The sequence below is a fragment of the Lampetra planeri genome, chromosome 15 (genome assembly GCF_965212315.1).
Source record: "Lampetra planeri chromosome 15, kcLamPlan1.2.h2, whole genome shotgun sequence".
Classification (NCBI taxonomy): domain Eukaryota; kingdom Metazoa; phylum Chordata; class Hyperoartia; order Petromyzontiformes; family Petromyzontidae; genus Lampetra; species Lampetra planeri.
In genome coordinates, this window is record NC_136121.1 from 1,172,627 (window position 1) to 1,224,647 (window position 52,021).

The 52,021-nt window shown below is 49.5% G+C and overlaps 1 protein-coding gene across 1 annotated transcript; it reads left to right on the forward strand.

Annotated features, from left to right (window-relative positions):
• Positions 1 to 2,636: 2,636 nt before the first annotated feature.
• Positions 2,637 to 44,549, forward strand: LOC144722588 (vesicle-associated membrane protein 3-like). The gene is made up of 5 exons (XM_078600806.1): positions 2,637 to 2,785; positions 35,007 to 35,118; positions 36,552 to 36,710; positions 37,564 to 37,615; positions 42,802 to 44,549. Coding segments are annotated over exons 1-5 (342 nt in total). The 5' UTR covers positions 2,637 to 2,783; the 3' UTR covers positions 42,819 to 44,549.
• The last annotated feature ends 7,472 nt before the right edge of the window (positions 44,550 to 52,021 follow it).

Genomic DNA, 52,021 nt, shown 5'->3' on the forward strand with positions numbered 1-52,021 from the left:
GGGGGTGATGGGGGGGTTGGTAGGGGGGGTGGTGGGGGGAGGTTGGTCGGGGAGTGATGGGGGGGGGGTTGTAGGGGGGTGGTGGGGGGGGTTGGTTAGGGAGTGATGGGGGGGGTTGGTAGGGGGTGATGGGGGGGGGTTGGTAGGGGGTGATGGGGGGGGGGGGTTGGTAGGGGGGTGGTGAGGAGGGGTTGGTAGGGGGGTGGTGGGGGGTGGTTGGTAAGGGAGTGATGGGGGGGGGGTTGGTAAGGGAGTGATGGGGGGGGGGGGTGATGGGGGGGGGATTGTAGGGGGGTGGTGGGGGGGGGTTGGTAGGGGGGTGGTGAGGCGGGGTTGGTAGGAGGGTGATGGGGGGGGGGGATGGTAGGGGGGTGATGGGGGGGGGGTTGGTAGGGGGGTGATGGGGGGGGGGTTGTAGGGGGGTGGTGGGGGGGGGGGTTGGTAGGGGGGGTGGTGGGGGGGGGTTGGTAGGGGAGTGATGGGGGGGGGTGGTAGGGGGGTGATGGTAGGGGGGTGATGGGGGGGGGGGTTGGTAGGGAGGTGATGGGGGGGGTGGTCGGGAGGTGATGGGGGGGAGGGTGATGGGGGGGGGTTGGTAGAAGAGTAATGGCGGGGGTTGGTAGGGGAGTAATGGGGGGAGGGGGGTTGGTAAGGGGAGTAATGGGGGGGGGGTTGGTAAGGAGGTGATGGGGGGGGTAGGGAGGTGATGGGGGGGGGGGTGGTAGGGGGGTGATGGGGGGGTTGGTAGGGGGGTGATGGGGGGGGGTGGTAGGGAGGTGATGGGGGTGGGTTGGTAGGGGGGTGATGGGGGGGTTGGTAGGGGGTGATGGGGGGGGAGTTGGTAGGGGGTGATGGGGGGGGGGGGTTGGTAGGGGGGTGCTGGGGGGGGCGGATTGGTAGGGGTGTGATGGGCGGGGGCGGTTGGTAGGGTGGTGATGGGGGCGGTGTTGGGGGGGGGTGGTAGGGGGGTGATGGGGGGGTTGGTAGGGGGGTGATGGGGGGGGGGGGGTTGGTAGGGGGGTGATGGGCGGGGGGGGGGGTTGGTAGGGGGGTGATGGGGGAGGTGATGGGGGGGGGGGTGGTAGGGGGGTGATGGGGGGGTTGGTAGGGGGGTGGTGGGGGGGGGGTGGTAGGGAGGTGATGGGGGGATTGGTAGGAGGGCGATGGGGGGGGGTTGGTAGGGAGGTGATGGGGGGGGGTAGGGGGGTGATGGGGGGGGGTTGATAGGGGGGTGATGGGGGGTAGGGGGGTGATGGGGGGGGGTTGGTAGGGGGTGATGGGGGGGGGTTGGTTGGGGGTGATGGGGGGGGGGGGGTTGGTAGGGAGGTGATGGGGTGGGTTGGTAGAGGGTGATGTGGGGGGGGAGTTGGTAGGGTGTGATGGGGGGGGTTGGTAGGGGGGTGATTGGGGGGGGGGTTGGTAGGGGGGTGATGGGGGGGGGCTGGTAGGGGGGTGATGGGGGTTGGTAGGGGGGTGATTGGCGGGGGGGGGGGGGTTGGTAGGGGGGGTGATGGGGGGGGGTGGTAGGGGGGGTGATGGGGGGGGGTTGGTAGGGGGGTGATGGGGGGGGGGTTGGTAGGGGGGTGATGGGGGGGGGGTTGGTGGGGGGGTGATGAGGGGGGTTGGTAGGGGGGTGATGGGGGGGTTGGTAGGGTGTGATGGGGGGGGGGGGTTGGTAGGGGGGTGATGGCGGGGGGGGTTGGTAGGGGGGTGATGGGGGGGGGGCTGGTAGGGGGGTGATGGGGGTTGGTAGGGGGGTGATGGGCGGGGGGGGGGGTTGGTAGGGGGGGTGATGGGGGGGTTGGTAGGGGGGTGATGGGGGGGGTTGGTAGGGGGGTGATGGGGGGGGGTTGGTGGGGGGGTGATGAGGGGGGTTGGTAGGGGGGTGATGGGGGGGGGTGGTAGGGGGGGTGATGGGGGGGGGTTGGTAGGGGGGTGATGGGGGGGGTTGGTAGGGGGGTGATGGGGGGGGGGGGTTGGTAGGGGGGTGATGGGGGGGGGGTTGGTAGGGGGTGATGGGGGGGGGGTGGTAGGGGGGTGTTGGGGGGGGTTGGTAGGGGTGATGGGGGGGGGTTGGTAGGGGGTGATGGGGGGGGGTTGGTAGGGGGTGGTGATGGGGGGGGGGTTGGTGGGGGGGGTGATGAGGGGGGTTGGTAGGGGGGGTGGATGGGGGGGGTGGTAGGGGGGTGATGGGGGGGGGTTGGTAGGGGGGTGATGGGGGGGGTTGGTAGGGGGGGTGATGGGGGGGGGAGTTGGTAGGGGGGTGATGGGGGGGGGGGTTGGTGGTAGGGGGGTGGTGGGGGGGGGTTGGTAGGGGGTGGTGGGGGGGGGTTGGTAGGGGAGTGATGGGGGGGGGTGGTAGGGGAGTGATGGGGGGGGGGGGGGTGGGTAGGGGGAGTGATGGGGGGGGTTGGTAGGGGGGTGATGGAGAGGGGGGTTGGTAGGGGGTGATGGTAGGGGGGTGATGGTAGGGGGGGTGATGGTAGGGGGGTGATAGGGAGGGTTGGCGTTGAGGTGGTGACGTGTTGAGGGGGGGGGGTTAGTGATGATACGAGACTAAGGGCTGGGATTGGTGGTAGTGGTTGTGGGTGGGGGGCCTGTAGGGGAGGGGGTCTCCGCATTCGCAGTCTGGGCTGCTCGTGACGTCACAGTTTAGCAGTGCGGATTTTGCGCAGCTCCATATTGACGCGCCCAGTAGCAGCAGCAGCGGCATCACTGCAGCAGCAGCAGCCTCTCGCAGCCGCGCACACAGCCGCAGCAGCAGCAGCAGCCACAGCAGCAAGATGTGAGTATCCGTGCCGAGCGTTTTGTGTCGTGTGGACGCTGTCGTGTGCGCTGTTGCTGGAGCAGTCGGGTTTCGTGTCGCGGCGATGTCGGGCAAAGGGAGGCATTGGGCTGGGGGTGGGGCGATCCGGCGTCGTTAATTCCGCGGACATTCTGGATGCGCAGCAGACGGACGACGCGAGACAAACAACGAAACGGCAGCAATGCGTGCAACATTCGTGTGCTGCTCTCGTATGAAAACAACAAAAACAACGGGCAGTGGTGGTGGAGATGGCACGGAGGCGTAACTACGAGTGCGTGACTGTCCTGTGTGTGCCGACATGGCGCAGTCGAATGGCACGGAGAGAAAGCCGCGAACGCTATGGAGGCTGTGGATGGCGCGATGCAGTAGCAGGAGACCGCGAGGGTCGATATTGGTGCCTGTCTGAAGATTGAGCGGTGGAGAATCCAGTCCCGGCTGTAGCCCTGGCCGCGGTGTGGACAGCGCCCTGGTGCTGAAATGGTGACCGCCTCGCTTTAACCAGCGTGGTCGGTGCGCGTTTATTTTGTTCGGTGCGAACGTGGTTGGTGAATTGCGCTGGAGTATCTCGCCAAAACCCACATCTCAATCCACTCATCACCCCCCCTCCAAAAAAAAATAACCCGACCCTGCTCCTAACAGCAACCCTCAACCGCCACATTAGCTCGAACACTAGCCCTGCACGGAACACTATTATCCAGCAATTCTACAGCTTTCGTCTTACCCCAAACAATGACGGATCCTGCTCTCAACACTAACCTTTAACCCCTTCCCCAAAACGAACCCTGCCTATAACCATATATCCGACAATAACGTCATCCATAAGCCTTGCACATTTTCAAAACACTATCCCTAACACAAAAATCCTACACATAACCTAAACCTCACATCTAACACCCTACTCACAAATATAATATTACATAATATTAATCATAAGTCGTCCCAACACTGACGGAACCCATGACCCTAACCAGGCTCTGCATGGTGGTATCACACAGCAGCAGTGTCCAGCGTTGTTATTGCGAGTGCACGTGGAGAAGCAGCACAATGAATGATGCACACACGAGAAGGTTGGCGAGATGGATGGTGGTGGTGAGTTTTGTGGCGCAACACTCACCCTCACCGTGTGACACGGGAACAGAGGTGAGACACGTGCTCTGATGGATAATAATAATAATACACAGTTGGACCACGCAGCCACAAGAGAGCGATTGATGGTGGTGGTGGTGATGATGATGAAGAGAGTAACATTAGCAATGAGGAGATCTCAAGAGCGAACAGGACATTTGGTCGGGGCGGTACAGTACGCAGCTGGTACGTGCTCAAACATTGCCGCTGTTGGACGAGAGCAAATGTAATAATTTAAATGTAATCGGTTGAAAGATTTCAGTCGTTGTACATTATAAATGCGAGGTATGTGAGGTGTTGTGCCGTGGCCATCGCCCTCCTGGTTGGGCAATAGACTGGGAATGCTGCGAGTGGTGTTGCAGCCTCTGTGGCTATTAAAATGGTTGACAATCCCGGCCGGGTCTCTGCTGAATGGAGATCAGCGCCTCCCTCTGCGTCGTGCCATGCTCCGTGATGTTGTTTATCGCAGACGAGATTCTGCCCACGGGGGGGGGGGGGGGGTGACGCAACGTTGGGTCTGTCCCTTCTGTTTGCATCGTAGCGAAGAAAAAAAAGACACCTTTCGTGGATGCCGATGTGAAGGGAAATGGCTGAAGACTGTTTGTGGATAATGGCGTTCGTTTCACGGAGTCTGTGTGAGATCGTGGCAGTCGGATGGGTGACGCAGCTGATTCCTTGCTGCTTCTATACGTTTGGCAATACTGTACGGGTGGCGATACAAACCTCGTTCCTTGTCTTTTGACAGTGTAACCTTTGCACCCGCCTGAAAAAATGAATGCCTTCATAACGAATGCACCTTAAATTATTGCATCGCACAGCGCGATTTTAACTGCCCAATTACGGGACAATGGGCCTTGGCAACAAAACCCACAAAACAATCCCTGCTCAGTGAGGGTTTGTAACGAGATGGCAGGTGGCCTTTGTGAGTAGGGGAGGAGCGTTAGGCTGATGAATACCGGTTGTTGACGTGTTTGTTCATGATGGGCCTGCAGGACAACGCGGATGTGTGTGTGTGTGCGCGCGTGCATTAATGAGACTCACAGCGTCGCGAATTGTGGGATAATCCCCTCGTGTTTCGAACTGCACCGGGCGTAAATTGTTCATGAAAAAAAATTTGGTAACGTGTGAAATCAAAACTTGTTTCCCCTTTCACGCGCGGAGTGGGTGCTAATGAATGTGCAGCATAGAAGCATTCCTTGACGGTGTAAAATTAGCCCAGCAGTGAACTCCCCAGACTTCACCATTGTTGGCAGATCACTAATAAGGCATCCAAATATGAAAGGAACAATTAGCAGAATCGTCATTGGATTTCGGCTCCAGGTTGGCTGTCACGAATTTCCCCTGCAAGAAATCACGTCCGTGCCCAGGATTAGCAGACAGTTGGCTTGTGAACTGTGGGTGATGATGTGCTGCTGTGCATCGTGGTTGGCATTGACTGGCATTGCTGCAAGGGCATGGTGAATCATGAGCTACAGATAATGATCTGTTTACATTTCCCTGGGCCACACAACTCCACACCTCGCCTGGGTTTCGATGAGAATAAACACGCATTTCACGTTGTCACTCACCACGTGGGTGGCGACTGATAAACTGAATAGGCCCCTCTGAGCACTGACCAGCATGGTGAAGTATGGCCCAACGACCAACTATACTGTCTGCATGACACGACGCGCTGTGAATCATGATCTGTGTAGAGTATTGTTATATTTTAAAGCGGTTTATGTAACATCTTTTTTGTTGTATATACAGCACGGTACAGCATGTGTCAAATAATTATTTACAAAAGCCAGAATACAAAGACTCCGTTAACTTTAAACAAAATGTTTAATTCGCGGGCCATGTTGCAGGACCAAGGTGTGAGACATGGCTGCCCGTGTTCAGGCAAGGCCTGGCGCTTGCTGTTAATGCAAACCACGGGCCCCGTTGTTGCTTGCGACCTTTGCCAAGTCGCCAATCGGTGGGGAACTGTTCCTCTGATGCAGTCGCAAGAACACGTGCATGGCCCTCTGTGCACGGCTGTGATTGCCTCAACACCCAATGCGAGTCACGTGTGCAAGGGCAGCCATTAGCTGTGGGCGCCTGGTGAGGATGTTCAAAGGCGTGGTGAGGGGCGTGGCAGCATGGTGAGGGGTGAGGTGTGCGTGGGCATGGTGAGGGGAATGGGTACATGGTGAGGGGTTTGGGGCCATGGTGAGGGGTGAGGGGTGTGGGCGTGGTGAGGTGTTTGGGGGGGTGGTGAGGGGTTTGGGGGCGTGGTGAGGTGTGTGGGGGCGTGGTGAGGGGTGAGGGGTGTGGGCGTGGTGAGGTGTTTGGGGGGGGTGGTGAGGTGTTTGGGGGGGGTGGTGAGGGGTTTGGGGGCGTGGTGAGGTGTGTGGGGGCGTGGTGAGGGGTGTGGGGGCGTGGTGAGGTGTTTGGGGCGTGGTGAGGTGTTTGGGGGCGTGGTGAGATGTTTGGGGGCGTGGTGAGGTGTTTGGGGGCGTGGTGAGGCGTTTGGGGGCATGGTGAGGTGTTTGGGGGCGTGGTGAGGTATTTGGGGGCGTGGTGAGGGGTGTGGGGGCGTGGTGAGGTGTTTGGGGGCGTGGTGAGGTGTGTGGGGCGTGGTGAGGGGTGTGGGGACGTGGTGAGGCGTTTGGGGGCGTGGTGAGGCGTTTGGGGGCGTGGTGAGGCGTTTGGGGGTGTGGTGAGGCGTTTGGGGGCGTGGTGAGGTGTTTGGGGGCGTGGTGAGGTGTTTGGGGGCGTGGTGAGGTGTTTGGGGGCGTGGTGAGTCGTTTGGGGGCGTGGTGAGTCGTTTGGGGGCGTGGTGAGTCGTTTGGGGGCGTGGTGAGTCGTTTGGGGGCGTGGTGAGTCGTTTGGGGGCGTGGTGAGTCGTTTGGGGGCGTGGTGAGGCGTTTGGGGGCGTGGTGAGGCGTTTGGGGGCGTGGTGAGGCGTTTGGGGGCGTGGTGAGGCGTTTTGGGGCGTGGTGAGGCGTTTGGGGGCGTGGTGAGGGGTGTGGTGAGGTGTTTGAGGGCGTGGTGAGGGGTGTGGGGGCGTGGTGAGGTGTTTAGGGGCGTGATGAGGGGTGTGGGGGCGTGGTGAGGTGTTTGGGGGCGTGGTGAGCGGTGTGGGGGGCGTGGTGAGGGGTGTGGGGGCGTGGTGAGGAGTGGGGGGGCGTGGTGAGGAGTGTGGGGGCGTGGTGAGGAGTGTGGGGGCGTGGTGAGGAGTGTGGGGGCGTGGTGAGGAGTGTGGGGGCGTGGTGAGGAGTGTGGGGGCGTGGTGAGGAGTGTGGGGGCGTGGTGAGGTGTTTGGGGGCGTGGTGAGGTGTTTGGGGGCGTGGTGAGGTGTTTGGGGGCGTGGTGAGGTGTTTGGGGGCGTGGTGAGGAGTGTGCGGGCGTGGTGAGGAGTTGTGGGGGCGTGGTGAGGTGTTTGGGGGCGTGGTGAGGTGTTTGGGGGCGTGGTGAGGAGTGTGGGAGCGTGGTGAGGAGTGTGGGGGCGTGGTGAGGTGTTTGGGGGCGTGGTGAGGTGTTTGGGGGCGTGGTGAGGTGTTTGGGGGCGTGGTGAGGTGTTTGGGGGCGTGGTGAGGGGTGTGGGAGCGTGGTGAGGGGTGTGGGGGCGTGGTGAGGTGTTTGGGGGCGTGGTGAGGTGTTCGGGGGGTTGTGAGGTGTTTGGGGGCATGGTGAGGTGTGTGGGGCGTTGTGAGGGGTGTGGGGGCGTGGTGAGGGGTGTGGGGGCGTGGTGAGGGGTGTGGGGGCGTGGTGAGGGGTGTGGGGGCGTGGTGAGGTGTTTGGGGGCGTGGTGAGGTGTTTGGGGGCGTGGTGAGGTGTTTGGGGGCGTGGTGAGGAGTGTGGGGGCGTGGTGAGGAGTGTGGGGGCGTGGTGAGGAGTGTGGGGGCGTGGTGAGGTGTTTGGGGGCGTGGTGAGGTGTTTGGAGGCGTGGTGATGTGTTCGGGGGGTGGTGAGGTGTTTGGGGGCATGGTGAGGTGTGTGGGGGCGTGGTGAGGTGTTTGGGGGCGTGGTGAGGGGTATGGGGGCGTGGTGAGGTGTTTGGGGGCGTGGTGTGGGGGCGTGGTGAGGAGTGTGGGGGCGTGGTGAGGTGTTTGGGGGCGTGGTGAGGGGTGTGGGGGCGTGGTGAGGTGTTTGGGGGCGTGGTGAGGTGTTTGGGGGCGTGGTGAGGTGTTCGGGGGGTGGTGAGGTGTTTGGGGGCATGGTGAGGGGTGTGGGGGGCGTGGTGAGGGGTGTGGGGGCGTGGTGAGGTGTTTGGGGGCGTGGTGAGGTGTTTGGGGCGTTGTGAGGGGTGTGGGGGCGTGGTGAGGGGTGTGGGGGCGTGGTGAGGTGTTTGGGGGCGTGGTGAAGTGTTTGGGGGCGTGGTGAGGGGTGTGGGGGCGTGGTGAGGGGTGTGGGGGCGTGGTGAGGTGTTTGGAGGCATGGTGAGGTGTTTGGGGGGTGGTGAGGTGTTTGGGGGCGTGGTGAGGAGTGTGGGGGGCGTGGTGAGGTGTTTGGGGGCGTGGTGAGGTGTTTGGGGGCGTGGTGAGGGTTTGGGGGCGTGGTGAGGTGTTTGGGGGCGTGGTGAGGAGTGTGGGGGCGTGGTGAGGTGTTTGGGGGCGTGGTGAAGTGTTTGGGGGCGTGGTGAGGGGTGTGGGGGCGTGGTGAGGGGTGTGGGGGCGTGGTGAGGGGTGTGGGGGCGTGGTGAGGGGGTGTGGGGGCGTGGTGAGGGGTGTGGGGGCGTGGTGAGGTGTTTGGGGGCGTGGTGAGGAGTGTGGTGAGGTGTTTGGGGGCGTGGTGAGGTGTTTGGGGGCGTGGCGAGGTGTTTGGGGGCGTGGTGAGGAGTGTGGGGGCGTGGTGAGGTGTTTGGGGGCGTGGTGAAGTGTTTGGGGGCGTGGTGAGGGGTGTGGGGGCGTGGTGAGGGGTGTGGGGGCGTGGTGAGGTGTTTGGGGGCGTGGTGAGGTGTTTGGGGGCGTGGTGAGGTGTTTGGGGGGTGGTGAGGTGTTTGGGGGCGTGGTGAGGTGATTGGGGGCATGGTGAGAGGGTATTGGGGTAAGATTAGTTGTCAAGGGCGCCATGATCATGGAGCTTGTTGCGAATTAGTACAGCAGCGGGACGCCCCTGCTTGATGTCATCGTTGTAACTGCGGCCCACGCCAATCGCCCCGGGTCCTTGCGCGGTGCAGTTCCCGTGTTTGTTGTTTTGTTTTCCGTTTGAACGAGAGATCGACAACAAATGACCAGTGGCTGTGTTTGGCCGGAGCTGAAATCGACGCTCGTAGTCATTGTCCTCCCAAGGGGCCGTCCATAAATGACGTCACGCGATTTTGGACGATTTTGACCCCCCCCCCCTTTTTGTCACACGGCGTCACAATATGTCAGAGCCCCCCCCCCCCCCAAATATGATGTCACAAAGCTCTGCCCCCCCCCCCCAAAATTAAACATGCTTCAAATCGCTTTAAACTATCGTCATTGTAGTGCGTATTTAATGTGGCGCTGCTCTCTGATGTTGTCGGAGAAAACATTTATAAAAAAGTATAATTAAGTAGAACGTGTTGTCTATATTTATTTAAAGTTGCTCATTTTGATGTGACGTCACATTTCTCACTCCCCCCCCCCTCGTCACACATCGTCACAAATGTCTGACACGCCCCCCCCCCCCCAGGTGCGTGACGTCACTTATGGACTGCCCCTTAGTTTCTTGTCCTTCCCCCGCACCTCCGACGAGCGCAGTTTACGTACGGTACTAATGAAGTTCAACATACAGTGCACAACATTAAGACAAAGATCCCCGTGTAGCCTTGACAGACTGTTGGGGGCAAGTGTTGTTAGCGAGCACCTACGATGCCATACACACACACAGAGAAACTCGCCTTTGTGAGGAACCGGGCCCGCGTTGGCTGAAGCCATCTCTCGCCACTGTGACAATACTGGACCAGTGACGTGCGATGAGGTCAATGGCTGGGGAGGCACTGGCTCGTGTCAGATTCACACACTGAGGGGGGCGTGTCCTCAAAGAGGAGGGCGTGTTAGACACGTCCCCCTCAGTGAGGCAGATGTGATAGCTGCCTCCCCTGGTGCTTTTTCATTGCAGTTTCACGACGAGACCAGCGAGCCTAAATATATTTATACACATACGTGAAATAAGTTACCCTGAGTATAGAAGGCGAGGACATGAAATGAAGGGGTCTACAAACATTACATTGGTGACATACTGAGATAGTAACAGGCACGCGCTTATTGCCCTCGCTCCATCCAGTTGCTGAGGGGTTGCGCAATCAGAGGGGAGGCTGAGCTCTTCGCTGCCTCACCTCGTCTCTTCCTGTATTTGCAGCGGAGCTCCGCAAATTTGGCGATTTTAACTATAAAAATGATTGGAATCGTACAGAAATGACATTTATAACACAGATCAGTGGAAAAATATTAATAATTTTTTTCGTAACAGCTGTTTTCATTGGAGTATGACAGGCGAGGCTCTGTCCCCCCTGCCTCCCCTGACCGCAAGTCCCTGTACTGGACATCTGTGAAAAAAAACATTTTTTAGCTCATCGGATTCCTCCAGGATGAATAAATGTGCTGGTTTCTGGTTGCCGGTCGGATTGGATCCACGGACACGTTGGGCTCGCGCCGCCTCGGCTCTTGGTGCCGATGGGCCACCGCACCGTCAAACACGGCCGTGTGGGTCGGCCACCGACTCGCCAAGACTCCGGGTCTCCCTTCTCTTTAGCCTCCCCTCTGTTCTTGCAAACTCGTTTGTCCTCTCCTCTCGGTGTTTTTATCTTCTCATTATTATTTTTACAGACAAAATGCAATTGTGTATAATTTACTCTTTGCGGGAGCCTCTTGGGATTGCCTTTCACCTGAGCGAGACACGGATAACTCGTATGCAGTCATTCGTTTGTTTACAATTTAGTTGTGAATTCTGCCCTTGCGTATGATGGCAGCAGCAATGTCAAGGAGCTAGGTCTGTCGGTCACGACGAGAGGGCTTCAGGAGAGAGAGTTTGTGTGGTTTTGCTTTGCTACTACAATGGGTTTACTCTACGCTCCATAGTGTGGGTTGCTGGGCCACAATCGCACTGCTGTGGCTTTTATTTAATGTATCTCTCTGGGTCTCTATGGGTATTATTTCTATGGGGTTCTATGCATCTCTATGTGTCCCTGTCTATCCAAATTAGTCTCCGTGGGTTTTCTGCATATATAGAGGGCAGGATTGTGAGTGTGCTCACGCTTCCCAGCCAGTGAGCCCCCAAAGGATGCCGTCATATTTGTTGCCATCTCTGCTTTAAAATAAAATGCAGCTCCCTCTACGTATGTATGTTGGACTTCTTTCGCGCCGTACGTAGCCAACCCTGCTAATCCATTCATGCCCCAAGATGTCACTACTGTACATTATACAATATCAACGACTGCACTCTCTTACCGGAGACCACATCAGTAAATGTCTAAAACATTTATTAACTTCAAAATAAAATATGTTGCAACACCAATCATGGCACGTGGAACTCGGGAACGCTTGATTTTCCATTTTTAATCGGCTGAATGTTTTGTCTCTGCATCCATGTTGGTACTGTACACTGGGTTTGCTATACATACAGTACTCTGTACTGTACAACAGGGGGTAGTAAAATCTGGCTGTCGCCTGATGATGCTACTGGTGAAACGTCGTACTTGAATTGTAAATGTTGTGGATTTACTCTGCAACACACCGGTGAGCTGTTCTAGTAACGCATTTGCACGTTCTGTTTATGTGACAAACGTCCCTAATTGGCTGTGTTGGTTGGTGGCGAGTTTAACGACGCATTTATATTTACGTGATCTAACCCAAGAACCTCTATTTACTACTATATTTACCCAAGTATGTCAGTGTGTAACACGCGTGACGTCACTCCACGTTGACCAGCCCCCTTCATTAATAATCATGAACGGGTTACGTCCTCCACATGGACCCGCCCCTCATTAATAATCATGCGCAGGTTACATCACTCCACGTCGAACAGCCCCCCTCATTAATAATCATGAACAGGTAACATCCTATTCTTTGGTTCTTTCGGTAAAGTCACGTAGATAGATAATACAAACAAAAAACCCACGAAATTTCGATCGCAACAGAAGCGGTCGTCATCAGGAAAAGGGGGGTTATCCTTCAAAGGAAAACTGTTTATAAAGGTTTAGAGGTGGGCGTAGTCCAAATGTGTCAGGTGACGTCCTCCAAATGGACACCCCCCCCCACCATGAATAATAATTAGCGGCTGACGTCACTCCACATGAGGGGGCGAGGCGCCTCCTCCCTCCTCCTGGGCGTCAACTGACAACCCTCACTACAAAGGCAGAACCCTCACGTCACACGATCTCCGTAACGCTATTGAGACGTTGAAGTAAAAAGGACGTCATGATGAACAAGGGATTATAACCTTTAAATGAAATAAGTCTGTGTCACCGCGCCCTTACAAATTGCACACGAATGGATGCAATGAATATCACGTGGCGGTCTGCTTTTCGCTTCAAGTTTCAGATTTACTGCAATACACCCGTCCTTGGACGGGCAACAGTACAATAGGGGTTGTCACGGATGTACACACCCCTGCCATGGGAATGTAGAATTTCCACCACTCGCTCAGGATTGTGAACAAGGATCAGCACATACCCACGCAGTGTTAAGTGACAAACCACTGTGGCCTTCCTGTGCATTTTAATGCATCTGCGTGGTGAAGTATGGCTAAATATCCCTCACAGTCCACAAGGCATGGCAAGCAGGCCCTGATCTACCAGTGGTAGTGACGTCGCCACAGCGCCTCTGCCAGGCCAGGCGCATTTTGAGGCCACTTCAAGTATCGAAGGCTCGCTGACAGGAGGTTAAGGAGCTAGATCCCAATGTCGAATATCTGCTGGCCACGATGAGAGGGCAGCCCCAGGTGCCATGGGTTGACTGACTGAGATGACTAGCAGATTGCACCAGCTGTGTCCCCTTCCGTCGATTGACAGCGCGGCTGTACGGGTTGCATTGCCCAATCTACACGGAGAGTGGAGACTGTGGATGAAGAGTTCGGTCGCGGCTGGCTTTTGAGAGGGGCCTTGATTTGATTCGTAATCTTCCTCTCCCCTTGTTGTAGTGCGGCACAGCGACACGAACACGTGTCATACCCCGTGTGTTCTCAGTGGTGTCCCCCTGCTGCCGTGCCCACTCGCTGAGAGATGCAAAATCGTGCTGCTGATGCTGCTGCTGCCTGCAAAAGTGCTATCCAGTATCGTGATCGAATGCAACTGCAGGAATCCGTTCAGTTGCAATAGCTGCCATAAGCATCTCACGAAGCAAACCTGACAGTTTTGTAAATAATGTATAATTTATTAGATAAGAGTCGGTTAAATAATGTGAAAAATAAATCGCCACATTTTTGTCCGTCAGTCTTCTGGACCGATGCTTTCTGGCAGAATGTGTCCAAACAGCATTTTAATTCGTCTCGTCGGCAGGGCATTGCCTCTGAAACAAATGTTGCGGAACTGCCTGGTATCATCTGCAATATCCGTCCTTGCACACCTTGGGGGTCCATTCAGTGAGTGCAACAAAACCCGTACACTATGTAAGTTCGCGTGGATCGCGGTGGGTAATATTGGACATGGTGATTTCATTCTAGACACCCCACTAAAATTATAGGCAGACATAGCGAAAACAACAGTTTATCCCAAAAGCCTCTACGTCTCCCTAATCTCAATACATGTTGGAATACTGGTGGTAGCATCGTTATGTCTCTGGAGAATAGTTGAACATTTAAATGAGAACTCTGATAAAGCTGTCAATATGTATGTAGGTTGGACTTCTATCGCAACTATGCTAATCGGAGGTGCGGAGGGGAAAGGATAATGTTGTGATTTATGAGGTTTTCGAATGACATTTGTAGTGGCTATCTCTGTAGTTACATTTGCGATGCATCCTTGGCGTCATCACGTGAGCACCCCTTGCACTTCTACCTTCTCTTATCCGCGCTGATATTGGGAGCGGTTATTGTCTGATATTGTTTTGCTTGGTGATCGGCGCATTTTCTTCCTCGATGCGAAGCAGTGCGGATAACGAATTAGTTGTGATTTCTGGGTCACTCCTCTCATCTGTGGGTAAGCACTGATAGTTTTTTACTCTTAGGTTTTTTTCGGTAAAGTCACGTAGGTAAAAAAATAAAATTAATAAAAGTAAAATAAAATAAAAATCACGACGTTTCCGAGGCAACACAAGTTTCCGTCTTCAGGTGGAACCGTCACAGCCACGACAGCTGTATCAAGTAAATGAGAGTTTACAAGAGCTACCACTCCGTATATATAATGGTTGAAGAGGAGAAGGGCCAAGTACGGCACACTTTTTATTAATATGGTAAGGTGAGGCTTAAGACTAAGAATAGACTGCATAACAAAAGGCTGAGCCTTTGTTATGGAGAGGTACGGTTTGTGACTACGCCTGATAGTTTGTGTGGGTAATAGGAAGAAAATACACTGATCGATTTTGGGGCACGGGTATTAAGAGTAGCAGATAATGCAGTAGTTATCTCTCTCCAGGAGAAACTATGAACTCCTCGTATGTCTGGTGGTATTGGTAATGGAGTTGTAAGGCTGCGATGGACATGATTGTAGCGTTAGTAAATGTTTGGTGGTCCCATTGTGGAATCTGCAGCAAATAACGTCCTCTGCTTACGAAGGATGCCATTTTGCACCATGCCGCCACTTCAATGTTGTGGCGTTAAAAATAAATTAAGCAATGTTTGTGTAAACCGTAGCTCTACGCTTGTCAGATGCTGACTTTGCCACATTTAATATTACAGCCCAAGAGATACTGACTGGCGGGATATTCGTGTTGTTATCTTCATTCGATTTACATTTGAGTTGCTGACAAAGCCGATTCATGCGGGTCATTTAACCAATGCCTTTATGCAGAGCAGCTGCTGTTGTAGTGGTTGTAAGACGTTCGAATATGCATGTCTTACACAGAGGTGCTCCTTTCAAGGTGGGTGCAGTGTTTGTCACTGCCGAGAATGTGAAAGGTGCAGGTGATTATGTGCTCATTTGCATTGGTGGGGAGCGGTAGTGTAGCGGTTAGCGCGCTGCGCTATGAACCTGGCGCTCACGGCTAACACCAGTGACGATTATCTGAACCGGTCCTGGGCCTCCCCTAGGTCGACTCAGCCTCAAATGAGTACCTGGTGCGGTGTGTAAACATGGCCGCTAGGGAGACAAAGGCGGTCGGGCGTGGTGCTGGCCACCCACCCCCTCGTGTACCGTTCCGGCCTTCATAGGTGCTCGCTAACAGCACTTGCCCCTACAGTCTGTTAAGGCTATACGGGGGATCTTTGATCTTTGATTTGCATTGCTTCTTTCATGATCCACTGCATGGGTGCATTGGTAAACCCCGTGCGCTATGGTTGTGTATTTATCAGACAAATGAAATGCATTAATTTAATATACCTGCGTGTGTCAATCACTGCACAAGCAGCAGAGATCACGACATTATGAAAAAGAATGGCCATTTTAGTGGGAATGCTCTATTTATTTACAATTCATATGCGAACAGGGTATAACCCCTTCAATGCGGAGTCTTGAATCCAATAAAGAAAAGACTCTCTTCGGCTGTTTTTTTTATCCAAAGCAGGATTATATTTGAATGGGAATTTTAAGCAGTGAAAACATTTTATCGAGCTCCTCTTGAGAGCAAGAGTCAACGTGCACGCGGTGATCTCTGGATTTTACAATATCCATGTTTGGTGCCGATATGGGTGGCAAGGTGGCACCACGAGTGTTATCACTTGTGCCGCTCAGCAAGAGGGTCTGTGTGGAGTTTGTACATTCTCTCCCGCCCTCTTCTAGATGCGTTTCCTCCAATTTCCTTCAATGGCAAATATATATATACAATGTAACTAGTATGGGCCAAATATGCCAATGCTTAAAAATCCTGGAACTAACCCAAATGGGATTGCACATAGCAACGTCGCCCCCTAACGCAACAACTTTGCAGGACCCTTCGGAAAAAGAGATGCAACCCAGTGAGGCCTAATTACTACAGCAACTGTGTTCAAGTCGGAGATATTAGGCTTCGTTATCTTCATTTATTTATGTTTGGGTTGCCTCTCCGACTCACCCTGAACTTCGGCTCGCGTGCTTGTGTCGGGCTTGGAGGGGTTTCACTATAGCCCCATATCATTTGATTTTAACATAATTTGATTAGACGAAATTTGATATAAACATCATTTGATTAAACGACATTTGATTGAAATGTCGCTGGATTGGTTTTAGACGTCACCGAGCCTCTCTGTGGCTAAACAAACCCCCCTCCCGCCCCCACCTGGGAACTAACGATGGCATCTGACAAGTGTGAAACATGTTTTTGAAGGTGACCATGACTGTTGGCGTTTATTTATTTCATTATGAGGCCATTTCTCACCACTTTGTAAAAGAGAAATTGCTCAGGTGCCACGAATGCATTCTCATACAAGACAGTTGTCCAGACAACGTCCGGGTCACCTTTGTCAGCTAAATTATCGGCTGGTTTAATTGCAACGCCTAGACAATGTAATTGTGATTAATAATTGTAATCATCATTTTACATGATTCTTCACTTAAAATCTATTTGCTTATGATACATGCACACTATGCAACGATTGACGATTCATGCAAGTTATATTCTAATGTCACTTTAAACTAAACACAGAATATGGCTCAAATGAAGCAACGGAACTTAGACGGCACAAATGAGACGAAGAAAGAATTATTGAATAAAATCTGCCTGGATATGAACCGTCCATCTGGTGGGATCCACCCGGATTCACATTATGAAGGTGAAACTCATCCCTCAATCCGAGAGTCCAGAACACATTCGCATTTGTTAGTCATAACAGAGGTGTCATCGCAATCGTGGTTGCAATTTCTTTACGTGATATGCATTTATAATAAGTGAGTTATCGTATAAATCACTGTTATTAGCCATGTTAAGACATCGGTACGACTAAGGTTATGCTTCCATGGGTGATGGCAGTTTCTGATGTGGCCCATGGACTCAGGGTCGGATTACGGCGTGGGGGCCTCCGAGATTAAGTGAAAAGTTTTTAAATTGTGAATGCTGAATTTCATTTGCTGTTAGCCTTGTAACAATACATTTTATTTTTTATTTAACTTTGTTTCATTTTTAAAATATTACTGGAGGCCTCACAGTACCTCGAGTTCAGGGGCGTCCAAAATCTTAATCCAGCCCTGCATGGACTGTCTGCTCTGAGTCAGCATTGTGGGAATGAGCCCCCTGGGGTGAAGACTGTAAAGCAATCTCCAGTGATCTCAAGCATACTGACTACGTTGCAAATACAAGGCAAGAATAGCGGATGTTGCCCACTTATACAAAAAGCTAAATTACATGTTTTTAAGTGTACCAGGTAAGGCGCACTGAGTTTTTTTTAGAAGCGACCTGGCCAAAAACGGTAGCTCCAAGAAGTGGCTTATCACGTGGAAATGTATCGCAGCCAAATACTCTAAACGCGTGTTTCTGCATGTGAAGGGAAAAACCGGAGGACCCGGATATAAAGCCACATGACCACGGGGAGAGAGACACGCTAACTGCAAATATAGAGGTGTTAGGGTTGGGGTTTGAACCCACGACCTCCTGTATACCAGTCGAGGTAGGTAACATCTCGCCACCGTGACGTAATTGTAATAATTAAATAAAGGATATTAATAAAAATTGCATCATCAATTCCCAAGCTTCGGAAAGGCAGTAAAACAACAGCAAAAACAGTCAGGCCACACCAAGACAACACAGAGTCCCTCAATAAAAATTGTACATTCAAATTTAACCGTCGATACATTGTTAAGGATTACATTTTACAAGTCACATTAGCAAATGCGGCTGTATCCAGCACTAAACTTTTGCTTCAAACATGTTTTTGTTGGTCCAAAACACGTTGGTGCTGCAATGGTTTGCAAAGGCTTTGTCGCCGACTCCGTTATCAGGCGCAATAACCACGCTTCGACCGCTGAGCCGCACGCCACTCATCATGGCTCGCATGCGGGGGGACATTTTGGTCGTACTGTAGCATGACTGACATGGGCCAGGGTCAAAATAGATAGGCCAGCTTCACCAGCATAGATTCATGGAATGGTTCTGGTCAGAATGAGCCCTCGTCTGTATGATGAAATGAATGTACTCCGGTAAGTTGAAATGGATGGGGTGATATATTTACTGATAGATGGATGAATACAGTATATACGGCATGATTGTATACACAGAGGTGTGATGTTAAGCTACAGTTTAAAACCTTTTGGTGCCTCTTTAAAAAAAGTATATATATATACACAGTACTGCAATATACCTAATGGGCCGACCATAAATGACGTCACGCGATTTTGGACGATTTTTGACCGCCCCCCCCCATCGTCACATGGCGTCACAAAAAGTCAGACCCCCCCCTCAAATATGACGTCAGAAAGCTCTGCCCCCCCCTTCCCAAAAAATAAAACATGCTTCAAATCGCTTTAATCTATTGTCATTGTAGTGCGTATTTAATGTACCGCTGCACTCTGATGTTGTAGGAGAAAACATTTATTAAAAAGTTGTTTTAATTAAGTAGAACGTGTTGTCTATATTTATTTAAAGTTGCGCATTTTGATGTGACGTCACATTTTTCAACCGCCCCCCCCCCCTCGTCACACATCGTCACAAATGTCTGACACCCCCCCCTCCTAGGTGCGTGACGTCATTTATGGACGGCCCCTAACATATTAATGAATTTAAAATACAGCATATCAAAACAATCGAGCAATATTAAATTTAATTCATGTATCCCATCTGAAGATAGAAATGCATTAACAGTGTGTGTTGCACGCGATGTGTGTGTGTGATTTGGATCGTGTTGGCGAGCGTGGTGATTAATGTTGACGCCAATGTTCTTGTTTGGTGACACGTGTCCACGCGTGAATGACCTGGGTGCAGCAACCCACGTTGATTGGTGGACTGCAAATCCTACCTGTCACGGTCGTGAAACTATTTGTTCTTAAAAAATAATATCCAGGATATTGAAAAAAAGCATACACCGAACACTTGCAAATACAAGGCGAGAGTGCCGGATGGTGTCCACCTATACAAAGAAACTAAACATGTTTAAAAAACAAATTCAGAAGCGACCTGGCCACAAATGATAGCCCAATGAAGTGGCTTATCACGTGGAAATGTATCGCAGCCAAATACTATAACCGCAATTGTTTATTGCTGCGGTTGTTTCCAGCTGATGACGGGCACTTGTGTTGCGCCCGAAACTTCGTGATTAAATGTATTTTCTACCTACGTGACTTTACCGAAAGAACCAAAGAGTATGGATTCCTGCAGTCACGAAAACTTAAAATCTAGATCGCATGTTTATTTTTTTAATGTGGAGGGAAAAACCGGAGGACCCGGATTCTATTGGCACATCGAATAGCTTTGATTCAAATAGCAATGGATAGCTTCAAATAAGATGTGCCTAAAAGGGATCTTGTCTCCTGTTGCCGGTGAACTTACTTTCTTTGCCTCGTGAAGTTTAGCATTCATAAACATGACGTTTATTAAAACGAGGCTGTAGAGGTCACCGGCTTTCAGGACTGAAAGGCCACGCGAGGAATGTTGTAACAAGACTTGAGCTGTCGTATCGCATTTGTTGGTGCTCATCATCGCGTGATATAGCGTCCTTCAAGACCTGCAGCGATGCGCTCGCAGGATAATCAATCAAAGTTGCGTGTGTCTCTCAGTGCCTTGCGACTTCCTTGAGTGGACAGAAGATACAATATTGCGGATTATTGCCAACTAAATGCAATTAATTACTTGAAGCAGTGAGCCCTACGTGTGAAAAAATAACAGCCATAACAGATGGGGTTTGTGGGGGTTGGATCGCGTAAAAATATAAGTGTCGCTAAACCCGCCACCACCCGACACTGCCAATTAGTAAGAGTTGTCATGTAAACAAAACGTGCCAATTAGTTACGAGTTCAGCTCACCGCTTGTGTGTTCGATAGTAAACGCGCAGCATTTACAATTCAAACCTCTATTATGAATAGCATTGGTCGCGAAAGCCTACGCGTTAAAATAACAGCCAATTTGGCAGTTGTGAGGCAACGGAGATTGCATCGTCTCGCGGTGTTATCGTCAGCACGCTATGGATGATGCATTACCATAATGTGCTCCCGCAGCACGGAGATGTCCAAAAAAGAGTATTTACTTTCGGCATGAATAATGGCTGGCTTATTATTCCACAAGCGCGACCGAACAACAACAAAATAAAAGAACCATCAAAGGACACGAGTCAAATGACATGAACTAATTCTTGTTGGCAGTAAAATTGTTGGCTACGATGCATGGCGACACAGGAACGAACAACAGCTGGGCACGCACGGCTTACGTTTGAGGACAAAGCGGGTGCGAGTAGACGCAGAGAAAACCAGTCAAGAGGCGTACAACAAGAATGCAACTGTTCATACTGGCAAAGCAACATGATGTGTGTTTACTGGCTCTTCGTGATTGGGGTGCATTAGCACAGTCCTGCGTAGCCCCTTGCCACTGACCCCACAGCCACTGTGCTCGACTAGGAATGTGATACAGAGCGTCTTTCCCCTGCAAACCGTGGGGCAGCCATGTCACGGCCTCAAGGCTCGTGCGACGAGCGAATTAGCCCCTCCAATCAAGTGAAACACGCATGCGTCCGCTGGCTCCGGTGCGTCACGCGCGCTGTATGTTAAAGTGCATTTGTTGACAACATGTTCTGCTCGACTGAAGGCAATGTGAGCGTGCCAGTCACAATGCTCGCATTCATATTTGTTTGTTTTGAAATAAAAATCTCCAATGGTTTTAAATCTATTATATATTGGTTCGGAGCAGAAATAAGCACGATGAGCACGATGAGAGCATTAAAAATAATCAGCGCGGACCGAATGGAATATATTTCGCTCGCGAAATAATTTGTCAAAACGCCGTTGCCAAGAGACAATTCTTGGCCGTTTCTTTTTTTTTCTTCTAAATCGTAAAGGATATTTTTCTTCCGTTCTGATTTCCATGCTGTTGCCAAGCAACTGGTCGTCTGACTCATTCCTCCTCAGCCGCAACGTGGATGTGACGATAGAGAGAGAGAGGCTCCGTCTCTCTCTCTCTCTGGTGGGAGGCGCGGGGGTTGAGAGAGCCGGGGGAGTGGGCGGGCAGCAGATCCGGCGTCGCTGCCGTCAAACAACCTCCCCTTGCATAACAACGGACGCGTCAATACTGGCTGGCTGGAGCAGGGCTTTGCACGGTGACTGGATTAACAGATTTTTTTTTTCGGCAAAGTCACGTCAATAGAAAGTACAAGTAAATAAAAACGACGACGTTTTTTTTTTATCCTGGTGTCGATCGCTTGTGTTGTGATCGAAACGTCGTCGTTGATTTTATTTACGTTTATCTTTTTCTATCTACATAACTTTACCGAAAGAAGCAAAGAATATGAATTCCTGCGGTCACGAATGTTATAAGTCAAAATTTACGCGCGTCTCTGTTTAAGCCGTCTTGTTTATATTCGCTCTCGTTGTTATGATTCGTTTCGCGCCTTCACAATGAATCTCCAGCATCCTCTGGACTGTCCCACGTCTCGTTACGCAAATCCGCACAGCAAAGCCAAAGTTTGGGCTCTCTCCTCACCGCACGTTGGGTGCTATCAAGTGAGCGTGCACTTCACGTGAAGAGGCGTTTCTAAAATTAAAACGATCCTTCCCTTACTCTTTGTTTTTTTTCGGTAAAGTCACGTAGGTGAAAACAAAATATAAAATAAAACAACTAAATTAAATCACGACGTTTCGTCATCAGGCGTGACTGCTCCAGTAAAATTACTGTAGCGTATGAAGATAACTATTTAGAGACACATGTTTAGAGACACATGTTTATATAGTAACTCTCTTCATACGCTACAGTAATTTTACTGGAGCAGTCACACCTGATGACGGATGCTTGTGTTGCTTCCGAAACGTCGTTATTTTATTTAGTTGTTTTATTTTATTTTGTTTTCACCTACATGACTTTACCGAAAAAAACCCAAAGAGTATGGATCCTTGCAGTCACGAAAACTTCAAATCTAGGATCGTTCCCTTATTACCAAATGCACCACGCGTAGGCTTAGAGTTCATGGATCGATTGGCGGATGGAAGGATGGACAACTTATAAATGCAAGAGGGCACTCGTGTGTAATCTTATCGGAAAACGTGCGGGGAAATTTCAAACAGCCTCAATTCAATACACCGTCTGAGAGACGCTTACACATAAAAAGTAGCGAAGAGGCCATGTTTGCTGTGTTTAACGTAGCTTTACATTCCTCGCGTTGAGATTTATTGGTGTTCATTTTCTCATTTTTTTACGTATCGATCTTGCGTTCATAGGTCCGTGACGAGACAAAACGTCCGCTTGTAAACTTCCATAGAGCGGTGCGCCAACTCCACGTTCGAGACCGACGCGAGTGGGAGTCGCGTAGCCTCTGCATGCAGCCGCATCTCTCAAATTACTGGAGACGGTAAACGTCAACTAATCGTTTCTCCCAGATCCTCCTATCGCATCTTGTTTGCACGAGCAGAGATGCTCGGAGCACGAGAACCCTACACCTTCCAAATTAATGCATTATGTTCTTACTCATGTAAAAAAAAAAATGTGTGCAGTGGTGACTGGGCTGAAACAAAAATTTTCCACGCGCGAGGGCCCAGGCCTAGTCACGGGTGGCTGTTTGGCCTCAAAACCCAGAAGCTCAGTAGTGCAGGCTCATGGCTCTGAGTCGCCTGGCCACCTCCCACTGTGTGCAGCAAGGCCGTAATTATAATATATATTGGGGGGACACATCCCCGCCAATATTCAAATACGCTCAAAATGCCCCCCCTCCAATATAGTTGTACTTTATTAATCTCTAATCTCTGCCATTACATACAATGAAACAAGAAATGGTAAAAACGTAAAAACAGAGCAATGTAATACAATACACTATGAGACATTATTGTAAAAAATAATTAAAAGTCCATCCCATGTGTTAATAAATGTTTTAATATTTAGGAGGAAATGGCAGGAAATGAGTTTTCAAATTTAGATATTTGTATGGGTTGGGACCCCCAGACACCCTGGAAGATTTGGTCCCCCCCATGTTGACTCCATGGCTACGGCCTTGGTGTGGAGGGAATTTGAAGGCGCTCTCCTGGTCTCCGACAATTCCTAACTCGTCTTATGCTGCACTTGCGGAGCAAGGCAAAACAGGCACTGCAAGGAGGAGTGAGTCGCGCGCTTGGTTTCGTAGTTTAAATGTACGTTCTGCCATGTCTCAATCTATACCGGAATATATATATATAGCCTTATCTCTGGGGATTCAAATGATGGCAGAAAGCGTTCCGTGATGTTGACTGGTTCGAATAGAACATTTTCAAAGGCACGCCACGAAATAGAGTTGAATTTTCCTGGTAATTGTATCTACGGTGACAAACGGGTTTCCACATGGAGCTCTAGGCCACTTATCTCATTTGAACTTGTAAATTTGGAAACAGCTGTTCTAAATCCATGGCTGCTCATTAAAATAGGATTCAGAATTGTGGAAAATTCTAAAATAAGCTCATTTTGTATACTCTGGCCTGTGGATGTTCATATATTTAACATGTTTCACATATACCTGTATTTTTCCCTACCCCCTTTCTCAGAGAGACGTTATCCTCTCAGCTGGTTTAAATAAAGAGCCAGTGCTCTCTCGGCGAGTTTAAATAAATTCTATGACCTTTATCAAAAACAAATTCTGATAGCACTACTGACACAGTGTGAGTTTTGAAGGCATTTTGGGTACAGGACACCAACGTGGTCCATTCCAGTTTTTTTCTAAAATATCCCCAAGACGCTGCCAACATATTCGAACAATTCAAAATTTAATTTTCCCGTGGATTTCTCTCGCACGACAGAGTGACCTCTTCGCCTAGCAGTCCCGGCCACATCATATTGCTTTTCCCATCAACCCTTGCATTCAAGAGACGTAGCCGCTGACAACAAGGCTACGTGGCAGCAGCGTGGCTAAGATTGTGCTTGGTCAAAAGGTCGAGTTCAACGCTCGTGAACTCAAAAGCAATGCGTTGGTTGCCGCGAGCCTCTGTTGGAAACTACACATTCCCAGGGCAGGGCCAGTGTTTGTAAAGGACGACCACTATTGACTTCCTACAAAGAGGTATTTATTGAATCTATCCAAGGATAATTAAACGTCAAATTACGAGTACAACATCTCTCACCACAGACGTTACAGGCTAAATTATGATAATGCATAGCTATAAACCCATACGGTTTACCCCGTATTCTTGTAGAGGGAAATTTAGTTTTCGGGTCCAGACGGCATACAGCCGTTTCAATACGGGCAAAACTCAAATTGGCTGTTTGTGTTTCTCCCTTGTGATGGGACTTTATAGGTTGAACGTTGACATCGATAAGGGGCACGGGGTGACCAATGAGGTCTCAATTGGTCTGTGATAAGGTAGGCAACGATGATGGGTGGACATGTATCTGAATGTGTTTAATGAAGCGGCATTTCTGCGTGCGTTCATTCACACGACGACGAAGGGGCCGTCCATAAATGACGTCACGCGATGTGTGACGAGGGGGGGGGGCGGTTTGAGAAATGTGACGTCACATCAAAATGCGCAACTTTAAATAAATAGCGCCACATTAAATACGCACTACAATGACAATAGTTTAAAGCGATTTGAAACATGTTTTTTTTTTTGGGGGGGGGGCAGAGCTTTGTGACGTCATATTTGAGGAGGGGGGTCTGACGTCATTTATGGACGGCCCCCAACCACAATGCAACAAAAAAAAGAGCCGCGTCATGAAACGCCGACGGACCAAGTCACGTGGCCAGGCCGCGTCAGCCACGCACCGGTTGCGATAAATCGTCGACCTATTCCACCCCCGCTCCCCCCGCCGTTAATGAATCTCCCGGGTGAACGCGCGTGAATCATCGCTGGCAGGGCGGTTGCTGAGTGGGTGGGCGGGGGGAGAGTGGGGACCGTTGCCGTGCTGCTTCGACTCAAACGAGACACGCGGGCGGCGGACGTCACAGGCTAAGGGCGTGACGTCACGTCGTTTCCGCTGCGTGGCTTCTGCAGAACCCCTCGTTCCGCGGTGACGCACGCGGCCACGGCGCAGCGTGCGGACAGCGGTGGCTGCTGCAGCTGCAGTGTCACTTTATTCCAATGGTTGTCGTTGGCATTATCGTCGTCGTCGGTCAATCGTGGCCGATCCACTGCTGGATGAAGGCCACCCGCAGGCCGTCGTATTAAAATGGAGTGCTCGCTGCGTGTTGGTTCCGTCGGGTGGTTGAGGTCGAAGCGACGTTGTCATGGAAAAATATAAATAAAGCGACGTGGATGTGACTTGAGAATGTGACAAAATGGCCACACGATGAATAAATCCTCTGCCAGAGGCAGTGCGGAGAGACAGGGGGCGGGGGGGGGTACCGCAGTCGGTAGCTGTTTTCGAGTGAAACGCGTAGCTGTGCGTCGCCACGGCGCGCGTCCCGAGCGACAACAGCGCAGACGCGGGAGGAAGGCGGTGGGCAAAGAGACGCGGCCGCCGCAGAGCGATGGCCGGGGGGGGGGGGGGGCACGTTCAGGCGGGGGGACGCTGCGCGCTGAAAGGCAGACTGGGGGATTCGTAGCGAAGTCAACGAGCGCACTGCATTGTTGCGGTGCGTGCGGAGCGGAGCAGACGAGGGATGAGCCCTGGCAGGGGGAAGAAGAAGGAGGAGGCGGAGAGATTGGGGCGCGTTCCCGAAATGCAGCAAATGACGCAGAGCGGATCGACATTTGCGTCGGGAGGTTTGGAGGAAAACACCGAGACGTCGTCTCGTATCTCATCAGGGTTCCTGACGGCAACAAGAGGTTACGTTCGGCGTACGGAAAATAGTAATAATAATATGAAATGTAAAATTGTAAATTTAATTTTTTTTATTTTATTCAAGGCTGTAATTGGGGTCGGACACATCCCCCCCAATATTCAAATATGCTCAAAATGCTCCCTCCCCCCCAATATTTTGCTATAAAATAGATTTGTGTTTATATGATTGTGCTTATGGTTGTACTTTATTAATCCCTAATCTCTGCCATTACATACAAATGAAACAAGAAAAGGTGAAAAAAGAAAAAAACAGACCAATGAAATACAATACACTATTAGACGTTATTGTAAAAAATAAATAAAAATTCCATCCCATGTGTTAGTGAATGGTTAAATATTTTAGGCAGGAAATTCGTTTTCAAATTTAGATTTTTTCTGGGGGGGGGGGAGGACCCCCAGACCCCCTGGAAGATTTGGTCACCCCCCAATGTTGACTCCATGGCTACGGCCTTGATTTTATTTGATGACAGGGACTCTGTAATGCGAAGCTCTGTTTATTCTGCTTTAGAATCGAGGTGACGTGGTGATTGTTGTCGTTCCAGCATCTTTAACGCTGAATATCCTGTGCACTGAGTGGCTGGTCCCGTGTTCAGTAAATAACCTTCAATCATCACCTCAACGACAGATATGCTTATGTCAATATTCGGGACACGTTAATCATCAAGGATATAAACATGCAATTCATGGCCACGCTTTAATGTAACTATTGCATGACTTGTTATAGATTTCAGATTGCATAATCTGCTTAAGAACCTGTCTTTCCGTATGACTTTTCTCCTGTAAGGAAATTAATATCGGGGTGTTCCACTATGCCAAGCCCTTCACGGTGATGTTGGGTGCGTTCTTCCAGCATCACGGCTTCACATCTCCTGTCACTGACCACGAATAAGCCCAGTGACAACTCAATCCCCTAGCAGCCGCTTATGCTGAATCTTCACTTGCCTTTGGGGTGCCCAGGAGCATACAAAAAACTAAACTATTAAACTAAACTTATTGTAACAAGTAAGGCCCACTCAGCTATATAGCTCCTTTTCAGCAGCGACCGGCCCACAAATGGTATCTAAACGAAGTAGCTTATACTCTTTGGTTCTTTTGCTAAAGTCACGTAGGTAGAAAAAAAAATAGATCACGACGTTTCGATCGCAACACAAGCAATCGTCATCAGGTGGGACAACCACTGCTGAAGTAGGTTTTCTTGCTGTGGTTGTCCCACCTGATGACGATTGCTTTGTGCGGCCAATACGCTAAACGCATGTTCAATTTAAATGTGGAGGGAAAAATCGGAGGACCCGGAGAAAAATCCACGCGACCACGTGGAGAACATACAAATTCCAAGTATACAGGCGTCAGACTCGGGATCGAACCCACGACCTCCTGTATACCAGGCGAGGTAGTTAACATTTCGCCACTGTGGCGAGACGCACACCCACATGCCTAGTGTAGTTCTGTCTCCTCCGAGGCGTTAGTCTTCACTCCATACAAGCTTGGCAGGTTAAATAACGTTTATTTAAAGAGGCTGGCAGATTTAATCCAAGTGTTTATGAACATATGTAAGGGTTAAAGCAATTTCGATTCAAGAACAGTGTTCCGTGTGTAAATAAAATATTAACTCAAAATGACTGCAAGTTGCTGTGGCGTTTACATTTTCTTCGTTATCTTAGCAAAACACTTCACGAAAGTAAAACACGAATTTAAAAAAATACGATTTCTTTTCACTGGAATCCAGGTCTAGGTTTCATATGCACAGGACATAGAGCTCATTTTTGTATTTCAACTTCTAATGCGCTGTTACAGTATTGGCTCACTCTCGTAGAGAGAGAATGACTCAGAGACGAGCAGGAAGGCAGCCATGAGATGAAGGTAGCCAGCGCCAACAATTGCCCGTGCTCTGCGGTCCTATAGATATGAAGATTTATTGGCCAATTAATGAGTGCTTACGTATGGGAGGAAACCGGAGCACCCAGAGAAAACCGATGTGTGTGTGATGGGTCAAACACTCTATTCCACACAGATGGAACAGGTGGAAGTCCACATTTTAGCTGTGCCGCCTTCTCCTGGCGAGCCAGAGTACGGCTCCTCCTCAATGCCCACAGGAAGGGAGATTCGCAACATTTGTGTGGTGATCCACCAGCCCTGGCTGCTGCCGCCCCAGGGCTGGATGATCATAGGCCGCGTGCGAAGCCACCGCCGCCCGGCAAGTTGGCGAGCCTGAGATCGATGTTTCGACAAGCACGCGATTTCATGATGTACTATCCCTGAAACTCCGCTAAATGAATATGCGATGGCATGTAATCGATTATTGCAGTGACGCGTACTTCATTTGTTGCAATGCTCACGCTCAAACTGCGAGGCCCGCGTGGTGTTGCACAGCGCAGCGAAGAGTTGGCGGATCACGTCCACTTGTGAAACGCACCAAACGCCACGATGTCGCGAGGCAGCCCGTGTGGTGGCAGCACAGCAAGTGTGTTGGCCGACCCATCAATGCGCATCTTGGCGTTATCCAGTCACGGGCGTGAGTTTTCTCGATCTAATATCACATTCCACCACCGGAATGAATAATAATAATCTACATCTCCATTTGGTCAGTCCACTGGTGGATTAAGTCTTCGCCATGCCGTGTTAGTCACGGTGGCTGTTGTGACCATACTTCACCACACTGGTCAGTACGCGTCGGTAAAGGGGGGGAGGGGGGTGGGAGAGCCCGGGACCGGTTCCGGTTATCGCTCGCAGCTGTTGTTAGCTGTGGCTGGGAATTCACAAGAATTTGGAAATGTCAGTCTCGCAAATCACGACTTGTGCATTATTCTGTGCCGAAATTCACCACCAGAATGCACCCCACCGTAATGTAACCCCAGGAATACACCACCAGAATGTACCACCGGAATGTAACCACCAGAATGCACCACCAGAATGCACCACCAGAATGCACCACCAGAATGCACCACCAGAATGTACCCACCAGAATGTACCCACCAGAATGTACCACCAGAATGCGCGCACAGTCTGGGAGAGTGACGATTCCTCAAAGGGCATTCTCCAGGTTGAGAGTCCCTTCGCCTTCCTATCCCCCCTCGCCACACCCGATCTCTCCTGAGAATGCCAGTAACCTTCTCCCTGCCCCCACCCCCAATAGATATTTCCAGCACAGTCGATCGGTTATCCGGACGCTTTGGGAGGGCGTGCCGGATTTTCAAAAAGGCAGGATAATCACTAATCATCATCATCATTATTATTTAAAATATCTTATTTTTGCACATTCTTATATAACATGTTTTTAGGTGTTGCGTGCATGTTTTTTTTCTGTTTTAAATGTGTTTACTATATGGAATAGGCATAAATTATAAAAAAAAATTAATATCTTACTTTAAAAAGTCATTGTATTTACTTACCACTCCAATTTCGAAGAGCTCTGCAAGGGTTGATGTATATACGCTGCAGTATTTTCATTGTTTAAGTTGTATGTAGTGTATAATGTACCGTATATCTGTCTGCAATCAAGCGTAGCTGCTTTTTTTTATTGTCTCACGCATATGGCGGTGTCCATCGCCGGACTGGTTGCAGCCTTTTGAGCGGCTTTGCCGGTTTCGCCAGATAATGTTGGAAGCAGAAGCAGCAGCAGCGGCAGCCCGATAATTAATCGATGATCGACTGTGTCAGCTCCCACTCCCTCCCCCACTACGGAAGACCACCCTCAGGGTGGACACGGAACATTCCACCCCCCCCCCCCCACATCGACACGGTTGCTTTCCCACAGACCGCTGCCAATTAGCTGAGTAAATAAATCGATGATTTCTTACAATGAAATGTTGTTCAGTCGTCATATAGATTGGCCGAGCTGATGTCATCACCGCAGATATAAAAGCTGCGTATTCAGAATTTTAGAGCAGTGTTATTTTACGACCAAACGTTACATAAGTGAGGGAATCTTGGCAAAAGGTAAATACACATTTTTAGTTTTGCTCACGTTTTTCAACGAAAGGTTGAAAACATTGTCATTTGCTCTGTCAACCCATCCTAGGGGTGGCGTGATAACTGATTCAATCCCAACAAAACTTTATGCCAACGCTGTGTTGGTTGTTATTCGGGACTTACACTATTGAAACTGTCCACAGATTAGCACGATTAGCTACGTATGGTGCAAAATAAGTTCCACACACACACACACGTACATATTGATCACAGGCTTTCCCAAAACATTGAGAAGAAACCGGAGCTCTTAGACCTCACTTTGGGTGTCCCGACTCTGCCCGCCTTGGCCGCGTCTTCGTCGGCAGAGCCGCACGTCGCGGCCTTTGGAGAGGCTGCGTCCTGTGCGCCCCTCACACGAGAGAGCGAACGTCACTGCCGCTAATTGTACTCTGTATGGGATATTAGTTGAACTTTCCCCGCTGTACGTAGCCAACCGTGCTAATCGCAGGTGCGGGGGGAGGACAACGAACTAAATATAAAAGCAATTAGTTTGTCAATCTATATGATGATTTAAAAGTGCACAGCTCCCAGTGGGAACTTAATATCGGAAGAAGAGCGTTCCAGACGGCTGCAGAAGCGCATCCGAAAGCGCGCGATGCGGTGACCGTTTTTGTTCAATGGCCAACCAAAAGTCGGTGTGAGGATGGCCGGAGTTTACGTCATGATAGTTTATGTCGGGGTTTTGTTTGTGGGAAGTACTTTTGTGTAAATGAGTGTAACCATATAATTGATTCGTTCAGCAACCAGGAGCCAATGCAGCTCGGCGAGTACTGGGCAGACATGGTCGGATCTTGCAGTAGCTGCCACCGGTGTGTGCTAGATATCATATAGTTCATATTTATGCATATATTTTTATTTTATTTTATAATAACGAATTACGCGGGCGCATGTGGCATTTATGCCGAGCTGCCGAAAGTGTCCCAGGGATATTGCAGAGTTTGGGCATTTAGCTACTGAGGCTGCACACTGGGGACCTAACGTGAGCCTTACCAAAGAAAATGAAGTTGATGGCAGCGGTTAGGGATGATGGGGGATTGTGTCCGTAGGGAAGCAGATACGTGGAGGTCATCGAAAACTCAGTGAAATGAGGCAGTAACGTGCATTATGCATGCGGTTGCGTGACAGATGTTTTACGTTAACTGGTCGGGGGGGGGGGGCATGTTTTAGATTGTCTACATGCCCCACTTTGGGAGAGCAGTGAGGTCACCTTTTGTGCTTAAGAGACGGATGTTTTCGGCGAGAGCAATGGCCGTGTAATTTATTGCTGTGCGATAACTGGCACAGGCACTCTTAACACGGGCGGGGAGGGGGTGGGGGAAGAGTTTTACCAATATGGGGAAAAATAAGGAATGCAAATATTGGGCTTCTAAAAATCTATTCACGAACGCTAAATGCACAAATCTGCCAACACTAAACAGCGCTTCCGTGGTGTTACCGTGTTTGGTAGTCGTGGCGCGTGATTGTTGCCATTGTGGTTGCATTAGCACGGTGGGCTATTCACGGCGCGAAATAGGTTCAACATACTTGGATTTTTGGAGTGCGTTGGCTGTAGGTGCGGTGTTGCTGTGGATGCGGCATTGTGGTCATTATTGCTGCCGCACGGTGGTTGCGGTGTTGTTGAAGTGGTAAATCGCTGTGGTACTTGTGATTGTGGTGATTGTTGTACGTACACAGTACATGTATGTACGCTTAACTTCCATCGCACCGTACGTAGCCAACCGTGCTAATCGGAGGTGCGGGGGCATTTTTTTCTCTCTCACGACACATCGTGATTTGGAGGCCGTTTCCTGGTCCAGCTGGCTCCTCGGCCGACCCCTCGCTGAGCCGAGCGTGACGGCGCGCGGGCAAAACTCTCGTGTCCGTCGCGCAATCGACCCATGGGCCTCATTTTCTGGTTCCGCTGGTGATGGCTTTGGTGAAAGTAGGTGGAGAAGCCGGAGGTTGCGATGAGAATCACCGACTGCGAGTCAAGGACACGGTCTGCCCGTTTGACGACGATTGCTTACGACGTTGAGAATCGAGAGGAGCGCAGTGCCTGTGATCGTGGAGCGTGGCACGTGGCTATTGGCTACTGGCGTGACCCAGTTAAGCCAATTCGGTGGCATCGTCATTTCCACATTTGAACTTTTTTTCCCGCCAATTTCAACACATTTTGTTATGTAGGCTAGGCGTAGTCACAAACCGCACCTCTCCATAATAAAGGCTCAGTCATTTGTTATGTAGTCTATTCGTAGTCTCAAGCCGCACCTTACCATAATAATGAAAAGTGAGCCGTTCATGGCCCTTCCCCCCCCCCCTCAACCATTATATATACGGAGTGGTATCTCTTGTAATCTCTCATTTACTTGATACAGCTGTCGGGCTGTGACGGTTCCACCTGAAGACGGAAGCTTGTGTTGCCTCCGAAACGTCGTGATTTTTATTTTTATTTTCATTTTACTTAATTTTTTACCTACGTGACTTTACCGAAAAAACCTAAGAATATGTAATATAAAAACAGCGACGAGCAGCTGCATGCTGAGTGATATTAAACGTTGATTGTTCAGGGAATACCGTTACTCTGAGTAATCAGATTACAGTAATGGGTCTCTTCTCAAAACTAAGGAGTCAAAGCACATTGGCGAATGCTTTAATGGACAGAGATAGCTGCGCTGTGAGATTTCCATTATTACCAGAGCTGGAAATCGGCAATTGAGGCCATACCCTCGGCCTGAAATTTTATTTGAAATAAAATTTTATTTGAAATAAAATTTCAATTTTTAAACGAAATTTCTCGTGTAGATGAAGTTTTTTTTTGTTCTGCGGCAATAAATAACGAGGCTTATATTTTCAATCGTGCACAAGCTGGCCTCTGACGAGCACGGCTCACGAGTTCAACACATTAAATGCGGGGAGAACGCTGAACACAAAAAAAAAATCTACATTTGCAGCGGCTCCTCGTGCGCCGGGAATGATAAGTCATAAACACGCAGGACCCAAGCAGTTGGAGCAGGAAGGATTACCGCTTGTTGGATTAACGTCACTGAAAGAGGTTGACGTCAGCTGCTATTTCAGGAAAAGCAGCTCAGGTGCGGGCGGCTTGATATAATCACGCGGACGGGATGCGATGGAGGGAGGGCCCACTTGGAAGGCTGGTAACGCACGGTGCCAGCAACCTTGCGTGGGTTGCGTGCACTAAACCGCATCTGTCGACCGATACGAGAAAGCGTTAATTTAGCCAAATTCACGGTGGGCAAGATTTGCCACGAAAACAAAGCCAGCGTTACTTGAACGCATGAAATAATTCACGAATGTCGGGTGATATTTTTTTTAAATGTATGAATGCATTACACGTGACTGCAAGGGAATCCTGTGGAATCATTCGCCTTGCATATCGATTGTAGTTAATGAGCAACGCTTTGTACAAAGACAGCGGTGTTGTCCATGGATGGACTCGCCCTCTCCACGTGAAGGTGGAATTTATGCCACCGGTTCAGAGGTGTAAGCAGGAGATGAACACCACCCACCGCTTGCCCCGTGTGAGTGGAAAACCGCCTTGACTTTGTCGACGATAACTTTGCGTATTATGATCACTGTTACATTGCGTATGGCTTTATTTTGGTGATTTGGTTTGGCCACGTTTGTTTGTTGTAGTACGGAGTTAGAATTATGGCTTTAATCTAAGTTGTCTCGTGGTTGTTGTTGTTTGACTTGCATCCCACTGGGATTTTTGCACAGCGTTGGTGTACGGTGCTTTTTTTCTGGAAGACTTTGCAGTTTTTTTCCTGGATTTTTTTGTTTGCGCATAGTTACTTCAAGATGTTTTCTTGTTCATGTTTTTGTTTTTTGTTTGTTGCGGTTGCACCCGATTCTTGAGCCGAATAACTCACAGGGCTATGCCAAATAAATGCAACTGAAACTGAAAATGGCAATCGTCGTCGTGTGTAGAGGTCACGTTTTACCTCGGCGGGCTTCACCCAAATCCCACTCAACATTCGTACCGCGCGGCCGTGACGCACACGCCGCTTGCTGCTGCTGCGTGGCGTGCGCGCCTCGTTAGTGGACGTGCGTAGTGTCAGCCACCCGAGGCCTGCGTGCCTTCTGCCTGGCGCGCCCGCATTCACCGGACGATGAGGTGGGACTCTTGGCCACCTGGCATTAGCCAGCTGTCGTACGGGGCACGCGTGATGATTCGTATATAAATGTAGAACATCAAAGAAAAGACCACTCAATTTTACTCACGACGGTGCAATTGTGTTTGTAGCGTTTGCTTGTTCAAATGTGATCCATGTGAACATTCGCAATGCAGTTCGTATGGGGAATGAGCTGGAGCAGTGTGGACCAAAGAGAGGCAACCCGGAGTGAAAACTGATTAGTATTCCCGAAGGGCTCACTTCCGCTTACAAGTAATAATGTATTAGATGAAGCATTCGATACAATGAATGAATGGATCGATGTGTTTATTTATAGTCTGGTTATCGGCCATTCAGATGCAACGTCGTGCGCGTGTAACGGAGACTCTGTGTAAATTGTTGCATGAAAATAACCACAAATGTCACATGCAATCCAATTTCGTTTTTCTTCCTCTTGCTAATCCGTTCAAAATGTCTTTGGTGCGTGTCTCCGGCTACACCCTTAAGGGCAATACAATGCGACTCTGGCATTTGCAGCAGTGCCGGATTAAGCTAGTGCGGGGCCTGTAGTATATGTTATAAAGGGTCCATAAATAAAAAAAAACACGTAAATATTAAAACACAAATGTTTAACTTGTACAGTAAAGTAATTGTATTTTTTCATTTTCGATACAGCCAGATAATACGACAAATCGCTAACATTAAACACCCAGTCGTTCATAAAAGTTTAAGGCGGTATAGTACTATAGTAATAGAGCAAGTGCAGAATCACAAATCCGGAATTGATATCTTGAAAGCATTTAACGTGAGGTCCTTGAAAGTGCGGGGCCCGTAGCATATGCAGCTACTTATGCTACTACATATGTAGCTACTTGTGCTAATGGGATAATCCGGAACTGATTTGCCGACTGATGCCGGTATCACAATGCTCGTGGACCTACCACGCCAGCCATGATGGTAGTGCCACAGTCCGTGAAGAGCGGGGGCGAAACTTTAAATGACGTCCATCCAGTCTTCCAGTCCAGTCCATCGTCAACGGCACATCCATTAAATCCGCCTTGGGACATTCCCCTCCTAACCCCCCCCCTGCCAACCCCTCCCCCTTCATCCCTGCTTGTCCTGTAGGTCCACACCCGAGGCCGGAGCCCCTGGCGGTGCTGGCGGACCCCCGGGGGGGCCGCCCCCCAACCTCACCAGCAACCGGCGACTTCAGCAGACCCAGGCGCAAGTGGACGAGGTGAGATGATCAGGGCGGTGGGATGCCACGAGCGGCGGTGGTGGCGACAAGTAGTCGTGGTGGAATGATTCCTCCTCCCCCATTGCACTCACCTGGCGCCCACGGTGATTCACGGAATTGCCGTCATCAACGCGGTCACGATTGGGTTCGCTCCACCTACGCACAGAGCGGCACTTAGCTTGAGGGATAAACTTGGATACTCCAGGAAATGAGTGGCTTCTATATATTTTTATTTTTTTGCTCCACTATTTTAATTAAATGAACCACATTAACAGAAGAGAAGTACTCGTCGTCCATGTGTGGATCGCACTAGCGAGACGACCCATTTGTATTCACGTTTGATTTGAAATGTAAAAACGTTCGCGTGACATTTTCAGTGCTTGTAGTTTGCAATAACAACAAAAAATTGTTACATTTTTGATAAAAATTTGCAGCAATTTCGAAAAATTATAATGAGCATCAGCCAAATTACGATCTCAACAGACACATCTGCAAAAGATGGGAACATACCGTGGATTGCCATTAGAAGGTGGTTCAGAAAGTGTGAACTAATCTCCGTCTGTTCCTCCCACATGTAATAAGACTTATTAACTGGCTGAAAACATCTTTATACAGGGTCTTCTAAAAAGAATGACCCAATTTCAAAGCAGTATATTTTACGATGGCAACATGTTACAATTACACAAAAGTTACACACGGTTTAATGAGTTATCAAGTTTTGTTAACCATTTTATAATGCTCCATGTGCCCTCCACCTGCTATACGGACAACATCGAGACGTTAGTTGAATTCGTTCCAAACGCCTCTCAAAGTGTCTTCTTCCAAAAATGTCACCGTTGCCGTGATTATGTTTTTGAGGTCTTCCAGATTAGTCACTAATGGTGGCACAAAAACACGGTCTTTGACGTATCCCCACAAGAAAAAGTCGCAGGGTGTGATGAAACGCACGCTGCACCGCAATTACGGATTCAGTCTTGCTGAACTGCAGAACGCAAAACGCCCCTTGTGTTGCGGGGTCACCATCTTGCGAATGACTGAGGCTAGGGGCTGTTTGTGCGCTGGGAGAGGCATCTTGCGGTAATCAGTTGAAACTCTATGCACCGCCCTTTCAAGTGGTAAGAGTTTCATTCGTGGACGGTTCGTGTTTGCAGAGATATAGCGATTTAAAATCGGGTCAATCTTTGTTAAACACCCTGTATATATAGAGAACTGCAGAGCTTTGCCAATTTTTGGTAGCGCCGGCTCTCCCCCTGGCTGCTACCATCCCGCTCACCCGTAGTTCCTCGCCGATTATGCGATGCAATTTGCACGAATGCAGCTGTACCACGGAGCTACAGGTTCACATTAACAAACGGATGGTGTAGGAGACCGGGTGTTGTGAATACCACCCCGCGTTGAGCGCTGTGCGCGTGTGTGCGCGTGCCCCGGGGCAGGTGGTGGACATCATGCGAGTGAACGTGGACAAGGTTCTGGAGCGTGATCAGAAGCTCTCGGAGCTGGACGATCGCGCCGACGCGCTGCAGCAGGGAGCCTCGCAGTTCGAGAGCAGCGCCGCGAAGCTGAAGCGCAAGTACTGGTGGAAAAACTGCAAGGTAACGGTGCCACCTTCGTCTCCCGCGCCTCCACCTCGTAGCTCGCATTGGTCACCGCCCCACCCGCCAAGCTGGCGTGGTTGCTTGCCGCGGTACGATGCGTCGGGCTCGACAAATCGTTTGGTGCTACCGCATTGGCAGCGGCGCTACGAGCACGAATAACAACAAACAAACTCGTCAGTGACACTGGCCTCGGCCGTAAATGCGCGTGTCACGGTAAATCAGCGTGTCCTGGCAAATACGCGTGTCACAGTGAATATGCGTGCCACGGTAAATAAGCGTGTCACGGTTAATACGTGTGTCACGGTAAACACGCGTGTCACGGTAAACACGCGTATCACGGTAAATATGCGTGTCACGGTAAATAAGCATGTCACGGTAAACACGCATGTCATGGTGAATATGCGTGTAACGGTAAATAAGCGTGTCACGGTAAATACGTGTGTCATGGTAAATATGCGTGTCACGGTAAACACGCGTGTCACGGTAAATACGCGTGTCACGGTGAATATGCGTGCCACGGTAAATAAGCGTGTCACGGTAAATGCGCGTGTCACGGTAAATGCGCGTTTCACAGGTGATGACATTTTAGGCAATTGCATGACGTCATTGCACCGAAGGAACGTTACTTGAAAATGCCACCTTTTTGAACGTCATAATAATAATTTACATTAATAAACTGCCCTCAAACAATCGTTCTCAGGGCGCAGATACCGCATCGCAGCTCACCAAGCTCTCGAGCGGTTACAATAAGGAACGGGCATTTGATTGCTGTGCCACGTGAGTTGCCGTTGGCGTGCCGTGGGAGACAAATGCATGGGTCTCTTTGCGTTCTCTCCGTTTTCCCTGGCAGATGATGATCATTCTGGGCGTGATCTGCGCTCTGGTCGTTCTCGTCATCATACGTGAGTACCCAGAGTCACGATTCTCCTCGTGGGTTTGTCGCGTCCCTTAAGAGCAAGGGGATCAGAAACCTTTCAAATAAAAAGAAGAGACATTGTTCTTCGTTTTCGGCTTTGACCAACATTTTTTTTCGAGAGCCGCATCACACACGGCGAGAACAACTTGTTGCACAGACACAGCAGCAGCAGGCGTACAGCAGATGACAACACACATTCTCAATTAGATACACAATATAGACGATGGAATGAACTGCATCTTCTTCGGTAGTTTCTCCCCGCTTCGTTATTCCTACACAGTGCAGTTTGACTCTTGTTGACATTTCCTTGTCACCGAGACGCTCATGGAGCAACTATGGGTTAAATCGGGTGAGATTTACGACGGCGGATTCCGCAGCCAAAGAGCCACACGTGGGGATCCCGAGCTGCGGGTTGCCGACCTCTACTTTCGAGGGACAGCACTGATGGGAATTGCATTCAAAGTTCTACCCCCTTCATGTATTGTAGGGGATTCGTGTACGGGCCCCGTTCCACGGGCCTGAAAATTCCGTTCCCGTCGATGTCAGCACTCACCGAGCTCGCGCGGCAGCTGTGCATCGCCGTGCAGGAGCGTGTGGTTGTTTGGCGGCGTGGCCTTGGGGCACATGTCCAGAGATGTGCCACTGTGTCACTTAGCGACCGTGCGCTTGACAAACTGAGCAACGACGAGTACAAGATACGTTTAGGATGTTCATGATTCAGCGTTAATCGCTGAGGTGGCTCGCAGAGCCATACTGACACCCCCTGTGATTCCTGAAGTGCTCACGGCTCAAAGGCACAGAATACGTCTCGGGGTTTACCGCTGCTTCAGCGTAAATGCCTGGGACTCAGGAGGCCTACTTTAAGGGTGGCATTGCCACGGCTAAGCAGCTTTATCACCAAAAATAGAGATATTTTTAAATTACATATTTAAAGTAGAAATTTGGAGATTGAATTGCTTCTAGATAACCAGAGTGGTGACTTGTTAAGAACCGTTCTGCCTTCCTGTTGTCGATGATCGATTTCTGTGAGAGCACAAGTTGGGAGCCGTAGTGCCGTGGCTGCCGTGGCGGATTTTCCGAGACGGCCGTAATCGGTGTGACGTTGGGGGGCAGTGCTTTGAGCATCAGGATGTGAGCACCCGTGGGAGGAGGGGGGCGGGGTGGTGGTGATGATGATCCAAGCTAATGCGGCAACATGTTCATGGTTTGTAGTCTTGCCAGCATGGCCTGTATATGTCCAAGCGGCGATGAGCACGTATTGTGCACATTGTGTCGTCTGCACCCTTTTCGTGCTGGTTTCTGCTCTAATTGGTTGGGTACATTGACGTACTTTTACATGCTCATTTCTCACATTAACATCATGCTAATCCCTCACTTTAACATAGCCACTTTAGTGCCCGCGTTTAGGAGGCCGCTCTCCTATCTTAGTGATTAACATCACTAGCCCCGGCCACTTCTTTATAACCCTTGATCTACTCACATTTCAAACCTTTTAAAACAGTCTGCCTCAGCAGCAGACCATTCTTTCCCACCTGATGATGGACGCTTGTGTTGCGCTCGAAACGTCGTGATTTATTTTATTTTATTGTTTATACCTACGTGACTTTACCGAAAGAACCAAAGAGTATACATTTACGTGTTTGTGATTTCAATTTGAAAGTGACGTACATACGTGTACGTCACTTTCAAATGTTGTGGGGGGAAATGTGCATTTCATTTCAGGGATATATATATTTTTTTACAAGTGACGTGTTGCGTACAAAAGAGGGGTGTCTTGGGAACAATTCGAAATCTGATGAACGCAGCGTTGAGCCAGAGAGGTATGTGCACCTCGTTAAAGCAGTGGTAACTCCACATCGGATGGCCTTTGGGCATCATCCAAATGGCTCTTGCGTGCTCACCTCCATTGACAGCCCTAAGCAATCATGGAAATACCACACACCTCTGGTACGGGCCGATAGTTCCATAAAACAAACCACACTTTATTTCCCACAAAGCGGTACTTCATGTATTAACCCTGTAGTGCTGATGGGCCAGATTGAGTGGTGTGTGTGTGTGTGTGACACCACTGCGCCGGATATTGTTTGAGAATTTTTTTTTTAAGACGAACGGCGCACATCCTTTGGTCGTGACGGCTTGTCTGTCCGTCCCTCCCAGCCGCTAGAAAGAAAATAACTTTGATTCTCATGTAGAGTCTTGTCCTCTCTTCATCGTGCTCTCTCCTTCTCTACACTCACTCTGGCTCTATTTATATCTGATTCTTTATTCATCTGTCTCCTCTTCTGCCTCTTCCCTCCCTCTATATTCCTCTCCTGCCTCCACTATTTCTCACCCGCTTCCCTGCCCCCCTTATCACTTTCCCCGTGTCTCTCCCTCACCCTCACTTTCCTTAATCACAGCTCTCCATTTCCCGTCTCAACTGTCTATTGTCTCTCCGTGGTCCTCCCTCTCGCTGTGTGTCGCTCTCGCTCGCTCTTCTCTTTCCATTTCACGATCTCGTCTCACTCTCTCCCCACCCTCTCCTTTCCGTTCCTCTCTCTTTCTTCCCCTCTCCCTCCTCTATCGTGTCGCCACGGTGTCGAGATGTTAACAACCTCTCCTGGTATACAGGAGGTCGTGGGTGCGATCCCGACCCTGACGCCTGCTGTATATTTGGAGTTTTCATGCTTTCCCCGTGGTCGTGTAGATTTTTCTCCGAGTTCTCCGGGGTTTTCCCTCCACATTTAGAAACGTACGTTGCTATACATTTCGACATGATAAGCCACTTCGTTGAACTATCATTTGCGACAGTCAGGTCGCTTCTGGACCTTACCGGGTAAAATAAAACATAGTTGATAGTTTTATAGTTTAACACGTAGCAGGCTTTCGCGACCAATATCAACCATAATAGTGGGGTTTTCTTGGGTTAGATCGCGTAAATATATAAATGTGTCGTTAAAACCCGCCACCACCCGACACAGCCAACTAGTAAGGGTTGTCACGTAAACAGAACGTGGCCAATTCGTCACTAGTACAGCACACCGGTGTGTTGGAGAGCCAAGCCACAACATTACGACGTTTCGCCAGTAATTACAACTAGCTTCATCAGGCGATGCACGACCCCGGCTTCGACGCCGTGGGACGTGGGCGACGCCGTCGCGAAGACGTGCACGACGGCGTCGCCACCACTTCTATGCCAGCCAGCCGGGGCAGACAGGAATCCAGGAAGAAAGCCAGCCAGCCAGCCAGCAAAACTTGTTTTTTTTCTCTCTCTGTGGTAAAGTATGAGAAACAAGATGACAGAGCGTGGCACTGCCGTGGAGAGAGCTCCGGCTCAACGGCGGGGCGGAGAGATGATGGCACGTCTCACGTTCTGTGGCTTTCTTTAGAATGGCTCTTACGTAACGCTGATCATTCACTGCTCTCGTTCCACGGGTTGATACGAGCTAATGCCTTATGCCCAAAGAGCCTTGTCGATAATAGGCTCACATTTATTTTAGCACTCTCACCGTCATGAATTGAGACTGCAGACTAGGCTAATTAATTTTTAAAAAAACATGAGTATGTTTTTTGAAAACGCGTTTTTCTTTAATGCTCACGCGAGTCAAAAACAAATACCGTCGTTTTGCAGTAATTTTACATAATTTTTTAAAAATAATATAATAAATTAATAGGAAGTACATGTGCTGCTCGAACAATAATTTCAAGCACTTTTATGTATTACTTTTAGTCAAGATCAAAGTTAATCCACAAGTCCCCGCAGAAAGTAAGAGTTAATTAATTACGTTCATTCCTCAACCTGGTGAGGAAACCACTTACCTGGTCACCCAGGTGCATTCATGATAAAGCATAACTCAACCACGGCTTACAGCATTTGGCCTCTGCTCTCAAGCCAAGCCTCCAATACTTCGCCTCAAAACGAATCTCTCAGCTGGCAGGTTCCTTGACAATGCGCAAATCGCCGTCACTTGGTCCTGGCACCAATGCTGTCCTTGACTACAATGACGAAGACCGAATCAAGAACGTTGCGCTATCATCCCCGCTGCAATTCACTGCGAACTGGCACACACATATCCAACACTCGCACCGCGTGGCATTTTCATCCCCCCTTCCCACTCACTTGTGGCAGGCCCAAGAGCTGTGGCGTTCGCGGAATGTTCGAGATATTGCGGGCACTGCTTGCTCTTGGCTGGACGACAAAGGACACTGTGTGGCTTTACATTTCACGGGGTGTAAGCGGTCATGGGGAAATAAACATGTGGGTGAGACTTGTGAGAGGATAATGGGAGAGTGATAAGAAGGGCTGGCGTTGGTGGAAATGGAGGACTCATAGGCTGCACGTGCACATTTATGGGATTAAGACTCGAACTTAAAATTCATCTTATAGCTCTGGAACTCGTTATATGTGTCAGAGATTGATGAACTGAGCAGACTTGTACACGGACGGGAGGAGTTGTTTGTCAATTGAATCCCAAACTTGGGTCCAACATTCCAGGTGATTATCTTCTTGCGACACGCAATCCCTGCGTACGTTATGAGCAATTGAAAACTCATTGGGCCGGTAGACGCGACGATGTCCGCCAATTGTCTCAGCGATGGGAGGCGTGACATTGCGGCAACACTTTCTTCTGCCTTTGCGCAAACGTTGTGCCCATTGTTTTTTTTTTTACGAATCGTTCGGGCATCATTCTGCCAGAGTTAAACGAACTACCAATGTGGACGCGCTGGTATTATCTCTCGAAGCCTCCGGGGAATGATTGACCGCTTGAATGAGTCGCTTGTGCATTGCATTCATTTTATGCTGCAACGCCTGCCGGTTATTAAGCCCGCAACTTGAAATGTCCAAATCTGGCTGTCGCCTGATGAAGCTAGTTGTAATTACTGGCGAAACGTCGTAATGTTGTGGCTTGGCTCTCCAACACACAACGGGTGTGCTGTACTAGTGACGAATTGCCATGTTCTGTTTACGTGACAACCCTTACTAGTTGGCTGTGTCGGGTGGAGACGGGTTTTAACGACACATTTATATATTTACGCGATCTAACCCAAACACCTCTATTATGGATGATATTGGTCGCGAAAGCCTACGTGTTAAACTAACTTGAAATGTGTTTATCTATGTATTGCATTGAATACAAATTCTAACGTGTTGTTTTTCTGCCCTCTTGTCTCCCCCCCCCCCACTTCCCACAGTTTATTTCTGTCTGTGATTGTCCGAGCCCAACTGGATAAAAACAGCGCAAGCTAAATGAGATCTCTTCCATAAAATAACCACCTTGTTCCCTCCCCTTCCTCGCCCCATGTCCCCCTTCCGCTCTCCACCCGGTACCTCCCCAGCTTTCTCTTCTTGGGCTTGTGAATGTGATGACCCCTAACCCACCTCCTGGTTCCCAGCGTCCCCCTCTCTGTAATGTACCCAAAGCAGTATTGTAGTGTTGAAACACAATAAGCTCCCAGAAAAAAATATCTCTAATGTTAGGAAGTGATCATTGTTCATACCTCTGCAAACCAGCAAGGATGTGCAAAGTCGATCTGGCAGTAACGGCGTATACTTTATGAATAGACGCACTGCATTTAGAAATTATTTATGACCTTTTGTGATCCTGTCCCACTCACAGTGCTGGCTGCCCGAGAGAATTTGTTTACTCTTAGACTTTAACTGGCTGCCTGCAAACGTAACTCTTTGTGTATTTTAAAGGTTTGGAATCAATAAAAAAACTATGATATTCATCATGTAGAGGACAAACACAAGTAATGTATATTGATACGGTTAGACATTTTTTTTTCACAATTAATATATATAGCCACCGCTCCTGAAAATCGAATGGCCGAGTGATTATTTTCGACTTGGGCATCATATTCTCCCGGATGTTAATTTACTGCAAACACGGTACGGTTTTTTTTTCTTCTTCTTTTTTTCGGGATCAAACTACATTCCCTGATGCATGCTTTTATTCAAGACGGCAGTAATTCCCACCTCTCGGTTGTGATATGTACGCAAACAAAACAAGAAAAAAAGAGAGAGTCTTCAGTAAATTCTTGCCCAGATTGTGGGTTTTGGGGGGGGGGGTGTGGGGGACACACCTATTTGAGAATTTGAGCGACGAGAGAGGCCGCGTGGACTGTGTGTGGCATTGGCGCTGGAAGGGGCTTTAAGGCATCCGTCGTCTGGGGCAGCGCGCGCTGCGGCTGTTGCTGCCGCTGCTACGTTGGAGAACGTCCACGCTAGAGACACTCACGCAGGCTCCTCCTCTACGTCGCTCGCCGTCATAGCCCTTGAGCGGGCAAATTTTGAACCGTTTTGAAGATTAAAAAAAAAAATCCTCCGCACGCTTTTCCAAATACGTAAGTCGGAAACAACGATTCTGTCTAAAGTAATATTCGTTGATCGGCGAAGAGCAGACCGTCAGCAGACGTGCAGATGTGACCCTCCACATACCCCTACGTATCGTTTACCCCCCCCCCCACACCCCCGCTGAAAACGACACAATTGTGCAATTGGTCTCACCTGGATACGGTATACTGCAAACAGACTCGGTGCCCATATTGTAACGTGCAACGTAAGTAGCTGTTGTGTTGTCTGTGCCGTGGGGTGTTCTCTCCTTGTGCCACGGTGCACGCGGCGACGTCGCGAAGGGCTCTGGGATGAACACGCTGAGCTGTGCGCTGCCCGTGGTTTCAAAATTGTGAGTTAATTGATTTAAAAATAAAATTGCAATGTGTTTCTGACGTCTAGATGAGTTCTAAAGAGCAATATACTGTGAGCATGTAATCGAGGTGACACTAGTCCCTTGGAAAACAGATTCAAGTTGGCCGTATTTCCCACCGTTTTGCTGGTTTGTCCCCGATGGCTGAACACCGCTCAGACTACAACAATCTGGCCAAGACGTTGATGTGCATGCCATGTCCATCACTGCTGTTTTGAATAAAGGTCAAACGAACGTGTGTGATTTTTTGTTAACGGTTGACTGCAAAGTTTCGTTTCGCCTACAGTGCTGTTCGTATCGAAAGTATGTGTTTGACTATCAGATATTATATTGCATATCGCTTGAAACCCTGTTGGCTGTTGGGGGGGGGGCATGTACGTCTGTGAGAAATTTGTAGCTCAGAGAAAAAAAAAACACTCCATCGTGATACAAATGGTGTCTGTGTAATCACTCATGTTTTACCACTGCAGGACAACACTTTATTCAGCTGTGCTTTATGTGCAGAAGCGGGGAAAGAGAATTTACTCGTTACGTAGAAATGTAGAGGTTCGCAGCAAAAAATATATAGAGAGAGATGTACCGTTGTGTGGTTTATTTTAAGAACCATATTTATGTCTCTTGTAGTACTGTATAAAGAATAACACAAAAAAAATCATGCCATTTGCTCACGCGAAAAACAAACACGCTCACAACAAATGACTGCATTTCATCCTTCGTTCAATTTGTGGACGCCAGTTACTGCAATGCCGAATAGTCATTCTGCAATACCCTGCAGATATTAAGGGGGTGGTGGTGGTTCGGTATTTGTGGAGAGCTGCGCTGCCCCCCTCAAATCTGCCTCCCATTCGCTGCCCCTCGCCTGCCCTGCCACCTCATGGCCGCGGAGCGTTGTCTGCCTCGAACCGCCGCGTGCGACCGTCCGCCGCATCCTCCACGCGATCACGATGCCGTCACAAAATATAAAAAAACGAACGCGAGAGGAAGCCGCCCGCATCGCCGCCGCCCATTCATTGCCGCCTTGCCGCCTCGTTGCGCATCGTCGAAATTGTGTTTCTCTCTCTGTCTCTCTTCCTCTTGACACGCGCGCCGCGTTCCGAAAGATGCAGTCCACATCTCTGAAGCTGACGCGCCTTCCGTGGCGCGTACATTTGCACCTCGGATCGGGCAAAGCATTTCGAATGCCCTCGTTTAGTCTCATTTCGTTGTTGTTGTCGTAGTAGCAGTGATGATAATAACAACGATGCATTACGCAGAGGCCTGCCATAGAGCAGAGGACTAAAGAGGTCGCGATTGTGAAGTAATGTCAGGGAGAGCGATCGGGCGATTCTTTTCCAAGGCTCTGCTGCTCATTTACTCTGGGGGAGTGCGGCATTGCTCCCCCTCCTCCCCCTCCTCCCCCCCCCTTCAGATGCAGTTTTCTCTGTGACGTATGTAACTGTCCATAACATAGGGGTATTTTGGATTAGGTCGCGTAAAAATAAATGCGTCATTAAACCCCCCACCACCCGACACAGCCAATTAGTAAGGTGTGTCACGTAAACAGAACATGCCATTTTGTTACTAGTACAGCACACCGGTGTTTTGGAGAGCAAATCCACAATATTTACAACCTGAGTTCGACGTTTCGCCAGTAAATTACAACTAGCTTCATCAGGCGGACAGCCAGATTCGTGGAGAGATCCTCATGTTTGGCTGTCGGGTGGTGGCGGGTTTAACGACACATTTATATATTTACGCGATCTAACCCAAATACACTATTACGGATGATATTGGTCGCGAAAGCCTACGTGTATGTAACTGTAATGAAATATGGCATGTGATGTGAGACGTGTGTGTATTATTGTCCAGTGTTGGATTCGCCCTTGACCGTCTCTTTCTGAGCATTGTGACACGGTTTCAGGGGCTGGTGGTTAGCCACAACGGGGCCACTGAGCTGGTTTGCATGTAAATGCAAGGGATTGACCAAAGCGCACCGTTTGTTATGAAGTGAATGCTAAACAGCCAGTGTCCCACCTCCAAATCGTGCATAATTATCATCAACTTAATGACGAACAATGGCACCTGCCCTCAACGTGGCCACTGTTTTAAAGATATTGAGATCCCTAAGGCGATACGATATGAGCCTCAACTGGAGGGCTCACTCTCGATTATAAGGACAGGTCATCGCTTCCTGAGCACATTCTTTTCCCTCCCAACAAAAATTCACCGCCCGTGGACATGGGCCACCTTACTTGGAGCGTGCACCGCAGCAGGTGGGGGTGGGGGGGGGCATCGTCCCCTGGGGCGTGCGGCTTCCAATTCACGACGACCGGTAGCCGTGTCGCAGCCACCCGATGTCGCTGCGAAGGACCCTGCGCGCACGGGCACTGGAGTGCCAAATGTAATCGCACGACGGTCGAGAGCCCGAACCGTTTCCGCGGCTTCTTCTCGTCGCGCCCCGGTGGCCGTGCGCGTCCAGACGTTGAGTTTCCTGCTGTATAATCTCTCCACGGGGGGGGGGGAGGTGTTGCTCAGCTGCGCACACTCCAATTAGATTTGGAACAGTCGACACCTTGGGTGATTGGCGGCGGCGGCGTCGGCGTTGCAGTTCTGTAATAGTTTCGAGAGAGGGAGGGAGGGAGGAAGGGAGGCCCTCTGAGTGAGCGTTGTGTATCGGTCATGATCCCTTTCCTCGAGTCGCCCCCCTCCCCCCCCCCCAGAAGAGATGGGCAGCCGTGAGCTTCCCTCCAATCGGAATGATTACAACGGAGGCGAATGTGTTTTCCCCCTTCACGATGCATGGTTGTGGTGAGATAATTTCGAGGTTTTTTTGGTTTGTGTTAAAATGAGCCCATAACGCATACCTAAATGGCTAAATGTACTCATAGCTGAATGTGTTATTTGCTTCATGCTGTGTATCTATGGAGGCAATGTTATCGGTTGATCGGCAGGCCTAGAGGAGACGGGGGGGGGGGGGTTGCCACTGCTAGGCGGTGACACGTCGCGCTCCGGCCTCAGAGAGACACCCCAGGGGTGGACGCGAGGGTTTGATGCGGTCAGGAGGCCGACGATGTCCCGACTGCCATCAACAGCCTTGCACGCGGGGACGGTGACTAATACGTCGATAGCATCGTGAAGCAATTCAAACGTGCATTGTATTTATAAAAAAAAACAACAGCACCAACAACAACTTGTTGCTCTATAGCAATGGCTTGTCATGATGTTTAATAAATGTGTTCTCGTCGCAGTGGTGTGCGTCTTGCTACCGATAGCAAGGAAAGGTTTTGCATCTTTACGACATCCCCAGGCGCACAGTTTCTGCCCGAGTGGATTGTGTCAGTCGCGTCGGGTGTGTGTCTTGCGATGCTTTTGGTCAACCCATATCACGCATTTACTTATTTCCTGTCTTTGTGTTGCTGCTGCTGCTGCTGCCATCATGAAAAGTGCTTGCTCAGTAAAACCTCCTCGTCCTGTGTATTAATTTGTGGATTTCTGTGCGCTGATCGTTTCCTTCGTTTTGCGTTCACCCAGTCGCTTGCCTCGTGCGACATTTGCTTCGCGATGACGCAACACTCCCCTCGTGTCTCACGTTGAGTCAGCACGTGCAACATCTACGACAACCGTGAAAATTGGAAAAAGGACATTTTTCAAAAATGTTACGCTGCCAAACCCCCCCCCCCCCGCTACGATCCTATATATTCCCACCGAAATAAATGTGTATTGCTCACGTCCACGTACTAAGTGTGGCAAATATCCAACAATGATTCAGGGTCACATCGACGTGACAGTGAAATTGGGCCTCGAAAGTTCAAACAATGGTTACAAGCTGACAAGTCTCACTGGGAAGATGGCAATGTCACGAGGCGATGCTGGGAACGGGCCCTGTTAAGCCACGTGACGGGGCTGGGTAGACGCATCGCCCCGAAGGAGCGTGGCCTGGATGGGTGCACATAGGGGCCTGGGGAGGGTGGTGTTGGAGTACGGCAGCAAACGCAACCACGCCTCAAGAATGCCGCTCAAACAATGAATACCCAACTCTGATGATGGCTTCGGGATGTATGCTGACCTTCTTTCGCACCGTACGTAGCCAACTGTGCTAATCGGAGGTGCGTTTAGCAAGGTGCATTCCCCAGCTGGAACGTTAACTATGAGTACTTTGAAAACTCAACAGTCTGAAAAACGTCATATCCATGTCTCTGGTATGAAAACAATACTCATTCAAATCAAAAGTCCAAAGGTATCTCTGCTTAATGGGTGTCAGGAGTTTGCAGGTAGCTTATCTCCAGATTACAAGACGCTCCGGAAAGTGCACCCCAAAACTTGTGCTCAGTATCGATACAGTGACATAAACCTTGCCACACGTACAAAGACAAAGAGCCTCTGTATAGCAGCCTGAGCAGACTTTAGGGCAAAATGAGCACATTTGAAGGCCGGCACAGCACAGAAGGTAAACTAAACTGTCATTTTTTTTAATTTTACGATGTAAGGCCTGCTGAGCCCCGTAGCTCTTTTTTCAGAAATAACCTGGCCACAAATGGTAGCTCAACGAAGTGGCTTATCATGTGGAAATGTATAGCAGCCGCACATTCATCTAAACCCGTGAGGTTGATTCTAAATGTGGAGGCAAAACCCGGAGGACCCGGAGAGAAATCCACAACAACGGGGAAAACGCGCAAACTCCAAATATACAGCAGGTGTCTGGGTCGGGATCGAACCCACAAACCCGCGAGCTGGCGAGGTAGTTAACATCTTGCCGCTGCGGTTGTGGGTGGACAAGACTACACTCGGCCGCCTTTGTCTCCCTAGTGGCAATGTTTACACACTGCACCAGGTACTTATTTGAGGCTGAGTCGACCTAGGGGAGGCCCAGGACCGGTTCAGATAATCGTCACTGGTGTTGGTGGCCGTGAGCAGGAATCGAACTTGGGCCGCAGGGTTCGTAGCCCAGCGTGCTAACCACTGCGCCACCCCTCCACACACACAACACAAACAAGCAGCTCATCAACAGTCACGCTCACTTAGACCAGTGGACTGACTGAGATGGGTTGTGTGCGCCAAGGTAGTACTTAATTTATTGGCCCAGAAGTGATTATTTGGATGAGTTATCCTTCGACAGGATTGGAACTCAGAATTTGATCGTTGAAAATCTTCTGCACACCGCTTACTGCCGTTGAGTTCAATCGTTCATTATATTGGCCACACAACCCAAACTATGGGCCGTATCGTGCCCCACTGTGTAGCCTGGGTTCCTTCAACGGAGGCACAGCAAAGCCACACGAATTCGTCACCCAAGCCCTGCCGTGGCCAGCAGACCTCGACATCGCCATTTAGCTCCTGGACGTCAATAACAGCACTTGTGTAGCCTCAAAAGGAAACACAAATATAATAGGCCAACGTTCGGGTAATGACCCTTGATTGATAAAAAAAAAATCCAAAATCGATTCACTTAAATACACCCGAAGGAGTCAGCCTGCTCATCGTGTTTTAGACAATGAGCGATTTCTCGACCTGGAATTCAACTGTCATACAGACTGCTGGTCACCAGTGCCGGATTAAGATAGTGTGGTGGGGCCTGTAGTCTATGTTATAAAGGGGCCCTAAATAAATAAATATACAAAAACTCTCTTTTTACTTGCATAGTAAAGTCATTGTTTTTTTTCATTTGCTATACAGCAAGATAATACTACAAATAGCTAAACTTAAACACCCAGTTGTTCATAAAAGTCGAAGGCAGTATAGTAATATAGTAATAGAGAAAGTACAGAATCACTGAACCGGAATTGACAGCTTGAAAGCATTTGCCGCGGGGCCCTTAAGGGGCCGTCCATAAATGACGTCACGCAATTTTGGAGCCCTCCCCCCTCGTCACACGGCGTCACGAAAAGTCAGACCCCCCCCTCAAATATGACGTCACAAAGCTCTGCCCCCCTCCCCAAAAAACATATTTATATTTTGAAAATTAAACATGCTTTAAATCGCTTTAAACTATCGTCATTGTAGTGCGTATTTAATGTGGCCCTGCACTCTGATGTTGTAGGCGAAAACATGTATTGAAAAGGCGTTGGAAAGCAAAAATTTAGCATAAAATTCACTTGAAAATATTAATCGTCTAACTAAAACTGCAGATGTTCAGGATATTATATTGAAGTTCTCTTATAATTATCCTATATTAAAAGTAATTATAACTATAAAAAAATACTTGAAACGTTGTGCTGTTGCTACAATTAACAACAGCACAAACTCTACACGCCGTGCTAGACCGGGACCAATATCATCGTGAAGTCGCACACGCCGTTAGGCAGCACTAAAGAAGAAGAAGAGTAGAATGAAGCAAAATGGAGAGTACAATTATAACAATCACATATTCATTCCACAGAATGAAAAGCCCTGGTAGAATCATTAAAATCAAAATGTTGAATAACTAAATTTATGCTTATTCATGGAATAAAAGGTGGCCTTAGTAGATTTAAATAATCAAATAGTTAATAATGAAAATTTATCAAAATTAGTGTTGTCATAACCATTGCATTTAATTAAGAAGAACGTGTTGTTTATATATAAAGTTGCGCATTTTGATGTAACTTCACATTTCTCAGCCCCTCATCGTCACACATCGTCACAAATATCTGACCCCCCCCCTAGGTGTGTGACGTCATTTATGGACAGCCCCTAAAAGTGCGGGGCCCGTAGCATATGTAGCTACTTTTGCCACTAATCCGGCACTGTTGGTCACGGCTACTTAAACGTCGCCCTTGAGCGATTTAGCCTTGAGCCAATCACCCTGAATGTGCTTCACCTCATCAGATCTGGGACGCAAAGCGAGGTTCACCCTGATTAGTACGGGGATGGGGAGAAGGTCTTGGTAACAGCAGGCGTTGGGGGTGCCCTAGGCTCTGAGGTTGCCAGGAGATGGCAGCGTTCACTGGTTTTTGGACCTTTCAAGGCCAACTTCCTCCACGACTATCACGCTCCATCATTGCCCGTGTGCTTACCTACGAACTCCTTGGAGCGATCAAGCCGCCTCACATGGACGCCTTGGCGGTAACAATGTTTGCATCGCCTCACAAAGAGGACAATTTCCAGCATTGTTATTCTTTGTCAAATTAAAATAAAAACCTCATTACGGTTAATGCAGACGCACAGAAATGTCGACTTGTAAGTGCTCATCCTCCTACTCATTGGTGACGAAGATGCTTATGGGAATGATGTTTGGAAAAGTGCTAGACCTATGGCCATCCTTGCTGCTGCTGTTTGCAAAAAAAGGGAGGGAGCTCTCATTCCCTTGCTCCTGTCGTACCAGAGATTGCATTCCTCGCCGATGTTACAAGGGAAGGTTTAACTACCGTACAGGTGGTTCCAATCTCGATTTGAAGCTTTTCGTGACTGCAGGAATCAATACTTTGGTTCTTTCAGTAAAGTCACGTAGTTAAAAATAAAATAAAATATTTCGAACTACGCTACCGCGCTGTATTGCTCTCTCCGATGTACGACGTTTCGCCCCACATATTGGGGGGGGGCTTGTCAGGAACCGAATTCAGAATATATTCTTCACGAACTCAGTTCCCGAAGAAGCTCGCAGCACACGGAGCAAAACGTCTGGCATCGTGCTGAACAATACGCGCGGTACAATCCCAAACACATCCATAGATCCAGAGAACCAGGGAACCCCATTCATCGCGAGTTGCAAGCGGCGAACGTTCTGTCGATGAAGCGTGCCGGCCTGGGTT

Coding starts and splice junctions, on each gene's coding strand:
- LOC144722588 (XM_078600806.1), top strand. Junction 35,119..36,551: donor CCCAGGCGCAAGTGGACGAG/GTGAGATGATCA, acceptor GCCCCGGGGCAG/GTGGTGGACATCATGCGAGT. Junction 36,711..37,563: donor ACTGGTGGAAAAACTGCAAG/GTAACGGTGCCA, acceptor TTTCCCTGGCAG/ATGATGATCATTCTGGGCGT.